We start from the raw sequence: 72,089 nt of genomic DNA on the forward strand, positions 1-72,089 counted from the left end.
GGGTGATGGGGGGTAGATGAGTGAACATGGAGGGGGGTGATTGGTGAACACAGAAGGGGGGTGAGATGAGTGAACATGGAGGGTGGGTGATGGGGGGCAAATGAGTGAATACAGGGGTGGCGATTGGGGAAGGGGGGGTGGTGAGTGAACAGGTGGGGGGTGATAGATGAATGAACATGGCTGGTAGATGAGTGAACATCACCCCCCTCTCCATTCACACATGGAGCCTTTCGGCTTCATTTCCCGGTTCCCTACTGCGCATGCGCGAGCCGCGCTGCGCAATAAGGACGGTCCCCGCTGCCTCTGGGATCTGTGTGTTTTCCCAGCAGGCAGCGGGGCACTTGCGGAAAGGGGCGGGCACTTGCGGAAAGGGGCGTAATATACGCCCCTTTCCGCAGAGAGCTATCCCAGAAGTGGGTGCAGATACCTGTACTGTACAGGTATCTGCACCCCCCTCCCCCCTGAAAGGTGCCAATTGTGGCGCCGGAGGGGGGGGAGGGTTCCGATGAGCGGAAGGTCCACTTTAGGGTGGACCTCCGCTTTAAGATGGGGATAGGAGACACCTATGGCGGGGATCGGTATTACAGAAGACAGAGATTGCCACCTTGTGGCCAAATTCAAGAATAACCATTAAAATCACCCAATACTGTTGAATTATAAGTTAAATCAATAAAATGATATAAAATTGATATGGGTTTGTGTTATATGACATAGTTGGTGTGAGGCGCATCAGATTGTTTACTCCAGTCTGAGGCAGTATCAGGTCACTTCTCCTTAGTGAGTTGACAGAGTGACATTCAGAGAGGATTGCGCCCATATTTCACTGCGATTTTCAGCGACTGATGGTAAATAACCACAATTTTTAGCATTTTTCTTTATATTTATCACTATTACTAACCCTTATTATGATAATAATATTATCAGTTTTTTGCCTTTTTGCAGGTATACAGGCTTTCAACAGAATGCCTCGGCCTTCACGTCCCAGATCCCAGCGAAGGCGCTCACGTCAGGACGGTGATGGGTCACCAATCGCCTACCAGGCGCAATCCAGAGCTCCACATCGGCGTAGACAGGAGGTGGACCCACCCAGGAACAGGAGCCGTTCGCCAAGATACTGAGACAGGGGGCGGCTGAACATCTCCCAGCACCACCACCTTCCATGGAGTTGCGTGGTGAGGAGCAGGTAAACTGTGCAATTTGTTTTGCAGGGAAGCTGGAGAAGACACGGCCATTCTGACCTGCGCTCATCAGTTTCACACGGGCTGCATCCAACATTGGATTGAGCAAAACGCAACCTGTCCACTGTGCCAGGCTCCTATTCCCATCCCCCGACAGGACCACGGAATCCACATTGACATTGACGAGTGGCTCAACGACAGGTTTAAGATTCAGGTTGATGAAAATGGTGATGTGTGGTACTTTAACATTGAAGAGATGTTGTATTTTAACCACTTGCTTACTGGGGACTTAAACCCCCCTCCTGCCCAAACCAATTTTCAGCTTTCAGCGCTGATGCACTTTGAATGACAATTGCGCGGTCATACAACACTGTACCCAAATGAAATTTTTATCATTTTTCCCCCACAAATAGAGCTTTCTTTTGGTGGTATTTAATTACAGCTGGGAGTTTTATTTTTTGCTAAACAAACAAAATGCAAAATAAAAAATCATGTTTAATAGTTTGTTATAAAATTTTGCAAACAGGTCATTTTTCTCCTTCATTGAAGTGCGCTGATGAGGCGCACTGATGGGCTGCACTGGTGGGCACTGATAGGCATAGTTAAGGCGGCACTAATAGGCACAGATAAGGTGGCACCGATAGGCACAGATAAGGCGGCACTGATGGACAAAGAAGGGCACAGATAAGATGGCACGGATGGGTGGCACTAATAGGTACCACTGATAGGTGGCACTGCTGGGCACTACTGATGGGCATTGGTGATGACACTGATGGGCACGGATATGTGGCACTGGGGTGCAGCACCGTTGTTGAGGCAGATTGTGGGTGGCACTGTGGGCACTGATGGGTGGCACTGTGGGCACTGATGTGTGGCACTGTGGGCACTGCTGGGTGGCACTTACGGGGGCACTTATTTATTCCTGAGGGTGGCAGGTGGGCACTGGTAAGCTGGCCGTGATCGGGACTAATATCCCGATCACGGCCGCCGGTGATCGGCTCTTTTTTTTCTCCTCGCGCTGACATAACAGCCGATTGCCGGCTCCGTTGTATCACATGATCAGCTGTCATTGGCTGACAGCTGATCACATGGTAAGGGGTCAGGATCGACCCCTTACTCGGATCAGTGATCAGGCAAGTCTCGTAGACTCGCCGATCACAGAGCGCGCCGCGCGCGCCCCTCAGGGGGCACACAGGCCGCTCGTGCAGGCAAAGGAGGTCCGCGCTGTAGCAGTCATTTGGCTATAGCGCGGATCTCTAGTGGTTAATTACATGGTGACATCTGCTAATTTTTGACTAAAGAACCTTTCTTTTATCCATTCCATACTTTTTGATCTTGCTACAATTCTGTCTAAAGCCCCAATGGGGAAACTGTTCCTTATTAGAAGGAGAGGCATTGGCCGGCTAAAAGGGTGGAGGCCGGATTTATTTTTGCTTCATCCTGATGTAGCTTCTATCTCTCAGGTGAAAGCTCCAGACAATTACCACCGAAAAGGAGTTGCTTCATCCTGATGCAGCTTCAAGCTCTCAGCTGAGCGCTCCAGACCAGACTACAAAATGTAGCTACAAACTCAAAATATGCCAGAGTTTACTGTCACTTCAATAACATCTTATAAAGAAGGAGAGGCGTTGGCCCGATAAAGAGGTGGAGGAGGCCAGATTTATTTTTACACTAAACAATATCCAAAAAGGAGTTGCTTCATCCTGATGTAGCTTCTAGCTCTCAGGTGAGCTCCCCAGACAATTATCACCGAAAAGCAGTCTCTTGATCCTGATTGAACCACCACCTCTCAGGTGAGCACTTCAGAGCATTAATACTGAAAAGGAGTCTTCTAGCTATCAGGTGAAGACTCTAGACAATTACCACCGAAAAGCAATTGCTTCATCCTGACGTAGTCTCTAGCTCCCAGGTGAAGACTAGACAATTACCACCGAAAAGGAGTCTCTTCATCCTGATGTAGCTTCTAGCTCTCAGGTGAGCCCCTCAGACAATTACCACAGAAAAGGGGTTGCTTCATCCTGATGCAGCTTCTAGCTATCAGGTGAAGACTCTAGAACAGGGATATGCAATTAGTGGACCTCCAGCTGTTGCAGAACTACAAGTCCCATGAGGCAGAGCAAGACTCTGACAGCCTCAAGCATGATACCCAGAGGCAGAGGCATGATGGGACTTGTAGTTTTGCAACAGCTGGAGGTCCGCTAATTGCATATCCCTGCTCTAGACAATTACCACCGAAAAGTAGTCTTTTCATCCTGACGCAGCCTCTAGCTCTCAGGTAAAGACTCTAGACAATTACTACCGAAAAGGAGTCTCTTGATCCTGATTGAACCACCACCTCTCAGGTAGGGATGAGCTCAGGCGTGTTCGCATGGAACACGTGCTGAGCCCACCAGGAAGTCGGCGCAGCGCTGCGCTAATCACAGGCAGTGATACATTGCCCCGATGTGCGGCTGTGGAGACGGGACAATGTCTCACTGCCTGTGATTAGTGCTTTGCCGACTTCCTGGCGGGCTGTGCACGTGTTCCATGCGAACATGCCTGAGCTCATCAGTACTCAGGTGAGCACTCCAGAGCATTTCCACTGAAAAGGAGTCTTGATCCTGATGCATCCTCTACCTCTCAGATGAGGACTCTAGACAATTACCACCGAAAAGGAGTCACTTCATCCTGATGCAGCTTCTAGCTATCAGGTGAAGACTCTAGACAATTACCACTGAAAAGCAATTGCTTCATCCTGACGTAGCCTCTAGCTCCCAAGTGAAGACTAGACAATTACCACCGAAAAGGAGTCTCTTGATCCTGATGAAGGTGAGGATTCCAGACACAGAGTAGCTGGCCAAAAAAAAAAAGGCATCATTCAGATATCCCCCTCAAAGTCCATGACGTCATATGATGTACCTTGGGCAGGAAGTCGTTAACTACCGGACCTCTTCCTTTCCCTTTTTTTTTAGTAAACATAGATAAGATTTTGTTCTTGCATAGATTTTTATAGATAAGATTGACTATAATATCTATGTACTTGTAAATTATTTGTCATGAAATTATTTCTTACTGTGCGTTTCTGATTCCTCGTCAAATCCTCTGTTAACTACCGACCCTCTCCCTTTCCACTCACTTCTGTTTGTTTGAAAAAAATAAAATAAAAATACAATTATATATATATATATATATATATACATAGTTTGTAAACATAGATAAGATAGTGATATGATAAAATAGGATGTATGTTTTTTGGTCTTGTTTATACAAAAAAATCAAATATAAAAGATAGACAGACATTTTAGTTAATGTTCTTGTAAATTATTTGTCATGGACTTGTCTCTGTATGTTTGTGCCTCCCTCTGTCATCCTCCATGAACTCCCAAACCTCTCCTTTAGCCCACAGCCCAAAACCCACAGCTTCCAGTCCAAAACCCGCAGCCCAAATCCCAAAACCGGTAGCCCAAAACCCATTTCAGGAAGTTAGATCAGAAAAAAAAATGAAGGTTTGGAGGAGTCTGAGATCACTAAAAAAGTACTTCTATGGCTTAAGAACACATACCTGAATTGGATAAATATTTTTTAAACCAGAGTTTAGTGTCACTTTATTAACATCTTTCAAAGAAGGAGCGTGATTGGCCGGCTATAAGGGGAGGAATAGGCCGGATTTTTTTTTCTTTACACTAAACAGTATTCTTTTTTTCAGTAGAAATTCACACATCCACTGGACTCGCACAAAAGAAGCGTGATTGAGCGGCTGTAAGGAGAGAAGGAAGCCCAAAGCTACTTTTTTGGGTTAAGAACACAAACTTAACTAGTTGCCAACCAGCTGCCGTTATCAATATGGTGACAGTTTGGCACTCCTGCGCGAATCGCTGTAGCTGTACAGTGCTCACGCCAGAGGGTAGGGGACACACGCGCACCCCCGCCGTGCTCACAGCAATCGGGTTCGCTCCAGAAACGATCAGTCTCCAGGCCCAGGCCCAGGCCAATGATTTCTGGCATGGACCCAGTGATCAGTTCTGGTGAATGAGAGACTGTCCTCTGCCTGTGTAATGTAAACACAGGCAGAGGAAGTGATGTCACCTCCCCTCGTGAAGCCCTTTTCTGTTCCAGAGCGAGAGGAGAGGACATCTTACTGTGAGTACACCAACACTACACTGACACCAGTACACGTGGGCACACTTGTCATCCCCTCATCACCCCCCCCCCCCCCAGTTAACCCGTTCACTCCCTGTCATAGTGTCACCCTAAAAAAAGATGTTGAGTCTGCAGAAAACACGGATTTAGGCGTGACACGCTCTTTTATTGTCCCTCTTGTCCTGACCAGTCCGGTCTCTGCTATCGGTGACTGTTTCCGTTGCTACTACACACTAGTGGAGTATTAGCATAGGGTTCAGCACGGCACAGTCCTAGGGCACACTTACACAGGGTCTCGAAAGATGTTAGATGGCCATGGCATTTTGAGAGGCCCTAACCTGAAACATTCAAAGTTAGAATAAAAGTGTAAAAAAAAAAAAAAAAAGCCAAAATAGTTGTTTTATTGTTCTGCTCTCTCTATTGTTTTCTCTTTATTGTTCTCCTCTGTTTTACTGTATTTTTCTGATATACTGTAATGTTTTATTGTACTGTGTTTTATTGCATTTGCTTGGGGGGGCAGGGTCAAGTCCTGCTGGCTGTGTTGATGGACGCAGCAGCAGAACTCAGGAACGAGCCCACACATGTGCCCCAAGGAAAGTGGTTTTCCGTGGAGGCATCGATGAGGAAGATGGGCCTGGAGCACTAACAGGGCACCCCAGAAACAGAGGTTTTTATAAAAACAACAATTGTTTACAACCCTTTTAACCAGTTGCCAAACGCCGCACAATGATGTACGTTGGCAGAATCGCACGGGCAGCCATATGGGCATAGCTGTACATCCCTGCCTCCCAGTGGGAGCGGGGGGTCCGATCGCCTGCCCCCCCCCGGTGCCTGCGGCGGTTGGATTAGCTTCAGGAGCAATCCGTGCTTAGGGGGAGGCCACTGATTCATGGCCACCCCCTCATGATGACAAGCTTCCTCTGCTTCTGAAATGTAAGCAGAGGAAGTGATGTCATCGCTCCTCGTGAAGCCTTTTCGTAACGGTTCTGAGGAGAGAAAACATGAAGCAAGTTTGCACCAATACTACACTAACAGTAGAACATGCAGGCACACTAATCACCCCCCTGCACCCCGTCACAGTGAGCAGTTTTTTTTTTTTTTTTACCGATTACTGCATTGGTGTCATTTGTGACTGTTATAAGTGTTAAGTCAGTTAGTGTTAGGCCCTTTTAGGTCTAGGATACCCACTAACCCCCCCTAATAAAGGTTTAACCCCTTGATCACCCCGTCACCAGTGTCACTAAGCAATCACTAAGGGCAAAGGAGAGATCTAGGGTCTAATAGACCCCAATTTGTTAAAAAAATAAAAAATAAAAAATAAAGAGTGCCTGTCACTACCTATTGCTATCATAGGGGATATTTACATTCCCTGAGATGACAATAAAAATGATAATTATATATATATATATATATATATATATATATATATATATATATATATATATATATATGAAAGGAACAGTTTAAAAATAAAATTAAAAAGCAAATTTATAATAAAAAAAAAAGCACCCCTGTCCCTCCCCTGCTCTTGCGCAAATGCAAGCGTCGGTCTGGTGTCATATGTAAACAGCAATTGCACCATGCATGTGAGATATCACCGCGAAGGTCAAATCGAGGGCAGTCATTTTAGCAGTAGACCTCCTCCATAAATCTAAAGTGGTAACCTGTAAAGGCTTTAAAGGGTTTTAAAAACGTATGTAGTTTGTCGACGCTGCATGTTTGTGTGCAATTTTAAAGCATGTCGTGTTTGTTATTCATGTATTCGGCCTAAGATCATCTTTTTTATTTCATCAAACATTTGGGCAATATAGTGCGTTTTAGTGCATTAAAATTAAAAAAGTGTGTTTTTTTCCCCCCAAAAAAAATTTGTTTGAAAATCGCCGTGCAAATACTGTGTGAAAAAAAAAATGAAACACCCACCATTTTAATCTGTAGGGCATTTTCTTTAAAAAAAAATATATATAATGTTTGGGGGTTCAAAGTAATTTTCTTCCAAAAAAAATAAAAATTTTCATGTAAACAACAAGTGTCAGAACGGACTTTGTCTTCAAGTGGTTAGAAGAGTGGGTGATGTGTGACATAAGCTTCTAAATGTTGTGCATAAAATGCCAGGACAGTTCAAACCCCCCCCCCAATTGACCCCATTTTGTAAAGTAGACACCCCAAGCTATTTGCTGAGAGGCATATCAAGTCCATGGAATATTTTATATTTTGACATAAGTTGCAGGAAAAAGACAATTTTTTTTTTTTTTAATAAAGTTGTCACTAAATGATATATTGCTCAAACATGCCATGGGCATATGTGAAATTACACCCCAAAATACATTCTGTTGCTCCATGAGTACAGGGACACCACATGTATGAGACTTTTTGGAAGCCTAGCCACGTACGGGACCCCAAAAACCAAGCACCATGTTCAGGATTTCTAAGGGTGTAAATTTTTGATTTCAATCCTCACTACCCATCACAGTTTCGGAGGCCATAGAATGCCCAGATGGCACAAAATCCCCCCAAATGACCCCATTTTGGAAATAGACATACCAAGCCATTTGCTGAAAGGTATGATGAGTATTTTGCAGATCTCGCTTTTTGTCACAGTTTTGAGAATTGAAAAAAAAAAATTTTTCTTTCTTCATTTTCAAAAACAAATGAGATATGCAAAATACTCACCATGCCTCTCAGCAAATAGCTTGGGTGTCTACTTTCCAAAATTGGGTCATTTGGGTGGGTTTTGTACCATTTTGTCATTTTATGGCCTTCAAAACTGTCATAGGTAGTGAGGAGTGAAATCAAAAATTTACGCCCTTAGAAATCCTGAAGCCGGTGATTGGTTTTCAAAGCCCCATATACGCGGCTAGGCTCCCAAAAAGTCCCACACATGTGGTATCCCCGTACTCAGGAGAAGCAGCAGAATGTATTTTGAGGTGTAATTCCACATATAACCACGGCATGTGTGAGCAATATATCATTTAGTGCCAACTTTTTGTAAACAAAAAAAAAAAAAAAAGTTATTTATTTTTAGTCATTATTCAATCACCTGGGACACAAAAAATATTCAATGGGCTCAACATGCCTCTTAGGAATTTCCTTAGGCCCCTTTCACACATGCGGACGATATGTCCGTATTTCATCCATCCGTTTGCGGATGAAATACGGGCATACATTCATCCCTATGGGGTGACACCCGATTTCGTCCGCCTCCGCTACTGTCCGATTCTGCAGACGGAGGAAAATTTTTCTATCCGTCTGCAGAGTGGATCGGATGAACACGGACAGACGGTCCGTGCGCATCCGATCCCCATAGAGGAGAGCAGAGAGCTGACAGGGTGGTCCCCGCACAGTGTGTGGAGACCGCCCTGTCCGCAGCCAGCTCAGTGGGGACAACGGAGCGATCCCCGCTGAGCGAGCGGATCATCACGGGGCTGATCATTACTGATCCGTCCCGTGTGAAAGGGGCCTTAGGGTGTCTACTTTACAAAATGGGGTCATTGGGGGGGGGGGGGGAGGGGGTGTTGTACTGCCCTGCCATTTTAGCACCTCAAGAAATGAGACAGGCAGTCAAACTAGTTTGTAGACGCTATAACATTTGCACAAACCAATAAATATACGCTTATTGACATTTTTTTTTTTTTGGCCAAAGACGTGGCTGAATACATTTTTGCCTAAATGTATGACTAAAACTGAGTTTATTGGATTTTTCTTAGAAGTAGAAAATACCATTTTTTTTTTTTTTTAATTTCGGTATTTTTCCGTTTATATCGCAAAAAAAAATAAAAAATCACAGAGGCAATCAAACACTATCAAAAGAAAGCTCGATTTGTGTGAGCAAAAGGACGCAAATTTTGTTTTGGTACAACATTGCATGACCGCGCAATTACCAGTTAAAGCAGTGCAAAATTTTAAAAAGTCCTCTGGTCTTTGGCCAGCCAAATAATCTGGGGCTTAAGTGGTTAAAGGTAGCAGCAAATAAACCCATGGTCTAGGACTTCCTGTTCTGTATTGTAATCCAAGATGGGATTTTTTTACTTAAAGAAATTGTGCTATTTTTTTTATTGCTGCAGTAGCAATTTATAAGAAAAAAAAAAAAAAAAAACGAATGGTGGAACATGATTCAGAGGGGGGAAAGGGGGAGGATTTGGGGGTCAACTTGGGTAAATCCCGGACATACACTTTAATTTATTGTAAACATTTATAAAAGGAATAGTAAATTCTAAGGGTCCTTTCACACATTCATGTCTGTTTTCATGGACTCCGCTTGCTCAGTGGTGATCAATCCATTGATCACCGCTGAGCCGTCTCTGCACGCTCACTGTGCAGAGACGGACCTATTAGAGCCCAGCTCTCCTCTATGGGGGAATCGGATGAAAACTTATCCGCCTGTCTGTTTTTATCCGATTGATGGATGGAAAATAGGGTCTGGATTTAGTGGAGCGGATCGGACGTCAGCTGACATCCGTCGCTCCATAGGAGGTACATGGAGCATCCGTTCAGGTCCGCCTTATGACATCAGCAGATATAAGCGCAGACCTCCAATAAGATCTTTGTGGTAACCTCAGCTCCAAATGGACAGCAGATTTGTGCAACATCTACCATTGACTACAATGGCCTTTCCATAGATCGGAGTTAAATAAAAAAAAAAAAAAAAATTGTAGCTAATTGTAATGAATCTTTCCTGCAGCAAAATTCCAAAAAAAAAAATTGCTAAATCTTAAAAGTTTAAACACACTAAACAATCAGTTAAAAAACAAACACATTTATTCAAGCCGATTTAACCAAGCACACATTATATACACTGCTGGGTCCACAAATTTCTAAACTTAATAGCATGAATACATATATACAAGGTGCTGCTCTCTATGGTCTTCAAGAGCCTATAGTGCCTTCCTTTAAATGTAGACTGTGAAATCCATCCACCAATGGCTCCACCCCTGTAGTTCTCAAGTGCAAAAGTACTGCAAGAAAATCTCAGCAAAGGAGGCATGGCTATTCTCTGTCCCATTTTCACATGTTGGTCCCAGGTAGAAAAGTGTAGCTTTTGCTGTTACCACCCAATCAGGTTTAGAGGATTTATTTTTAAGAAGCAAATGCTCTGATTGCTTTCCTCCTTGCAGCCGTGGCAAGTACTGTGTTATTAGGATTTTACATTTCCATTGCTCTGCTCTTGGAACCAGCTTACTGTCCCTGTCCCCTAGCAGAAGTCCGCACCAAGCTTTAAATCAAATTACACACGTGCCCCGGCAATGTCCATATATTTTTTGTTTTCTTTTTTTTTTTTTGCACTGGGAAATGCCTCTTGAAGTCTAGACGTCCAGGTTCCATGGGTTCAGCATTGAAAAATCACAACATGGGGACTTTTGGTATGATTACTGCCCATGCATGTCTGCCCTTTGCAAGGTATATTTTATGATCTAGGTGACGGAAGCAATTAATAATCCACAATAAATGTAGGCTAAATTCCTGGGTTCCCCCCGACAGCACTAACTGGTTCCTCCGGCTGACTTCCCCATGATGTTGATGTGAGCTCAGAGGCAAGAACCAGCGAGAGCTGCAAGGCACCCAGGAGCCAAGGAACTGCAAAGGTACAGTTACAACACTGGTCATCAACCCTGTCCTCAGGGCCCACTAACAGGCCAGGTTTGCAAGATAACTGAAATACATCGCAGGTGATAGCATTTGCTGCTCATTGATTATTCTAGTCTGCATCTCCCCAAGGTAATACATGAAACCTGGCCTGTCAGTGGGCCCTGAGGACAGGGTTGATAACCACTGAGTTACAGTGATTGGAGCAGATGTCAGTGGTGCGAACTTGAACAAATAATAGCGGTTATGATAGGGTCATTTTAAATGGCAGAAGGTACAGGTTAAAACACTAAAATTTAACAACCACTGGAAAGCTAGCCACACAGCTAGAAACACAATTGAGACTCCTATACGTTTACTGTTTTACTTGCCAAGGATTTGTATTCTGTACAGCCAGCCTTGTGATTTACACACTTTTAATTCATGCCAAAGCCAGGCAGATGGCAACACTTAGGTTCAAATCCAAAGCCACCGCTCAGCTTTAACTTGTTTACTGGACAGTTATCAGGGCTGGGCTCAGCCCTTCTTTCTCTGAGCTGGCCGCTCAGCTGTCAGCTAATTGCCAACTCCTATCTCTCCACAGTTACCCAGCTGTTGTCGATTCTGCTTGTCAGTCCTGCCTACTTAAAGCCATCCAGCTCACTTGATCTCTGCCTTCGCCAACATCACAGAGACTTTCTCCTGCTTCCTGTTGAAGACTTGCTCGGCTGTCATTACTTCTGGCTCCTGATCCTGCTTGCTGTACTACTACGTTTATCTCTGGCTTTCTGACATTTCCTTGGCTGACTACCCGATCCGGTTACTTAACTCTGGCTTGTTTTGACTAGGTTTACCTTATTATTATTCAACATGTGTGATTTAACTATACTTCTGTCTGATTCATGGTTCCTGACAGTAGGCGAAGGCCATGAATTCAGAAGATACAGTAAATCACACGTTTAATAATAATAATAATGTAATCAGAGTAAACGTAGTCAAAACAAGCCAGAGTTCAGTAAACAAATCAGGTAGTCAGCCAAACAAATGTCAGAGAGCCAGAGATAAACGTAGTAGTACAGCAAGCAGGATCAGGAGCCAGAAGGAACGTCAGCAGAGCAAGTCTTCTCACGCTTTTTTTTTCTCACGCTGACAGTGGAGGAGAAAAAAAAAAAAAGACGATCACCGGCTTATCTTAAAGGGACATCAGTCCCAAAAAGGAAGAGGCAATTATGCCTCGTTTATAGAGTAGCAGTGCCCACAAATGCCACCCATCGATGCCCACAAGTGCTGCCTATCAGTTTAACCGATCAGTGCCCATCACTGCCACCCATCAGTGCCGCCTCATCAGCGTACATCAATGATGGACAAAAATTACCCGTTATAAAATTTTAAGACAAAAAAAAAAAAATTGCACAGGTGATCAAATACCACCAAATGAAAGCTCTATTTGGGGAAAAAAAATGATAAAAATTTAATTTGGGTACAGTGTGGTATGACCGCGCAAAAATTGAAAATTGGTCTGGATAGGAGGGGGCTTTTAAGTGCCCAGTAAGCAAGTGGTTAAAAGTAAAAATAAAAAATTCTAAATAAATAAAAAATGTAAAGAAAACAGCTGATACTAATACACCAATTTGTGTTCACACAAATAGTAAAGTAATTAATAAGTAAAATGATATGTGGTGTAGCGCTGCCAAGATAATGGCATGAACACCTGTATAGAGTGTAAATTAGCAATGTGCAAACTAAGATAAATCTAAAAATACACAATAAATATCCATCAATATAAATTTCAGGTCTATGAAGAAATTTCTTCATAGACTGAAAAATGTATATCGATGGTCATTTATTGTTCACTCATCACAAACTGCATTGTGTATTTTTAGATTTATCTTATTTTGCACATTGTGTGTTTACACTCTATACAGGTTTTAATATCATTATCTTGGCAGCACTATACCACATATTATTTTAATTTCAATGAAAGGGGGCATCTATGCTACTGACCTCCAATGTAAAAGCAAACTTTTTATGCTTTCCTACGTTGGTATGGTATCTTTATACTGGCCATCAATGTAAGGGGCACTTTTATGTTGGCCACCAATGTAAGGGGCACTTTTATGATGGCCACCAATGTAAAGGGCACTTTTATGATGGCCACCAATGTAAAGGGCACTTTTATGATGGCCACCAATGTAAAGGGCACTTTGTTGACCACTTTTGCAAGAGGGCATTTTTTCCACTGACCCCCAATGTAAAGGGATACTGCAATTTTCCCTTTCTAAATTTATTTTTTGACCATTAAATAGTTTTCATTACTAAAAGTACAGCTATTGTGTAGTGGACGGGGAGCATGAACATATGGTAATCTCCAGGTGTCAATTCTGCTAGCTTCATATTTATTTATATATATGTTGAGAAAGCCAGCATTGGACTGTAATAGATTTAGTTAGTTCCAAAGCAAGCATAAACTGCACTTATAAAGCACACATCTATGCTTTATAAAGGCCCTAGAGCAGGGATATGCAATTAGGCTGGATTCACACTTATGCATTTTTAGTGCTTTTTGCATTTTGCAGATTTGCACTACAGTCCATATAACACGGTTTCCTATAGAGCACGTTCTGTAGTGCAAATCTGCAAAATGCAAAAAGCCTTAAAAATGCATAAGAGTGAATCCAGCCTTAGTGGACTTCTAGTTGTTGCAAAACTACAAGTCCCATCATGCCTCTGCCTCTTGCTCTGGCTGTCAGAGTCTTGCTAGGCCTCATGGGAATTGTAGTTCTGCAACAGCTGGAGGTCTGCTAATTGCATATCCCTGCTCTAGAGAGACATTTATTAGAAAGTTTGAGTGGTTTTCTTGGCTTTGCAGTGTGGCAGGCTTTGGATCACAAGGCTTGATGAACTGATTAATAAATCCTTTGGCAGACAAAATAGCAATGATATATTTAATTTACGTGTGTATTCTTTTTCTGATTTCCACTTTAAAAGCTATACTCTAGGTTTAACAAATATTGTCTAAATACAAGGGATATGTGTATTCTTACTTGAGTAAGAACCCCAAGCTCTTCACGCTCTACAATCAATTAGAAGCCCAGTAATGGTTACTACTTTACAAAAAGTTAACATCCAAATTTAAAAAAAGACATACACGTCTCTAGAATTTAGACAATTTGGGTTTATTTCCTTAAACTGGAGAGTGCAAAATCTGGTGAAACCTATCGGTTTCCAGTTTGTTTGTTTTTTTGCCAAAGCTTTATTGAACAAGCCAAGCCGACGTTAGAAGCCGATTAGCTACCATGCGCAGCTGCTCCCAATTTTGCACTCTCCAGTCTTAGTAAATCAAACCCATATGTTTAGCGCAGATTTCAGTTTTCAATAGGATTTCCCAAATGCACATATATGTCAAAGCCTTCATCCTTCTGCTCAAAGTTTCAAACTCTGTCCCAATAATCCTACAAACTAAAATAAATTGGCATTGTTAATAGAGAACCCACAAAACCAACTAATCAGCCAGTAACACATCCCATTCCTGGTGATGACCACTTAGTGGCAAGAGAAAAAGGTCACCAGATTTTCTCTTGGGGTTCAGAAGATGAGGAATCTTGATTTGACCTACAACCCCCAACGTGGAATCCATTGTAACAGCTGCCAGAGGAAGACAAAAATAATTTTTAGAACCCCTAAAAACAAAAAGCAGTCATTTACATGATGTGCTGTTCAAAGCCAACGTTGTGCCCCCAGGTTCCTTCCTATTTATCTATACATGGTAGTGCTCCCATACTGAGGGTACCATGCTGCAAGAGGTCACTGCCTGGGTTTTCTTTTTTTTGCATACATATGACAGGCAGATCAGGACAGGGCAAACGGAATTTGTAAACTTCAGAAAACACAGCCAGAACATGCCCGTCCAGATGTAACCATACACTCTGCTGGATGAGGTCAGTGCAATAAGGCACTATAGGAGTTTGGTTACTGCAGCCACAGCTAAACGTCATGCCATAGGCCAGGCCTTCCATGACCGCTCATTTGTCTTTGTTTTTCCCTCGTGTGGTCGTTGACTCTTTGACAGCAGTCCTAGTTTTTTTCTTCTCAGATTTGTCCTTTTCAGAATTTGTAGATTTACTGCTTGAATCATCTTTTCTCCCCACTTGAATCCCCTTTGCCCGTAAGGCCTTCATCATCTCCTCTTGCTTCATCATTAATAGAATCTCTCGACTCCAGATCAAGATGTTAAAACCTGAAATGAAAAAAAAGACAGTGCAGGGTCAGAGACTGGAACGTATCTCTTATGGCAATGCTATTATTACTATTCCTCCTACTGATGCCAACGATGGGACACTATTCCTCCCACTGACACCAACGATGGGGCACTATTCCTCCCACTGACGCAAACGATGGGACACTATTCCTCCCACTGATGCAAAGGATGGGACACTATTCCTCCCACTGATGCAAAGGATGGGACACTATTCCTCCCACTGACGCAAACAATGGGACACTATTCCTCCCACCGACGTCAGCGATGGGGCACCATTCCTCCCACCAACACCAGCGATGGGGCACCATTCCTCCCACCGACGCCAACGATGGGGCACCATTCCTCCCACCGACGCCAGCGATGGGGCACCATTCCTCCCACCGACGCCAGCGATGGGGCACCATTCCTCCCACCGACGCCAGCGATGGGGCACCATTCCTCCCACCGACGCCAGCGATGGGGCACCATTCCTCCCACCGACGCCAGCGATGGGGCACCATTCCTCCCACCGACGCCAGCAATGGGGCACCATTCCTCCCACCGACGCCAGCAATGGGGCACCATTCCTCCCACCGACGCCAGCAATGGGGCACCATTCCTCCCACCGACGCCAGCGATGGGGCACCATTTCTCCCACTGACGCCAGCGATGGGGCACCATTTCTCCCACTGACGCCAGCGATGGGGCACCATTTCTCCCACTGACGCCAGCGATGGGGCACCATTCCGGTCCCCTGACGCCAGCGATGGGGCACTATTCCGCTCCCTGACGCCAGCGATGGGGCACTATTCCGCTCCCTGACGCCAGCGATGGGGCACTATTCCGCTCCCTGACGCCAGCGATGGGGCACTATTCCTCCCCCTGACGCCAGCGATGGGGCACTATTCCTCCCCCTGACGCCAGCGATGGGGCACTATTCCTCCCCCTGACGCCAGCGATGGGGCACTATTCCTCCCCCTGACGCCAGCGATGGGGCACTATTCCTCCCCCTGACGCCAGCGATGGGGCACTATTCCTCCCCCTGGCGCCAGCGATGGGGCACTATTCCTCCCCCTGGCGCCAACGATGGGACACTATTCCTCCCCCTGGCGCCAACGATGGGACACTATTCCTCCCCCTGGCACCAACGATGGGACACTATTCCTCCCACTGACGCCAACGATGGGACACTATTCCTCCCAGTGAAGCCAACGATGGGACACTATTCCTCTCACTGACGCCAACGATGGGAAACTATTCCTTCCACTGACACCAGAGATGGGGCACTAAGCAACCTGGGCTTCCATGACACCTCAGCAGTGCCACAGACTGATTGCCTCCATGCCACACCACATTGATACAGTAATTCATGCAAAAGGAGACCTGACAAAGTATTGAGTTCATACTATACTGTACATGGACATACTTTTCAGTAAGTCAACATTTCTGTAATAAAATACTTTATTGGTCTTATATAATATTCACATTTTTGGAGATACTGAATTTTCGGTTTTCACTAGCTGCAAGCCATAACCATTAAAATTAAAAGAAAGAAATGCTTGAAATAAATCACTCTGTGTGTAATGAATCTATAGAAAATGTTCACTTTTTGAACTGAATTACTGAAATAAACTTTTTGATGCTATTCAAATTTTATGAGATGCACCTGTATACATAGTTCGTAGATGGTATAACTTTTGTGAAAACCATCAATATATGCTTATTGGGATTTTTTTTTTTTGCAAAATTGTAGCAGAATACATGATGGTCTAAATTTATGAAGAAATTAATTTTTTCTCTTTTTAATTGGATATGTTTTAGAGCAGAAAGTAAAGAAAAAATAACACCCCCCCCCCCCCAATTGTCGGTCTTTTTTGCTTATAGAGCAAAAAAATAAAACACAGGAGTGATAAAATACCAGCAAAAGAAAAGCTCTATTTGTGGGGGGGGGGAAAAGGACATAAATGAAATTGACGGACAGCATTGCATGACCGCACAATTGTCAGTTAATGTGGATGTAAACTCGATTCATGAAATTTGACCTAGACACATATATCTGTAGTGTCTTCTCATCTCTCTCCAAAGACTGAAGTCCCGTGTATTTATGCTGCTCTGTTCTTGTTATCAGCATGATCACTTCTAGCAAGTTATCCAACATGGGAGATAAAAGCAGCTGAAAATTTGTGTCGGGTGGGTGCTATAAATAGATTAGCAGAGAGTTGGTCTATTCACAGCACAGCTTTGCAAATATCTTTGTTCTTCTGCCTATGTGGGGGGGGGGGTGCATTTTCTCCAATCAGCTGTCACACACAGTGTATGCCAAGACCACCCTCCCCCTGCTGGAACTGGAAAAGAAAAAGTCTAACACAATGGTCACTTTCTAAACAGTATAGAAAGCTGAAGACAGCAGATATACATGCAAAACATATGTAGGGAGATTTGTTTAAATTTCTGTGTATCATCTGAGGCTGTTCACTTTATTGGGTATAGGATAGAGTTTACATCCACACTCCCAAGCTGCTGGCTCAGGACTGAACATGCACTCCTGCTCTAATTGTTTGTTATGGGAGCAGACGAGGAAGAGGAGGAGCAGAGTTTGCTGGCGAGGGAACACCAGAAAAGACGTTTCAGGGCTGCTCTGTGCAAAAAAAAAAAAGAAAGAAAAAAAAAAAAAAGAAAAACATTGCACATAGCATGCAAGTATAATATGTTTATTATTTTAATTAAAAAAATGCCTTTAAAATCACTTTAGCATGAAGAACAAAGTGCATATGTGTTTTTATCAGTGAAAACATTTTTGCTACAACAATTTGAGACAAACTAAAAACATAAGCTTACCCATTCCTGATGCCAACAGATCTCCCATTGGGTTAAATTTATTGAGCTGCAAGTAAAATAGAAAGAATGTAAAAGAGGTTAGACGTAACCTGTGTAATGGAGAACACAAAAATATATGTTATAGGAAGTAATTGTATCCAATTTGTTATATCCCAGTCATTTCTGACTCTTCAGGAAGGCCAATCACACCCCACCATGCAGAGTTAATTCTCAAAAAAAAAATTAAAAAAAATAAAATAAAAAAAAACTAAAGTGCACCTGACATGTAAAAGTAATATGGACTGTACTTCTTTCAGGAAGAATGGAGGCAAAGTAATGAAATTGAAGTTTCCACTATTGAAGGGTTTGTGCATTTTGGAAAGATCACGCTTAAACTGTATATAAAAACGAATTTTACGTAAAGTTAAAACTTGCTTTTTTGGTTTTAAATAGAAAAAGAAACAAGTTAAAACAGAGCTCTAGGCTCCTTCAAAAAAAGAAAAAATCAGCAGTATAGATGAGTTTCGGCGTGTTCGCACACCCCATGAGCAGAGCCCGCCAGGAAGTCAGCACTGCGCTGATCACAGGCAGTGAGACATTTCCCGAGCTCTCACTACCTGTGATTAGCGGAGCGCCGACTTCCTGGTGGGCTCTGCAAGCACGCTGGAGTTCATCCTTAATTACTGTATTTGTAGCTGCTGACTCTTAATATTAGGACACTTACCTGTCCATGAATCCAGTGGCGTCTTCATCTGAGCTGATTTTGCAATCGACCTTTGGGTGGTGCCGCTATCATCTTGGTTAAGGGAAACCAGTAGTGAAGACTTGTGGCTTCATAGCCGGTTCCCTACTGTGCATGAGCTTAGCGCGCTGCACTTTGTGAATGGCCCAGTGTCAGGGGAAGGAGGCGGGGGGCTGAACGTCCGGATGAATTCGCTGTGGCATAGTCATCCGGAAGTGGGAGCGAGTACCTATCAAAACCAAGTACCAGTTCCCCACCCGAAAGCAGAAGGGGGGGGGGGGGGGGAGGTGGTAGGATAAGGAAAATAAGTGGAGTTTCCCATTTTGGGTGGAGCTCTGCTTTAAGACCCCTTTCAGGGTTTTCTTTGCATCCTGTTGGGATTTCCTTTCACTTCCTGTCCCAGAGACACAATAGAAATTAGAAGGAATGTCCACCTGTTTACCAGAAAAGATGACCCCAATGGAAGATTTCCACACATCCCCTGTGCCTATGACAACTCAAAAAGGAGTTCCACGACAGGCATAGATGAAACTACATGGGAAGGTATTTTTCAATGCTTGCACCTCAAAATAAAATTGAAGTGTATGGTTTTACATACATTAAAAGTGGAACTAGAGTCGCCTCCACTCCAAAGCTTAAGTGTCCCAGAGTGGTCTCACCGGCCACCGACAACTTTGGAACGACTGTATTCTAAAACAACTATTGTGTTAAACATTGTATAATCCTGCAAAGAACTGTATATGCAATATTACTTTTTTTCCCCATTTGCTAAATTTTTCCCTCAAAAGTGGAGTTACACTTTAAATACACAAAAACACGTGTTGTGTGAATGAGCCCTAAAAGTTCACTTATCCTTCAACCCAGTCACCAACACTTAGATGTCCAGATCCAACTTAGCAGCCGACATTATTAGAAGGGCTCAGTGACATCATAGCCAATGAGCTGCATAGGTCAGCACTTGGGTAGACAACACATGTGCCCTGTTCACATAACACTGTGTTGAGGTGCTGTAGGTGCACTGCATAAACATTTTTAGTGTGATGAGATGAGCTATGGTGCATAGACCTGAATGAAGTGTCTTTTTGTGTAAAAAAAATTAAACAGTTTGATGCATTGTACCAAAGCCTCGCACTAATCCTAGAAAACACACATAAGCACACAAGTGTTTTCGCTTGCAGGATGATGTGAATGAGCCCTTCCTCCATCACTAACTTGTCAGTTTGACAGTGGGGTCTAAGAAGTAGGAACATTTTGAGTTCTCTGTTGACTTAAAGTGGAGTTCCACCCAAAAATGACACATTTGGCATGTCATTTTTTTTTGGGGGGGGGGGCAGATACCCTCTTTTTAGAGGGTTCCAGTTCCCACTTGCTCCCGGGGCACTGTGGCACCGAAAGGGAGATCACCTCTCCCTCTCAGCAATCATCTGGGACAAGTCACAGATCCCAGATGATTGGCACAGCCGGGCACCCACGGTTACAATGCCGGCGCTGCAGAGAGGAGGGAGAGACAAGCGGGGCTTCGTTCCCCCGCATTGCTGGACCCTGGGACAGGCAAGTGTCAGATTATTAAAAGTCAGCAGCTGCAGTATTTGTAGCTGCTGACTTTTAATCTTTTTTTTTTCCAGCAGAACTCCGCTTTAACGTTCTCACTGCACAAAGTACTGTGCATGATCTTTAAAAAGGGGCATTACAATCAACAAGTGGTTTAACTTCATCTTTCAAATCCTTAAAGTGGAGCTTTACCCAAAGGGAGAAGTTTTGCTTCAAGGCCCCCTCTTACACTACTTTAACATTTAGCTGTTTTTTTGGGGGGGGGGGGGGGGGGGTGTTGGGGAGGCGAAGCAAGTCCCTGGTTTTGACAGGTGCCCTTCACTTCCGCTCGGACCGGCTCCTCCCCCTCTTCCTTCCCCACAGTCTTCTGGAACTCATCACAGGTGCCAGAAGATTGCAGGACTAGTCACAATGCACACTGTGGCACATATGCAGTGGGCGGCTGGCTGTGAAGCCACAAGCTGTCACAGTCAGGTACCCACAGTTAAGATGCCGCCGCCAAGGACTGAAGACCAGTGAAAAAAAAAAGGAGCGTCTGTTTACTGAAAGTTAGCAGCTACAGTTTTTGTAGCTGCTGACTTTTAAAGAGAAGCTCCAGTCATATTTCAGAAAATTAAAAGTACTTAGTCCACTTTAAAACCGCAGGTACACTTTAAACCCCAAGACCATATGAATCAAGGATGAGGATAATGGTAAAAAGAATATATCTTACAGAGACAATCCCAGATGCGTAAGGGTCATACAGCTGACAGACTATATTGCCAGTTTGCCCATCAAACACATCCACTGTGCGCAACTCATCTGCAGTGTATCCCGGGAACTGGGGATCTGGATATCGTCCGGCTACAATCAAGTCATAACGGGGATGCCATGAAGCCTAAAATTAGAAGAAAAAAAACATATTAAACTTCAGCGAGCTTTCTAATCTATAGCAGGGGGTGTAGTGGATCTGAAAAGCCCCCCTCCCCCCCAATAGATATTCAATTATATTCAATATTCAAATAATACAAATCTGCTGAACTGCTTAACCTCTTGCTGGCCAGCGCATGCCGATGTACATCATGGCATGGACAGGCAAATGGGCGTCCCTTTAAATTTGGCGCCGTGCCATTGCGTACGCACCACCGGCGGCACCTCCATGAGTCGGGTCGCGGGTCCCGCAGACTAGATCGCCGCAGGGATATCCGCTATCGCCTCACGGGGGGCGTAATTTGTAAAAAAATTCCGATGTGTCTGCCATAATGTGGCAAAAAAAAAAAAAAAATTGCAGATTGCTGCCATTACTAGAAATTTTTTTTTTTTTTTTTTTTTTATAAAAATGCCATAAAACTATCCCCTATTTTGTAAATGCTATAACTTTTGCGCAAACCAATCAATAATGGCTTATTGCTAATTTTTTTACCAAAAATATGTAGAAGAACACATATCGGCCTAAACTGAGAAAAAAAAAATGTTTTTTTTTTTTTTTAGATATTTTTGGGGGAGATTTATCATAGCAAAATGTAAAAAATAATGTGTTTTTTCCCCAAAATTGTTGCTATTTTTTTGTTTATAGCGCAAGAAAGAAAAACCGCAGAAATTATCAAATACCACCAAAAGAAAGCTCTATTTGTGGGGAAAAAAAGGACTTCAATTTTGTTTGGGAGCCACGTCGCACGACCGCGCAATTGTCACAGTATTTATATATTTTACGCTTAAAGTATATAGTTACATAGTTAGTAAGGTTGAATAAAGACACAAGTCCATCCAGTTAAACCTGAGTGAGTGTCAACAATTGTCCCTATCCCTGTACATTGCACTACCCTCAAGGAGCCCACAATCCAAGGTCCCCATTCATATACTAGGGCCAATTTTTTTGGACAGAAGCCAATTAATCTACCTGCATGTCTTTGGAGTGTTGGAAGAAACCGGAGTACACGGAGGAAACCCACGCAGGCACAGGGAGAACATACAAACTCCAAGCAGGTAGTGTCGTGGTTGGGATTCAAACCAGCGACCCTTCTTACTGCTAGGTGAGAGTGCTAACCACTACACCACTGTGCCGCCCACAGTGTATATTTCCACTTTTGCAGACAAATTAGGATAAAATCTACTTTATATAGATTTGTTACATGTTCCCATTGGCAAAGCATAGAACGTTTAAAATGTGCTGGTTACTTTTTAAGTGCTTTTTACTTGCTTAAAGCAGAAGCATAGCTAAAAGCTCTTTTTCCCTACTTCCCCTTTGGGATCATAAAAGTCCACTTAGTTCTGTGCTCCTGTGATTCAGATTCAGCTGACAGCGGGCTAAAGTCCGCTGTCAGCTGACTTCACAGAGCTGGTCCAGGCTCTACAGGGATCCCAACAAAAAATGTCAGGATCCACCCAGATGCCTGGTCAGCAGCTAGCTCAGCCTCTCAGCATTCCACTGGGAGACTGAACCAGCTGTTCCTGCCCCCTCCACAGCTCGGTGTTCCAGTGAGCGCTGGAGGGGCAATACAGAGGGCCGGTGACTGACAGTCACTGGCTCACTGAAGACTGAGGAATGAGTGATCAGTGGTCTTTCATCAATTGGTTTATTGGATAAAGAGGCGGCAGGGGACAGACCAATGCTGCATCCACCTAGGGGATTTTTATTTATTTTTTGTTAAACTGCACTTCTTTTAAAAATCCTTACAGGTAAGTTGTGTGAATGGGAACACAAACATATAGTGTTTTTTTTTATTTGGACTGCAAAAGTGGAAAATAAACTAACTTTTTCTGAAGCTTTTAGGCCAGTCATGTGATGCACAGGGCCCTCTCGTGATTATTTCAAGCAGTTGGCAGTCATCAATAATGCAGAAACAGGTTTAATGACATCAACACCACTCTCTGCATCATTTTATATATATATATATATATATATATATATATATATATATATACATATATATATATACATATACATATACATACACACACACACACACACACACACACACACACTTGTAATAAGCGTTTCATGTCAAAAGAAAAAAGCTCACAAACCTTAATGGCAGTCAGATGCTGAAATTGGCGATGTGGATGAGGAATAATACGCTGAGGCTTTGACCAGTCACTGGCGGAGTACACACGGATTTCACTGTGTTGGTCGGTGGTGAGAAGTTTAGCTCCATCACATGGACTGAAGTAAGCTGCACAAAAGAAGTGAAAAATTATTAATTGTGAAGCTTTCCGTGTTCATACATGCACTTAAGTGGGGGTAGATGGCCCTGAGCTCTCTAATCTTTAATGGGGAAGGATTGGATGCTGTAGTCTTATTCCTTTATCATACCTCCTCTCCAAAAGGGGACAACGCTACCCTTCCATAGGGCAGCTAGTGTTGTCACCCTAGGACAGGAAATGTGTTATTGGCAGGATCGCCGCCGGGTAAAAATAAAATAGAAAAAAAAAAGTCTAAAAGAAAAAAAAAAACTAATGCAGCCACCACATCTAGGGGCCAGTCACCAGTGATATATTACATTATTGCTCTTGGAATTAGATACACTTTAATGTGATATTAAACACACACTGTTTAGTTTACAATATCCCCCCTATTTCTGTATATGGATGATGGCACTGTAAGTATTTTAATAAATAAAATAAAAAAACTAACACCCAAGTACCTTTTTCCTAATCGATATACAACTGTCACATGACCCAGCTCTTTACTAGCCTGTCTGCAGGGAAACATAGGCGGGGGGTGCTTCTAGACCTCTTTTTTTTTAAACCAACAGCCTTTTGGGATACAGCATTAAAATAAATAATATCAATAAACTGTTAATGGCCATACAAATATATATTTAAAATTAAAGATTTATATATTTTTTGGCAACAACATGGTGTAGGATTCCTGACAGTCACGCCACTCCAGCATGTGTCCTAATGTTAATGAATAAGAGGGAGATGAAGCCTCTATCAATCAAGATGTAATATCCCGCCATTGTGTTTAGCTGCTTAGTGGACACTAAGGAGGGAGGGAGTGGGCTGTCATTTACCACTGTGTATACGCCCACATGTGTGACTCTATATAGCCACATGGGCTGCTCAGATGTGATGGGGAGGAAATGCTCAGCATAGAAACTCAATAAAAACTGAGCATGTGTGCAAAAATAAAAAGCCCTTTTTTACGTTATGTTTTGTACTTAATTTTGTTTAATAAAAATCTACTGAAAAGTAGAAAACTGAACATGTGCAGACCTGCCAACACTGCTCTGCAAAATCCACCACTGCATTGGGGACATGGACAGGAGGAGGAGGTAGATAACAATAGGATCAACCAGGTTTTTTGCAGAATACATAAAACAAAAGACTCAGAGAATGACTGGGTATGAACAGCATGTAATACAGAATTTTCTCATAGTTTTTTTATGATGTGGGTTTATTGACACTTTAATTTCCTGATAAACAAACGGGCCATACCAGAGTTGACTCCACGAGTGTGAGGCAGTGTATACAAGCAGCTGGACTTGTCCTTGATGTTCCTCAAGTCCCAGAGCTTAACTGTTTGATCCACGGAGGCTGTGGCCAGAAGCCAGTCACACTGAGGATTAAATTCCACATGGGTAACTTTTTTCTTGTGTAGTCTCATCTTGAAGATCTGAAAAACAGTGAATTATTCAGATTCCACGGTCATTTTTATCATACAACCAGTCTACATCTGAACGAGTAGCAGGAACTTACACCAGACTTCCAGAAGCCTTGAGCTAGGCATATCCATTAACCATGTCCTGACGCACACACATATACATCGGAAGAATGGCAGGGACAGGTAAATGGGCGTACAGACATGTCCCTTTAAATTTGCCACTGTGCCTTCGCGTGCATGCCGGTCAGGACCTCCGTGAGTCCGATCGCGGGCCCCACGGACTCGATCGCTGCGGGGACACCCGCAATCGTCTCACGGGGAGATGCTAAAGTAAACAAGCATCTCTCCATTCTGCCTAGCGACAGTGTCACTGATCTCTGCTCCCTGTGATTGGAGCAGAGATCAGTGATGTGTACACCACAGCCACGACCCCCACAGTTAGCAACACGCCCCTAGGACACACTTAACCCCTACACTGTCACCTAGTGGTTAACCCCTTCACTGTCATTTACACAGGAATCAGTGAATTTGTATAGCGCCGATTGCTGTATAAATGACAACGGTCCCAAAAATGTCCAATGTGTCCGCCATAATGTCGCAGTCACAATAAAAATAAATAAAAATAATAATATATATATATATTATTTTAATAAAAATGCCATAAAACCATCCACTATTCTTTAAACGCTATAACTTTTGCGTAAATCAATCTCTTATTGCGATTTTTTTTTTACCAAAAACATGTAGAAGAATATGTATCGGCCTAAACTGAGGAAAAAAAATGTTTTTTTTTTATACATTTTTGGGGGATATTTATAGCAAAAAGTAAAAAATAATGCGTTTTTTCCAAAATTGTCATTTTTTTTTGTTTATAGCACAAAAAATAAAAACCGCAGGGGTGATCAAATACCACCAAAAGAAAGCTCTATTTGTGGGGAAAAAAGGATGCCATTTTGTTTGGGAGCCATGTCGCACGACCGCGCAATTGTCAGTTAAAGCGACACAGTGCCGAATAGCAAAAAGTGGTCTGGCCTTAAGCCAGCTAAATGGTCCGGTCTGAAAGTGGTTAAAGGATAAGCTTGTTTGGCTGGACTTCTCGTTTGGATCACAGGCGTGCAGATCGTTTTGCACTCCTGTGACCCGTTTTTCAGCAGTGTGGGCTGAAGTCGGCTCTCTGCTGACGTCACAGATATCGGTCCAGGCACCGCATCATTGCGATAAAGTCTGGATCCGCCAGGTGCCTGGACCGACATCCATCTCAGCCTCTCAGAGAGCTGATGAAAAACCTGAGAAGGCCATTCCTCCACAGCCCAGCGCTCAAGTGAGCGAGTGGGGAGATGAGCAGAGAACTGTGCAGGAAAGGCTGCAGCTCTCTGCTTACAAAGTTCTGAAAACCGAGCGATCGGCGATGTTTGATCGCTCGGTTTTCAGTGCAGGGGCGCCATGGGGAGAGATGCAGCATCAGATCAATGCTGCACCCATCTAGGCAAGTATAAATCTGCAAGAAAAGACAAACCCATACTTCTCTTTTAAGATGCAAGGTCCCCATTCATGCTAAACAAAATGGATGGAGGAGTCTTTCCTGTTGGATATTATATCTAGACAGTTGCTGCTGCTGTGGCAATCAGAAAGCCCAAACAGAGAATGTTCTGCCCAACTCCTTCGATTTCCAAATTAAAGTTTGAAGCCAGGTCGAATTTCAGCTGATTAAACAGAATCTATCAAAATTCCAGCTTTTTCCACATTAGTTGTAAAATTAAAAGCAAATTAGACTTAAGCCACTATTACAACTATTACACACCATTCGTTTTTTTTGGGTTGAATGAACAAAAAAAAACTGGCAGCTCAGGTAGGTGCTGCTGTCCTAACTATCTGATGCCAGTACAGCGAACTCCTCTATTGTGTTCCAACAGGGTGACAGCCCCCCGGCCAGAACACCCCGGTAAGTGCTCTAAGCGTGTGGCTGAGATCGCCAGACCTTTTTTTTCAGTTATGACCCTTTGACGGAAGTAGGCCGATGCCGCCCGACATTCGTTCCATCTGTACTAGGCTTACATACACTATGTTAATGTCCTTACACTAAAGCATTAACATATATATAGGCAGAACAGACACACACACACACACACACACACACACACACAAAGGCCTTATCTACAGTCAATATTTAAAGGGCCATTTACACAAATACGCCTCTATTTAGGGTTTAATTACATTTGAATGGGAGGAAGCGTCACCTTTTTAGAGGGGCAAATTTATTTAAATTGCCCTTTAAACTACTTGATTGTAAATAAAAGAGCCCATGGTCTCTCTGCTCTGCCCATGTATTTGTTAATCATCAAAGTTTTATGGCATTTTAACGAGAAGTACTAAAGATTAACAAATAAATGGGCAGAAAAGAGAGCTGATTCGCTCTTTATCAACTGCCTATATTTTAAAGGCTTTTTACCTAAAGGCTTTAGCTGGCCGTATACTAATTGATGAAGAAAATTCTCAGTACATTCGATGACTTGACGAATATAATTCGATTGTACTTCAAAATTTTGTTTGCGCCAACATTCGATTTTGGAATGAATATAATTTCCCGATTGAATATCACATGCACCATGCTGCACCTCCATTGATACAGTACAGTGAGTGAGCGTAGTCTCCCTAGAACAGTAACTGCATTACTGGCAGGATCACAAGGTGAAAATGATGAAAAAAGCCGGCTTACCAGTCCTTAAATGTGGTGGCTGCATTTGTTTTAATTTTTGAGGCCTTTTTTTCCCCCATTTATTTTTACCGGGTATTGCTGTGAAAAGCACATTTCAAGTCCCTGGGTGGCTACACTCACTCACACTACGTATCTATGGAGGGAGCTTTGGTTGTTACACAGACTGGACTTAAGACATGTCTGGCTTTGTTCATCTCCTATATGGTGGATGGATGGATGAATGGATGGGACTGATAGTTTATACTGCATTTCTGGCAAGATCAATGTTTTTCAGTTCTTGTTAATGTCATGCAGCCACCACAACGAAGGACTGGTAAAATTAAATCATTTACAATTTTGTTTTTTGGATTAGACACAGAAAGCCTCCATGTGAATTTACCACCGTGTTTTTATTTTTTTTGCTTTATTAACCAGAGTAGCATTGGATCTTTTTTTTTTTGTACATTCAGACAAAAATACTTGTATGTAATGTATTATTGTCTTGAATAATGTATTGTTATATGGCTGTGGACTCTTTGGATTAGGTTATTATTGTATTGCAAGCTAATAACAATAAAATGTACCCTTTAAAAATAACAAAAACATACTTAAAAAAAAAATATATATATATATTATAATATATATATATATATATATATATGCGACCCCGATCTCTGTTAAGAGCCGATGACGCGGCTCTTTAAACCATGAGATCGACTGTGTGCAATCACAGCCACTCACATGTAAATGCGGAAGTGCCGGTAATCGGCTCTCATCGCCTCACACTGACAGAGCGTATGGCAAGGAGAGACGATCAGAGGCATCGCCTCGCAGGGGAGAACCGGATAGGAAATAAGGGCACTGATTACAGTAAACCCCCCCCCAATGACACTAATCAGTGCTCATCAGTATCAATCATTGCTGCACATCAGTGCCATCTATCAGTGCCCATCAGGGCGGCATATTAGTGCCACCTCATCAGTGCCACCTCATCAGCACACATCACATTACTTATTTACAAAATTTACTGAAAGAAACTAAAAATAAGATGACAAATCTTAACAAGTATATATCTGTGTCTGTAATTTTGTAGGTTACCTTTTACGGAGTGCGTCCCTTTTCTGTTCCCCTACTCCGCTCCCGGTCCTATAATGGACTATCAGTCGGTGCGGGGGTACTTCCCTCCCCTAAACAGTGGGGGGGTTTCCAGTCTCCATTTATTAACTATCTTATAAAATTAAACCATATAACTTGTCACTACAGAGCAAGACACCCCCCCCCCCCCCCTTATACTGACCTGAGCCCTGTAATTCCTGCGACGGGAAGGAGCACACCAGCTCCAGCCTATGTCTCGTGTCCTGATTGGACAGATTGATAGCAGTGCAGCCATTGGCTCCCACTGCTGTCAATCAAATCCAATGATTTGGGAGCGGGGGGTGGAGCCGAGTTCTGCTGTGTGTCAACAGAGGCAGCAGCAGGACACGGGAGCACACACGCACGAGTGTCTCGAAGGAGTGCGCTTTACCGACAGGGCACTCGAGAAGAGAAGAAGCCAGGAGCACTGCGGAAGGACCCGAGAAGAGGAGGATCGGAGCCACACTGTGCAAAATCAACTGCACAGCAGAGGCAAGTAGGACATTTTTTTATTTATTTTTAAACAAAAAAAAGGGAACTTTTACAACCCTTTTCAGTTTGTTAGTGGTTCTAAATCTGCTAGTACCTCCAACACTACAACCTCCCCCGACTGACAATGCTGCTGTGTCTCCTGTGCATGTTCCTCCAGAGTTCTCTCACACTAATACAAGAGGTGTGTTGCTGGCCAGATCACCAGGGAAAAAGCCAAAGAAAAAACCCCCCAAAAAAAAAAAAGCAAACATGGATGCAGTCACCGCATCTAAGGTCTGGTAAGCTGCAATATAATACATTTAAGGTTTATAACCCCAGTTTAAATTGTTAAGGTTTATTGTTGGGAGTCAGTTGAAGTGTGAAGACATAGGGGAAAGGTTTGAGAGAGGTTGGGGTATATGTTAGTATGGAGGTTAGTTTGGGGGTTGTATGTACTCTCCTCTCTGGTAGACACCAGCAGTCCTGCTGATGTGATGTCCTACACCCTCCACCACTGTGTCACAGCTGCTGTATATTAAGAAGGTGATTAAAAAGGTCCTGCCTGCCCAGAGATAGGAGGTGAAGCAATTTATACTGATTGACTTCCCTTGACTTCACACCCCTCCCACACAAAATGGCCTGATATTCGGCAAACCTGCCTGTAACAGTTTATGACTAAGCGAATTTTAATTCATGAAACACGTTAAAAGAGATTTTTTTTTTTTAATTAAAGATTCATATTTACTTCTGTGGATGGAGCATCAGACCAATGCCGTCTCTGCACTTCCTCCCCAAGCGGAGAGCTGCTATTAGTCAGCGTCTCTCCTCTCTGCTTCTGCATAGAACAGAGCACACCCATCCTCACCAGCCAGAAGAATAGCCTGCGCTGGCCAGCATGAACGTCTATGGAAGGAGTTTGCCACAGACTGAGTCAAAGGGTGCACAGAAGTACTGCAGACACTGCTAGGGGCCCCTTCTCTCTCATGCCCAATCCCCCTTCTCTATCATCCTGACCGCCCCCCCCCCCCTTTCTCATCCCCAATCCCACCCTATCATCCTCCCCCATCCCCTCCCTCTTTCATTTCCCCCCCATCCCCAATCTCCCCTCCGCATCCCCTATCTCATCCCCAATCCCCCCCCTTCTCTTGTCCTCCCCATTCCCCTCTATCTCATCCTAAATCATGAGAATCATTGGAAAAACATCCACCCTCTAGCCCTCCACAATAGTCCCACTGTTAGGAGATTTTTTTTTTTTTTCAGGGGGTGTGGGAATGCAAGTAGCTGGTCTTGCCTAGGGTGCAAAATACACAAAAGAGACACGGAGACTGCCATCAGTCAAGGCAGCAGGCAGATCCAGACTTGGAAGTCGGAATGATGCGCTGCTTCGACTGATAGCAGTGACCTCAGCGTAGAGTGGACTTCAGACCGATGAAAACGGGTCACAGGAGTGCCAAACAAATTGCACTCCTGTGATCCAGAGGAGAAGCCCAGCCTAAAACTTAGGCTGGACTTCTCCTTTAAACTATGCCAGGTCTGCATTCATGTCTACAGTGTTGTCTGATGATTTTTATCTTCAATAAAGTATTCACTTTTGCTTTAAACCTGCGAGTGTGGCCAAACCTTTTCCTGTTACAATGGCTCCTATCCAGATTGCGGGCTGGACCTGCACCATCAGGTTGAAGAGTGGGGATTGCCCTCACCTGGAGCGGCTTGGCTTTGCTTTCTATCCGAATGCATGTAACTTCATTTCATGCGCATGCGATAATTAAATTACCATTTGCCACTTTTTATTCTTTTGCGTTTCTTTAACCACTTACGGACAGCCTGCCATCGTTATACATTGGCAGTTTGAAGAGGAGTATCATTGTTATGGCAGCAGCTAGCTGCCATAACCCCGGTGGTCTCAGCAAGATCACTTTTATCAGGGGAGGAAGAGGGACCCCCTCCCACCGCTTACCACAGCAGACGGTCGCGGCGGAGATGGCCGCGTTCGCTCTCCTCTGAGCCTGGGTGCCGAGTGAGGGGAAGATGGTCCCCACTCGGCTCCATAGCAGTGGAGGGCGGAAGCAATGTCAAACGTCACTTCTGCCCAATGCTCTTAAAGGGGAATAAAAAAATAAATAAAAAATTCCAAATTACTTTTTTATTTATTTTTTATTCCATTTTAGTGTAAATGAGACCTGAGGTCTTTTTGACCCCAGATCTCATATTTAAGAGGTCCTTTTATGCTTTTTTTTTTTTTTCTATTACAAGGATGTTTACATTCCTTGTAATAGGAATAAAATTGATCCTAAAAATTTTATTATTATTTTTTTTTTAAAAGGACAGTGTCAAAATAAAAATAATGTAAAAGTGCCCTGTCCCGCCAAGCTCGCGCACAGCAGCACAGTGTTCAAGCCACACATGTGAGGTATCGCCACAATCGTTAGAGTGAGAGCAATAATGGTAGCCCTAGACCTCGAACTCAAAAATCGGTAAGCTGTAGAAATTTTTCAACATCACGTATGGAGATTTTTAAGGGTAAAATTTTGTCGCCATTCCACGAGCGAGCGCAATTTTGAAGTGTGACATGTTGAGTATCAATTTACGCAGGGCAACATTATCTTTCACAATATAAAAATAAATTGGGCTAACTTCACTGTTGCCTTATTTTTTTTATTAAAAAAGAGTGTATTTTTCCCAAAAAAGTGTGCAAGACCGCTGCGCATATACAGTGTGACAAAGTATTGCAACGTCCATCATTTTATTCTCTAGGGTGTCTGAAAATGTAATATTTTTATATATTTTTGGGGGTTCTAAGTAATTTTCTAGCAAAAAAAATAAATGATTTTAACTCGTAGTAAGCACAGAGTCTGAAAAATAGGCCTTAAGTTGTTAATAAGGCCCTGGTCAGATGCACAGTTACCTGGTGCAGTTGGACTTTTTTTTGGTATATTCTTTATATAAAATACGTCAGTACCAAGTACTGTAGTACAGTACGACAATTTCTAGTAAAAGCTAGTTTCAGCTCAATAAGGAACCCCACCCAGGAGCCACGAGCTGAGGCAAAGAGGGGCACCGAACAGTGTTGCCATTCGCCCATCCTGAATGTCACACACTGCATCACAGAGAGATCCCACACTCTTCCCCGCCCTGCCTGTGCTCTCAGGGGATCAGAGCTCCCTCCTCACACTGGGGGGCATTCCGTGAATTGTGGCGACACGTCTGCGGGGGGATGTGGGCATCTCTAGTACCATGTCTGCAGTCTCTGTCCATCTCCTGTACCATGTCTGCAATTTCTGATTATCTCAGGTACCCTCTTATTAATCACTACAGCAGCCAAGCAGACCACTGAAAAAGCCTGGAAAATCCCTTTTCTATACATCTTAGCAATTAAGCACAGAATGGCTCAAGCAATGGTCCATGCCAAGATCGAGGCAGTCCTCCTAGAAGAAGAGTGATGGCGAACCTTGGCACCTCAGATGTTTTGGAACTAAATTTTCCATGATGCTCCACTACACTGCAGAGTGCATGATCATCATGGGAAATGTAGTTCCAAAACATCTGGGGTGCCAAGGCTCGCCATCACTGTCTTAGACAAAGTTTCTTCTTATGAAAAACTATGGAGACCCTGGATTACCCACTTTCTACCCCGACTTCAATAACTCACTCCTTATTGCCATGACTTGCAGGTTACACAAGACATACAGATCTTGGTCCTCTCTAGGGACCCCTATTCCTTTTGACCTCATCCCTCCTCTACTTCCCCCTTTCATATCCCACCTTACTTGGTTCCTTCTGTCCCCCCCCCCAACTCGCTTCACAACTATCTGATATCTCGGCCAAGATAATAATTAGACTTAAATTCCCTCTCAAGCTGTGATTGGACACAACTGATCATGTGGTACTGCGCCTGAGTGTTTGGATGCAGATCACTGCTGATGCACGCTGAAGGGGGCGCACAGAAAGAGCGAGCACGTGGGGATGTCACCCAATGGCCTCTAGGCAAAGGGCCGCCGCACTGTAGCCATCATTCAGGCTTTTGCATGGTCGTGAACAGGTTAATCCCGTGAAGCCATTGCGTTTTTGTAGGGGGCACGGTCTGCTTCCATATGGTCAGAATACATATTTTAGCAGCTGCACTTCTACTTTTGGTCACCAGAGAGTAGAAATCACAACAGCTGTGAGAAAACAGTATATTTGCTTTAGTTCCTGCACATCGGCTCTGCTCCTCCATGTGCCTGGCTTTGACGTTTTTAAGGCACTTTTATGGGCCAAATACAGCACTTACCTCCTTTCCACAGGTCTCCAGGAGAACCACATTGCCCACATTGTCTCCGGTTACCACGCTCTGTCGACTGGCAGACACATCCAGGCTGCAGTACCACATGCTGGTGGGACAAAAAAGCATAACCGGGTCAGATTTCAGTTTTTTTTGTTAAGACAGCAATTTTAACATTATAGAAAAACCTCCCTATGCCCAAGTGATTGGTTAGATTATGGCATCGCCATCAATAAAGTACTCTAATCCCATGTGCCTCTGTTTGTTGTTTGTGTGCCCCAAAGGCATAACTAGAAGAGTGTGGAAGAATCAGGTGTGACATAGAAAAGGACACAATATAAAAAAAAATTAAATAAAGAAACATAGAAATGGAGCCGAGTGAGATCAAAATAAAAAAGGTAAATAAATTATATAATAATATGTGTATGTGTATTGTGTGTGTGTGGTGTGTGTGTGGTGTGTGTGTGGTGTGTGTGTGGTGTGTGTGTGCTATGTGTGTGTGCTATGTGTGTGTGGTATGTGTGTGTGGTATGTGTGTGGAATTCATGTAAACCAATTGCTTTGCCCTGACTGCATTCTATGAGATATAGGTTTAACTAGATTCGACTGGTATTTTTAGTCTTTGTTTTGAGATTGGGGCTCCTGCCCTGCCTTATCTACAACCCCACTTACGCCCAGTCCTCTGTGTTTGTATACATCTGTACGGTTCGTCCACTCAAATCTTGGAGGATTGTGCTACCCGCTACAGACGACGTATAGATCTGATTAGAGTTGAATGGGTCGAATTTCATTCCTGTAATACAGCCACCAGCTCCAATCTGGAAAATAGAATGATAGTGATGAGTATGGCTCTCAAGATAAGAAAGGGAACCGTGCAATGCACCATGCAACCAAATCTGCAACCACTTTTACTCCTGTACCTGCAGGTAGTTACTAGAGAGCAGGAAGATCAATGAACTACGAGAACATTCACCAGAGCCCTCACAGTTCATTGAGGACTACAAGCTGTCTGCCGCAATGGAAGATGGTAGTTGTAGTTCATTCATTCATTCACAGAACTCTGTAAATGAATGATGCTGCCGTGTGAGTCCCACAATTAAATTGTGACAGCAGGTGTGGGGAGAAGATCCCCCGCCCACTAACACAGCAAGGGGTGCGGGATGGTGCTCCCTGGCAACATGTTACACCCTAAATACGGGTTTAACATGTTACCAAAGGTGAACAACTCCTTTAATTTAGCTTTAAATCAATAGTTTCGTCCATGCTGGCCAAAACAAGCTATTTCCAGTCTGGCTGCTGTGTGTGCCGTAATGGACTGTAGTAGCACTAGCTACATACAGTATGTAGCACCGTGTTTTTGCAGCAGTATAGGCGACTTCCTGTCTGCTGCTTGACTTAAAAAGAGAGCTGGGCCGAGTGCTTCTCCGCCATTCAGGAGAAGCCTTGTATTTTTATCAATGAACACAATTTTGCTCGAGCTGTCTTGCATACACACGGTCACACTAAATTCCGACCATCAAGAATGAGGTTATGTACAACACGTATGATGGGACTAGAAAAAGGAAGTTCAATACCCAGTAGCCAATAGCATCCATCACGTTGTTGAATCTGAGCATGCGTGAGTTTTTTGCGCATCAGAATTGCATACACACGATCGGAATTTCCGATAGAAATTTTTTCCGTCTGAAAAAATTGAGAACATGCTCTCAACGCCAGCTAAATTTCGATGGAGCATACACACGGTCGCATTTTCCCATGAAAACCTCTCATCTGTCTTTTGCTGGCCGAAATGCTGATCGTGTGTATGTGGCATTAGGGGTGTACTCACTTTTGTTGCCAGCGGTTTACACATTAATGGCTGTGTGAGTTATTTTGAGGGGACAGAAAATGTACACTGTTATACAAGCTGTACACTCACTACTTTGTAGCAAAGTGTCATTTCTTCAGTGTTGTCACATGAAAAGACAGAATAAAATATTAACAAAAATGTGAGGGGTGTACTCACTTTTGTGAGATACTGTGTGTGTGTGTATAATTTTATTAAAAAGATGATGGGGCACAGTGATCAACTATCAGTGGAGCCGCGGTTGCTAAATAGGGTGGAATTCGCATTAAAAGTTGCACCTGAATGTTTTACATGCAATAGTTGTCCATTATGACTGGTCAAAGCCAAAGTCGCATCCAAGTCTCACCCAGCAAAAGTTGTGTCAAAGTTGCACTCCAAAGTCGGAAGCCTAAGGGCCAATTCACACTTGTGCGTTGATCTGCCTTTAGCGCAGCTGTAAAACACAGATCAACGGAAGGAGATCTGAAAAACAATTTTTAATAACGCTGCGCGTGCACGTCAACGGATGTCAGTGCGCGTTAAAACACAACTAAAATGGATGGAGATGCACATACATTTTCCATACATTTTAGCGCCAGTGTGAAGTAGCCCTTATGGAAACTGCAAGCATTGCAAGTCTCATAGCTTTAAACAGTTTGAGAACTACAACCTCCTCTTATCCTCACTCATCATACTTACTCCAGGAATAAGTGTGCTGTTCAGGTCCTCATAGTCCCATAAAATGATGTCCCCTCCTTTAGACCCCACAGCCACTGTGTTTGGGTGAGCGGGGTGCCACTCAAGTGTCGTGACTCTCCTGTCAAAGGGGCTGTTGGTCCGATAGAGAATGTAGGAGGCCAAGGAGCACAGGAATGGAGTCTGGAGGCACTGTGGGGAAAAACACATGTAAGAACCAAGCCTGGCACACAAAAAAGGTAAGTCAACACCCATGGATAACTTACCTTTGCTCGAACATTTCCGCCCACCGTACTCTTGTACAGATAGTGCACAATGTTTTTACGTTTGTCTCCAAATTTCTTAAATTTAATGTCATCTTTTGAATCTGTAAGGAGGGTATTGATCACATCATTTATTCATTCTTAGAGCAAAAATACTTACAATGGTCATTGTTGATATTCGGCCTAATTACCTGTACTGCACTGTGGATCTCCCAGTTCTTCTTGAGCGGTATTTTTCTTTCGGATGGATTTCTTAGACCCCGGCTCGGAGCTCATGTCTCTGTCACTATGTTTTAAACCTATAAAGGAGAGGATTCATCACATCAAATCACATAACAAGAATGCATACAATGGTCATCTGTATAATCCTGCCTTTTTACCTGCATTGTACTCTGGAGCTTCTGGTCCTTCTTTTGCAGCATTTTTTTTCCGCCCCGCTTTTTTAGACCCCGGCTCGGCACTTGTATTTTGGCCTTCATGTTTTAGGCCTGTAAGAAGACATTTCATTGCATCATTTACTCAGAATAAAAATGCATACGATGGTCATGTGTATAATGATGTCTTAATACCTGCACTGCACCCTGGAGCTTCTGGTGCCTCTTGAGCAGCTTTTTTTTTCCGGCCGCATTTCTTAGCCCCTGGCTCGGCACTCGTATCTTGGTTTTCATGTTTTAAACCTGTAAGGAGAGGATTCATCACATAATTCACTCAAGAGATTAAAAATGTATACGATGGTCATTCTATATAATTCAGGCTCATTACCATTGCTGCACCCTGGAGCTTCTAGTCCTTCTTGAGGAGCCTTTTTTTTCCGGCAGCATTTCTTAGGCCCTGGCTCCGCATTTGTATCTTGGCTTTCATGTTTTAAATCTATAAAAGGAGAAGATTCATCACTTTGTTCACGCACAGATTTTAATTACATACAATGGCCATCCATAAAATTCTGCCCTATTACCATTGCTGCACCCTGGAGCTTCCAGTGCTTCTTGAGTGGCCTTTTTTTTCCGGCATTTCTTAGCCCCCGGCTCGGCACTTGTATCTTGGCTTTCATGTTTCAAATCTATAAAAGTAGAGGATTCATCACATCATTCACTCATATTTAAAATGCATACAATTGTCAGCCATATAATTCTGCCTTATTACCATTGCTGCACCCTGGAGCTTCAGGTCCTTCTTGAGGAGCCTTTTTTTTCCGGCAGTATTTCTTAGACCCCGGTAAGGCGCTCTTATCTTGACTTTCAGGTTTTAAACCTGTAAGGAGAGGATCATATCATTCAGTCAAGGATTAAAAATGCATGTAATGGTCATCCATTTAATTCTGCCTTATTACCATTGCTGCACCCTGGAGCTTCAGGTCCTTCTTGAGGAGCCTTTTTTTTGCGGCAGTATTTCTTAGACCCCGGCTTGGCGCTTGTATCTTGGTTTTCAACTTTCAAACCTGTAAGGAGAGGATTTATCAGATCATTTACTCACACAACAAAATACATTGGCCATCTCGCAAAGTGCTGAGCCCACTTTGAGACATTCCAGGATCTCTGGCTCTTATGAAGTGGTTGGTACTGTCCACCTTTTGGATTATGTGCAAATTTTTATTCAGAACAGGTACAACTTACACTTAAAAGGTTTGTTCTGTTGGACTAAATACTTTAGATGGATTTTATTGTAATTGATATATGGAAGAAATTACTCCCATTTATTCAATCCAGTTTAATGTATATTGAGCAAAAGAGCAGTTAGTGGGGAGGTATTTAAAAAGGAGAAGTAGGGCCAAAGGCGTTTTGGTTCTTCTTCAGTGGGTCATAGGAGTGCACTTCGTTCTGCACTCCTGTGACCCGAACTCAGCCAACAGAGGGCTAAAATTCACTGTCGACTGACTTTACTCAGCCGATCCAGATTCTGGAGGGATCCAGACTTTAAAGGGGTTGCAAGCCCTTGTGTTTTCTCGCATTAATGCATCCTATGCATTATGGTGAGCATCCCTCCCCCCCTTTTACTCACCTGAGCCCTTCGATCCCTCAGCAGAGACGCGCTGTACCTCTCTACCCAGGGTTCTCGGCTCTTGATTGGATAGATTGATAGCAGCACAGCCATTGGCTCTCACTTGCTGTCAATCAAATCCAGTGACCAGGCGCCAGGGATGAGTTCTGCATTCTGCGTCTATGGACGCAAATGCTGGACTCAGAAGCGCACCCGCAAGGTAACCCCCCAGGAGAGTGCGTCTCCTAGAGGGTTATACGATGTGGGGAGGAGCTGATAAGACTGCTGAGGGATCCCAGGATAGGATGATCGGTGCCACTCTGTGCAAAACGAACTGCACAGTGGAGGGAAGTATGACTGTTAATTATAAAAAAAAAAAATAAATAAAGGAAAAAAAAAACACAACACGAACGTTTACAATCTCTTTAAAAGGACAAATTTTTTATTTTTTTTTGTAAAAGTAAAATATATATATATAATATATATATATATATATATATATATATATATATATATATATATATATATATATATACACACACACACACACAGTGCCTTGCGAAAGTATTCGGCCCCCTTGAACTTTTCAACCTTTTGCCACATTTCAGGCTTCAAACATAAAGATATAAAATTTTTATTTTTTGTGAAGAATCACCAACAAGTGGGACACAATTGTGAAGTGAAACGAAATCTATTGGATTTTTGAAACTTTTTTAACTAATAAAAAAATGAAAAGTGGGGCATGCAAAATTATTCGGCCCCCTTGCGTTAATACTTTGTAGAGCCACCTTTTGCTGCGATTACAGCTGCAAGTCGCTTGGGGTATGTCTCTATCAGTTTTGCACATAGAGTGACTGAAATTCTTGCCCATTCTTCCTTGCAAAACAGCTCGAGCTCAGTGAGGTTGGATGGAGAGCGTTTGTGAACAGCAGTTTTCAGCTCTTTCCACAGATTCTCGATTGGATTCAGGTCTGGACTTTGACTTGGCCATTCTAACACCTGGATACGTTTATTTGTGAACCATTCCTTTGTAGATTTTGCTGTATGTTTAGGATCATTGTCTTGTTGGAAGATAAATCTCTGTCCCAGTTTCAGGTCTTTTGCAGACTCCAACAGGTTTTCATCCAGAATGGTCCTGTATTTGGCTGCATCCATCTTCCCCTCAATTTTAACCATCTTCCCTGTCCGTGCTGAAGAAAAGCAGGCCCAAACCATGATGCTGCCACCACCGTGTTTGACAGTGGGGATGGTGTGTTGAGGGTGATGAGCTGTGTTGCTTTTACGCCAAACATATCGTTTTGCATTGTGGGCAAAAAGTTGGATTTTGGTTTCATCTGACCAGAGCACCTTCTTCCACGTGTTTGGTGTGTCTCCCAGGTGGCTTGTGGCAAACTTTAGACAAGACTTTTTATGGATATTTTTGAGAAATTGCTTTTTCTTGCCACTCTTCCATAAAGGCCAGATTTGTGCAGTGTACAACTGATTGTTGTCCTATGGACAGACTCTCCCACCTCAGCTGTAGTTCTCTGCAGTTCATCCAGAGTGATCATGGGCCTCTTGGCTGGATCTCTGATCAGTCTTCTTGTCTGAGCTGAAAGTTTAGAGGGACGGCCAGGTCTTGGTAGATTTGCAGTGGTCTGATACTCCTTCCATTTCAAAATGATCGCTTGCTCAGTGCTCCTTGGGATGTTTAAAGCTTGGGAAATCTTTTTGTATCCAAATCCAGCTTTAAACTTCTCCACAACAGTATTACGGACCTGCCTGGTGTGTTCCTTGGTCTTCATGATGCTCTCTGCACTTTCAACAGAACCCTGAGACTATCGCAGAGCAGGTGCATTTATACAGAGACTTGATTACACACAGGTGGATTCTATTTATCACCATCAGTCATTTAGGACAACATTGGATCATTCAGAGATCCTCGTTGAACTTCTGGAGTGAGTTTGCTGCACTGAAAGTAAAAGGGGCCGAATAATTTTGCACGCACCACTTTTCAGTTTTTTATTTGCTAAAAAAGTTTAAAATATCCAATAGATTTCGTTCCACTTCACAATTGTGTCCCACTTGTTGGTGATTCTTCACAAAAAATAAAAATTTTATATCTTTATGTTTGAAGCCTGAAATGTGGCAAAAGGTTGAAAAGTTCAAGGGGGCCGAATACTTTCGCAAGGCACTGTGTGTGTGTGTATATTATATATATATATATATATCTCCATACTTTGCTTTTAATCACCTTAGCCAAGTTTTTGAATAGGACTGGTATGTTTAAGTAAATTAAAGTAGATGGCAATTTTTTTTGGAAATATCATGTGATAGCCGAGGGTTGTTTGAGTCTAGATCAGTTTTTATTTAGCTTTATTTCTGTTTGTAGTACTGAAGAATCCTCCACATGTTCTTGTATAGACACCATATTGTCAAAAGTATTGCGACGCCTGCCTTCACACGCACATGAACTTTAAAGGCATCTCAGTCTTAGACCCCATACACACTATACAACTTTTGTTGTCAGATTTACTTTAGAGTTACCAAAACCACACAGTGCAAGGACCTGACTGACTGCATATAAATTCAAATTCTGAAGGTTTGACCTATTATATGGTTTTGGTAAATCTGAAGAAAAAAAAAAAAAAATCTACAGAAAATTGTATGGTGCTTATGCAGTTTTAGTCCGTAGGGTTCAATATTAAGTTGGCCCACCCTTTGCAGCTATAACAGCTTCAACTCTTCTAGGAAGGTCGTCCACAAGATTTAGGAGTGTGTCTATGGCAGCCCTTCTCAACCAGGGTGCCTTGGCACAATGCCTAAAAATCTGGAAAAACATAATGTATATGGCTCAGGACCTTGAGGTTTCTTCGCAGCAGTTTTTTTTAATCATTTTATTTGTGGGACTTTAATACCCATTACATTTGACCTACCTATTAGAAGAAATTAAAATACATAAATAAAAAAGGTTTCACTGAAAAATAATATAATTGTTTTTCTAAACATTAGGAAGCCGATTCATGACATAATAAGACTCACAGATCAAAAATACATACAACAGTCATCTGTATAGCTCTGCCTTATTACCTGCACTGCACTCTGGAGCTTCCGGTGGTTCTTTTGCTGCATTTTTTTTCCGGCCACGTTTCTTAGGTGCCGGCTTGGTGCTCGAATCTTGGTCTCCTGTAAAAACAAGATTCAGCACATCATTCAGTCATAGAAGAAAAATACATAAAATGATCACTCATGTAATTCTGCCTTAAAAGGATCACTAAAGATATGTTTGTTATTTAAAAAAATAAAAATAAAATTGTTATATTTACCTCCACTGTGCAGCTCATTTTGCACAGAGTGGCCCTGAACCTGGTCTTGTGGGGTCCCTCGGCGGCTGTCTCGGCTCCCCGCTAGCAAGGACTCAACACCTTCATGCAAGCTCCCTCACATGGTGTGGAGTGCTTGCGGGAGGGCTCCCGTGATACAGCCGGCGGCCATAGCTGCTCACTTTATCACTCAGCCACGCCCCTGGTGCGCCGCGTCATTGGATGTGATTGACAGCAGGGCGAGCCAATGGCTGCGCTGCTTTCAATACATCCACTGTAACCAATAAGAGGCCAGGTTGAGCGCCAAGAGGATGTTGGGGGCGAGCGCGAGACTTTCGAGGGGTCAGGTAAGTAAAATGGGGGGGGGGGGGATTGTCAGATGTTTTCTCACCTTAAAGAGGGATTCCACCTACAAAAAAAATATTAAAATAAATACTACAGCTGCTGACTTTTAATAAATGGACACTCACCTGTCCCAGGGTCCAGCGATGTCTGCAGCCGAGACCGATTGATCGCTTGGCTCTCGGCTGCTGCCGCCATTCTCGGTGAGGGAATCAGGAAGTGAAGCGTTGCAGCTTCACTTCCCGGTTCCCTACTGCGCATGCGCGAGTCGCACAGCGCAATGGGAATGGTCCACGCTGTCTCTGAGACCCGTGTGTGTCCCAACAGACAGCGCATCGGGACAGGAAGAGGCATAGACTCCCGTGGGAGTCTATGTCCGGAAGCAGGTGCAAATACCAGTCTTAGACAGGTATCTGCACCCCCCTCCCCCCTGAAAGGTGACAGCGGAGAGTTCCGATGAGTGGAAGTTCCACTTTAGGGTGGAACCCCGCTTTAATGCATAGAATGCATTAAGGTGAAAAAACACGTAACTTTACAACCCCTTTAAAAGCGATTGTAAAGTCTTTTTATTTGTTTAAAAATAACAAACATGTTCTACTTACCCACCCTGTGCAGTAGTTTTGCACAGAGCAGCCTGGATCCTCCTCTTCTCAGGTCCCTTGCTATGGGGGCACCTGAGCCGCTGCTTTGGGTGTCCATTCAGACAAGGAGCCACGGTTTGTTCCCCCCCCCGCCCTCCTCATGGGCTCACCGACTGATTGACAGCAGCAGTGCTACCTGCTGCCATATCTCAGCCAATCAGAAGGGAGAGTGCCAGGCAGCCAAGGTTCTCATGTAACGTTACTGGGTCCAGATGGGGATCAGGCAAGTATTGGGGGGCTGCTGCACACTGATTAAACAAAATAAATAAATAAAATAAAAAACTTTAATACCTGCGCTGCATTCTGGAGCTTCTGGTGGTTCTTTTGTTACGCTTTTTTTCCGGCCACGTTTCTTAGGTCCCGGCTTAGTGCTTGAATCTTGGTCTCCTGTAAAAGAGGTTTATCACATCATTCAGTCATAGAACAAAAATACATAAAATGATCACTTCATGCATTTCTGCCTTAATACCCGTGCTGCACTCTGGAGCTTCTTTTGCAGTATTTTTTTTGCAGGAGGATTTCTTAGATCTCGGTTTAGCACTCGTATCTTGATCTCCATCTTTTAAACCTTTTAAAGGGGAAGATTCATCATATCATTAACACACACACCATACATACAAACACCATATTTGCAAAATTATCCTTTGTTACCTGTGCTGCACTCTGGAGTTTCCAGTGCTTCTGGTACAGAATTTTTTTTGCACCAAGTTTTCTTAGACCCTTTGACACTTGTATCTCGGTCTTCATGGTTTAAAACTAAGGAGAGGATTCAAAACATCATTCGCTCACAGAACAAAAAAAAGATACAATGCCTATCCATACATTCCTGACTTATTACCTTCATTGCACTCCAGAGCTTCCTTTGCAGCATTTTTTTTCCTGCCGGATTTCTTAGACCGCAGCTTGGCACTTGTATCTTGGTCTCCATTTTGTAAACCTATAAGGATAGTATCCATTACATAATTAAGAATTTAAAGAGGAAGTAAACCCTTCCAAACAACTTGGACCTACAGGTAAGCCTAGATTAAGGCTTACCTGTAGGTCCAAGCAATATCTCCTAAACCTATATGGTTTAGGAGATATTTGCCCGAAAATGGGCACCGCTGTCTACGGCGCATGCGCCGTAGACAGCGGCGCGCAGGCGCACTAAATGCGGCAAATCCATGAATGGATTTGCCTAATTTGTCGACTCCCGTGCGCATGCGCGGGAGTGACGTCATCGCGGCTTCGCCGAGTGGCAGCGGCGGAGCTGCGAGACGCGACTCCCGTGCGCATGCGCGGGAGTGATGTCATCGCGGCTTCGCCGCTGTGATTCGTCGGAGCTGCGAGACGCCACCAGCAACATGGATGCGGCAGACTACAGGGATCAGCGGCGACTTCGCTGGCTCCTGTGTCAGGTAAGTGACACATAATGAGCTACTATGCGATGCATAGTAGTCCATTATGCTTTACCTTTGCAGGGAAAAAAAGAGGAAGTAAACCCATCAGGGTTTACTTCCTCTTTAAGGACCAAGCCTCTTTTTGTGATGTGTTGTTTACAAGTTAAAAAATAAAATAAAAATACAGGCAGTCTGTCAAGTTTTTAAACAACGTGTAAATGCAGAAAGTTTAACCACTTAAAGTCTAAATCTTTTTCTGACACTTGTTTGATTAAAAAAAAAAAAAAAAAATCAATATTTTTTGCTACAAAATTAGAACCACCAAACGTTATACATTTATTTTCTAACACCCTAGAGAATAAAATGGCGGTCGTTGCAATACTTTCTGTCATACTGTATTTGCGCAGCGGTCTTACAAGCGCACTTTTGGAAAAAAATACACTTTTTTGAATTAAAAAATAAGGACAACAGTAACGTTTGTTTTTTATATTGTGAAAGATGTTACGCCGAGTAAATGGATACCCAACATGTCACGCTTTAAAACTGAGCCCGCTCGTGGAATGGCGACAAACTTTTACCCTAATGCCCCATACACACTACCAGATTTTCTGCTGATTTTTGTCTTCAGATTTATCAAAACCATGTAGTGCAAGGGCCTGCTGACTGCATAAAAATTGAAACTCCTAAGGTTTGACCTCATATGTTTTTGGTAAATCTGAAGGAAAAACTCAGCAGAAAATCTGATAGTGTGTATGGGACTTTAAAAATCTCCATAGGCGGCGTTTAAAAAAAATTCTACAGGTTGCATGTTTTAAGTTACAGAGGAGGTCTAGGGCTGGAATTAGTGCTCTCGCTCTACCGATCACGGCGATACCTCACATGTGTGGTTTGAACACAGTTTTCATATGCGGGTGCTACTCAAGTAAGCCGAGCTCGGCGGGACGGGGCGCGTTTAAAAAAATATTTTTTTTCTTATCTTACCTTGAATTACCTAAAATTGTGTCACTTTTATTCCTACTACAAGGAATGTAAACATCCTTTGTAATAGAAAAAAAAAGGATGACAGGACCTCTTAAATATGAGATCTGGGGTCAAAAAGATCTCAGATCTCATATTTTACACACACACACACAATAAAAAAAAAAAAAAATACCATTTAAAATAAATAAATAAAAATAAATGGCCCTTCATGAGCTATGGGCAGAAGTGACGTTTTGACGTCGCTTCCACCCTGCATTGTTATGGAGACAGGTGGGGGCCATCTTCCCCTCACTCATCTCCATGCCCAGCAAGGGTGAAGATCCAATCGCCTCCGCCGATGGCTGCGCTAAGCAGCAGAGAGCACCGGAGCACAGCGGGAGGGGTACCTCTCCCGCCACCAATAAAATTAATCTCGCTGCGAATCCACCACAGGGACCACTCTTATCGGTAAGCGGACCGCCGGCCGTAGAAGAGGATTATGGGGTTATGGCAGCTAGCTGCTGCCATAAATTTGATAGCCCCCTTCAAATTAAGGACGTATATTGGCGTGCGGCAGTCCAGAAGTGGTTGAAAGAAAAGTACGGTCAAAGCTTTTTTTAGTCATACTTATCTTGTGGGTCACAGGAGTACACTTACTATCATATTGTTGGGGTCCAACCAGCTGCCCGATTGACAGCCAACTCCAGAGCGTGGCTGAGAGCTGAAGCCAGCCCGCTCCTCCCCTGCCTGGCGCTCCAGGTGAGTGGTGACTGCCAATCACCGCTTTCTGCTCTGAGCAGACCGAGAGCTGAGCGGTCAGGCGATCGTTCAGTTCTCGGTCTGAGAGCAGACATGGGACGGCTGCAGTATCACCCCAATGTTGCAGCATAGGAGAGTATGAGGGGTGTTTGTTTGTTTTTTGAACCCCAAATTCTCCTCTTTAACTTGACACCGATAGCCCCATGCACATTTACTGCGGCAGGGCAGCCGCTCTGTGCAGAATCACATACTGGTACAACAATTCTGCACTCCTGAGTCTAGAGTGTGCACATGTGCCACTGGGGACCCGTTCCCACTGTGAATGGGCATTGCGTCTGCCGGGACCCGTCGATCATTTGAGGTACAGTCAGAACGGCGATCTGCCTTTGTAAACAAAACAGATCGCCGTTCTGTGACAAGGGAAGGCAGTGATCTTGCGTTTCTGCACTCTGCCTTCCCACAGTCCAATCACCCCACACAGTTAGAAAGCACTCTGTAGGAGCACATATAGCCCTTTGATGATCACCCCTGTTTAACCCCTTCCCAGCCAGTGTCATTAGTACAGTGACAGTGTATATTTTTAGAATTGATCACTGTATTAATGTCACTGGTTCCCCAAAAGTGTCAGTTAGGTGTCCGTTTTGTCCGTCGCAATTATCACAGTCTCGCTATAAACTGCCATTGCTAGTTAAAAAAATAAAAAATAAATCCAGAAATCTATCCCATAGTTTGCAGACCCTATAACTTTTTGTGATTTTTTTTTTGTTTACCAAAAATATGTAGCAGAATACATATTGAGCTAAATTGATGAAGAATTTGGATTTAAAAAAAAAAATAAAATTATTTGATATGTTTTATAGCAGAAAGTAACTGTCAATTAAAGTAATGCAGGTCATGAAGGGTGGTAAACCTTCCGGAGCTGAAGTGGTTAATTTATAGAGCAACACATAAAACGGCCATGCATGTAATCCTGCCTTATTACCTGCACTGCATTCTGGGGTTTCCGAGGCTTCTGGTGCAGACTTTTTTTTCCGGCAGGATTTCTTGGACCCCGGCTTGGCTTTCGTATCTTGACGTTCATGATTTAAGGCTATAGAGAGAATTCATCAGACCACTTGATCACAGAGCAATACATACATACATACATACGACATACATACAAACGGTCCATCCAGAGAATACTGCCTTATTACCTGTGCTGCACCCCGGCTCTTCCGCTGCTTCCTCGGTAGCATTTTTTTTCTGGCAGGGTCTCTTGGACCCCCGTTCAGCGCTCGTATCTTGCTGTCTTTTTCTCTTCCCTGGCGACACTTCCTCCTGCTCTTTATCCACCGAAGGTGGCTCCAGCGTCTTTTTTCCCTGGGCGGGCTTTTTGGGGGGCATCTAGGGATGATATTAAAGTGTAAACAATAACAATTAACTTCTCTTATTTGCTCCCTTTTGGTCAGCTAAATAGACCATTACCAATTGGTCTTGAATAAGCGCAAAAAGAAAAAGTTCTGAGACAGATTGTTACTCTAAACTAGGCATTAATAAATGCTGGACTGCAGTCAGGGCCAAGCTGCTCTCCCATCCGAGCCGCGGTGGTTGCACTATTTAGGAGACGGTTCTTTTCCCCCTGGCCTCCTCCGCTGTAATTCATGGCAGAGCGCAGAGCGGGAGGCACAGCAGCACTGAATGGAGGGTGGGAGCTGCACGAGTTAACATTCCAAATTAACCAGCAGGTGATTGGTTGCTAGGACGCAGGTTGGTCCTAGCAACCAATCACCAGCTTGGTAATATGAAACATTAACCCCCGGCAAGTCTTGTCTGCCATCCAGTGCAGTGAAAGGGGTAGAGCAATATGTGTATGATTCGAAGGTGGAGTGGGCAGGGCGGGGGTGTTTGATGTGAAGGTGCAGAACACACTATTATGGGGGATAAAGTGAATGGGAAGAAGTACTGTGGGGGCAGGGTAATGTAAAAGGGTGGGGGCAGTGATGCAAAAGAGGAGCAGTGCTGTGGGAGGAGGGTGATTTGAGAGGGAGCAGTGATGTAAAGTAGAAGCAGAGCTGTGGGGTGGGGGTGATGTTAAGTAAAACAGTGCTGCGGGGGAGGGGGGGGGCAGTGCCGGGAATGCGGAAGAGATGTGAGGGGGGGGGGTAATGCTGGGGAAGGAGGTGGGGGGATGTAAAATGGGTAGTGTGGAGGGGTTGATGTGAGGGGGCCGAGCACACTATTATGGGGGGGATGTGAATGTGATGTGAAGTGGGGGGGGGACTGTGGTGTGAAGTGGGGGGGGACTGTGGTGTGAAGTGGGGGGGGGGAACTGTGGTGTGAAGTAGGGGGGGGGAACTGTGGTGTGAAGTAGGGGGGGGAACTGTGGTGTGAAGTAGGGGGGGGGGAACTGTGGTGTGAAGTAGGGGGGGGAACTGTGGTGTGAAGTAGGGGGGGGGAACTGTGGTGTGAAGTAGGGGGGGGGGGGAACTGTGCTGTGAAGTGGGGGGGGGGGAACTGTGCTGTGAAGTGGGGGGGGGACTGTGATGTATTTGGGACTGAGACACTGCGGTAATATTGGGATTGTGATATAAATTTGGGGGGCTGTGAAGGATCGGAGTCATCGACCAAACAAGCGAGAATTCAGATCTCCGCTGGAAGAAAATTTTCCTCATCAGACCTCCGTGAATTCTAATTCCCATCACCCCGCTCCAAGCAAAAGCACACCAGAGAGCTGTCACACAGTGCTACTTTATAACCGCTCAGAGAGGAATTTGTGATTTTAGCTGTAACATTGTAACAAAACTGTCACAAACTGTTAAGCATTGCCTTCCTGTACACAAAATGATTAAAATGTTTAAAACACTGGAAATGTGTACACAATGCACAGAAGAAAAGGTCCACTTTGCTGACAGCCCCAATGCTCCAACAAATAAAAATAAATAAAAACAAACACAGAACAGAACAAAACAAAAAATATTTATTTTTTTTGTAGAAAAAAAATAAAATACCTTGTATTCTGGCTTTTGCCTGCTGCAGATATGCAAGTAAAGTCACTTTAGCTTATTGCTGGCTCTCGGAAAAGTTGGGTGATCAAATACCCGTGAGAGCGTCCTCCAACAGAGATTTCCCATCGGGGGGAGATTTACTAAAACTGGAACACAGAATCTGCTGCAGCTCTGCAATGGTAACCAATCAGCTTCTAACTTCAGCTCATTCAATAAGGCTCGGTTAACACAGGGGCGACTTGTCCAGGCGACTTCGCCGTCTGACAAGTCCCGCTCCGTTCTGTACTACGGAACCCTTCTAATAGGAGCGACTCAAGTCGCTCCGACTTAGAAAAAAGGTTCCTGTACTACTTTTGCGGCGACTTCGGGCGACTTGCATTGACTTCTATACAGAAGTCGTTTTGCAAGTCGCCGCTGATCGTGTGCAGGTCGCAGCGCTGCAAGTCGTGCCGCCCGCTGTGTGAACCGAGCCTAAAGCTTTAACAATAAAGCCTAGAAGCTGATTGGTTACTAAGTACAGCTGCACCAGAATCTGTGCGCTTCGGTTTTAGTAAATTCCCCCATCATGTCAGTCCTAATGACAAGACTATGAAAGGAAACTCTCCCCAACAGCTACACAGACAGCAATAAAAACCTGAAAGAGGTTCTAATTCTTTAGTCTTGGCTTTACACACACAATAACAAAAAATAACAAAAATTAAAACAGATTACCCATCAAGCCCCCGGATAGTTTTCCAAAAATACTGCTCCTGAATAACCGATGGTTGAGAGCAAGAAAAGTAACAGGTGGCATAAGTTATATTGAAAAAGCACAATGGAGTAATTATTCCAGTGGGGATACAGCAGATGATTTGTGACGAGGTGGGCAGACTGAACATTGATATAATGGAGGCATTATATTATATTATATTATTTCACAAACAAATGCCAAAGAAGAAAGTGCATCCTATGCCAGACTCCAAGAAATAGAGGAGCGATCACCAATCCCAGGAGCCAGGTAGCCAACGCTCCTTAAAAAATGACAGCTGGCAGAGGAACTTTTGAGGTCTTCTCTAGTACCCCTCGTCAATGGAGCTGGCTCCTAGATTGGTCAGTCCATATTCATTTGTCCACCCTGGCTGAAAAATGCTAAAACCGTCAAAAGCAGATTGTAAAGGAAGGAAAGGTGTGATTTCCTGCGAGATGTGAAACTAGAACCATAAGTGCGAAAAGCAGCAATAAAAAGTCACTCCGTACTTTGAAGGCTTAAAGGAGAAGTCCAGCCTGAGCTTGTTTGGCTGGGCTTCTCTGGGTCACAGTAGCGCAATTTGTTTTGTACTCCTGTGACCAGTACTCAGCAGAGAGCTAAGTGCGCTCTCTATTGACATCACACAGATCAGTCCAGGCACCATGTCATCCCGACAATAAAGTCTGGATCCGCCAGGTGCCTGGACTGATACCTGTCTCAGCCTCTGAGCAAGCCGCTCCTTGCCTCTCCACAGCTCAGTGCTCCAGTAAGCGTGGGGGAGCAGAGCGGAGAGATGCTGATCGACAGGCAGCAACTCTCTGCTTGAGGAGCTGTGAGAACCGAGCCATCGGCGGTGTGCGATCTCTTGGTTCTCAGTGAAGAGATGCCAGGGGACAGATGCAGCATCCACCTAGGCAAGTATGATTCTGTAAAAAACAAAAACACATACTTCTCTTTCAAACCATGTGAGAAGAACGTATGATGATGCAGGTGTATAGCAACATATGATCTTATATGAGAAACCTCAAAAGACCTTAAAGCGGAGCTCCACCCAAAAGTGGAAGCTTTGCTTGCTAACTCCCCCCCCCCGCCACATTATTTTGGGGCGGGGGACCATTCAGAAAGCCCATCGCGACTCTCACATGCATTTTTTTTTTGGAAAGAAAGAAAGAAAGAACAAGAAAGAAAGAAAGAAAGAAAGAAAGAAAGAAAGAAAGAAAGAAAGAAAGAAAGAAAGAACAAGAAAGAACAAGAAAGAACAAGAAAGAACAAGAAAGAACAAGAAAGAAAGAACAAGAAAGAAAGAAAGAAAGAAAGAAAGAACCTGAGGCTAGATAAATAACAAAATTATGAGAGAACGAAAGCAATACAAATCTTGGGTGACAAGGCCACAGGCACTGATGATATATGGCTTCAATATGTTAAAAGAGGAGGTAAGAATATTAAAACGTTTCAAACCACAAGAGGCATTTATCAAGGTAAGAAAATTCCTGAAGACTCTTATTGGACGTCAAGAAGTGGCTGGGATAATGTCATCAACATTACAGAACAAGTCCACCTGAATGAGACTAAACTACCACTAGACATTCCTGAAAAATGGCTATAGACTATTTTAGTAGCTATCCTGAAGAAAATAAATAAATAACCTAAAAATGTGAAGGAGTATCAGGCGAGAGTCTTCACACCACAAACAATGAAGGAATTATCAAAAATAATCTAACACATAATCTATAGATGGCTAAATGGGATTTTCGATGGATTCCTCCATCGTCTAAACAGTGTGGATGGAGGAATCTCCACTGCCAGCTATTGTATTCAGGACCTGTCTGAAAAATGACTGCATCAGATCGGAGGTAGTCAATGTTCAGCCAATCATTTTCCACGCGGCCCAGTCAATTTTTTTAAATCAACTTACATGGATCCAGGTGGCGGATGAAATTCGAGAGAATTCTAGCCAGATTAAATTCAAAACTACAAGACAAAAATTGCCCCATTACAATACAGATTAGGTCCAAAATAATGAGCACCATCAGGAGCGTCACAACACAGCAAAACGCAACATATCTATGCTGCATTGATTTTGCCAAGGCATTTAATCAAGTCAAGCACAACATCCTCATAAAGAAACATTGGAGGAGTATACTGGATGTGAAAAAGATGTCAGCCTCAGTCACTAACTATGACAAAGAGGGTTTATGAATTTGGATACCAAATGAAAACCTGCAATGACAGTAAATGGAGGCATGCACAAATGATAGAAGTCTGTCTCCACTGCTGCACAACACCTACACTCACATTATTGGGTACACCTTACTAGTACTGGGTTGGACCCGCTTTTGCCTTCAGAACTGCCTTCATTCTTTGTGGCAAAGATTCAACAAGGTGTTGAAAACATTCCTCACAGATTTTGGTTCATATTGACATGATGGCATCACACAGTTTTTGTTGGCTGTACATCCATGATGTGAATTTCCCGTTCCACCAAAGGTGCTCCATTGGATGAGATCTGGTGAGTGTGGAGGCCATCGGAGTACAGAGACCTCATTGTCATGTTCAAGAAACCAGTGGTGAGATGATTGGAACTTTGAGACATGGTGCATTATCCTGCTGGAAGGAGCCATCAGAAGATGGGGATACTGCAGTCATAAAGGGATGGACATGGTCAGCAACAATACTCAGGCAGGCCGTGGCATTTAAACAATGCTCAATTGGTACCAAGAGGCCCAAAGTGTGCCAAGAAAGTATCCCCCACACCATTACACCACCACCAGCAGCAGCCTGTTGATACAAGGCAGGATGGATCCATGCTTTCATGTTGCTTACGACTAATTTTGACCCCACCATCTGAATGTCACAGCTGAAATCAAGTCTCATCAGACAAGGCAACATTTTTCCAATCTTTTAGTGTCCAATATTGGTGAGCCTCCTGTGTGAACTGTAGCCTCAGTTTCCTGTTCTTAGGCGACAGGAGTGGCACCTGGTGTGATCTTCTGCTGCTGTAGCCCATGTGCTTCAAGGTTTGTTGTGTTGTGCGTTCAGAGATGGTATTCTGCATACCTTGGCTGTAACGAGTGGTTAAGAAAGAATCCGCCTCTCCAGGGGTGTACAATGACCCAATTGGAACCAAATAGGAGTGCTAGCCCTGGCCCGCCTCCGTGGAATGCTTGGAAAAAGAAGAAATGGCTGCACATCCAAAGGTTCCAAAAACATGCTTTATTGAAAATCACCAGGATACAAAAAGGACACCAGATATTTAGTCATGTAGACACGTTCACACGTCCAACCTGTGCTTAATCATTGCAAATGTGGTTGAATTAATGTTGCCTATTATCTCAAACCAGTCTTCCCAGTCTCCTAGGACATCAGCAAGGAATTGTTGTCCACACAACTGCCGCTCACTGGATATTTTCTCTTTTTCAAACCATTCTCTGTAAACCCTAGAGATGGTTGTGTGTGAAAAGCCAAGTAGTTTAGTGTTTTGTAACTGCTTGCCGTTAACTTCCGTTGCTTCGCCTTTTGGCCACTAGGGATGCGCGCCCGCAGCGTGTGCTCGGAGATGATGCAAGTATTCGACGGCACGATGATCTGCAGGCACGATGATCGACAGGCATCCGCGATCGCTCATGACAGAAAGAGATCCAGGATCTGTGTGTGTAAACACAAATCCTGGTTCTTTCAGGGGAGAGCTACTAAATATGAACACCGATCTCTCTCTGCCCCTAGTCAGTCCCATACCCCCCCATAGTTAGAACACCTCCCTAGGGAACACAGTTAACCCTTGATCGCCCCCTAATATCAACCCCTTCCCTGCCAGTGACATTTATACAGTAATCAGTGCATTTTTATAGCAGTGATCGCTGTATAGTTGTCAATGGTCTCAAAAATGTGTGAAAAGTGTTCAATTTGTCTGTCACAACATCGCAGACCGGATAAAAAAAAATGTAATCACAGATTGCCGCCATTACTAGTAAAAAGAAAAAAGAAAGAAATAAGAAAAATAAATCTATCCCCTATTTTGCAGACGCTATAACTTTTGCGCAAACCAATCAATATATGCTTATTGCAATTTTTTTTTTTTTTACCAAAAATATGTAGAAGAATACATATCGGCCTAAACTAAGGAAAAAATTTGTTTAAAAAAATAAAAATAAAAAATGTGGAATATTTTTTTTATAGTAAAAAGTAAAAGATAGTGTTTTTTTCAAAATAGGCGCTTTTCTTTTGTTTATAGCACAAAAAATAAAAACCGCAGAGGTGATCAAATACCACCAAAATAAATATCTATTTGTGGTAAAAAAGGACATCAAATTTTGTTTGGCTACAACGTCGCATGACTGCGCAATTGTCAGTTAAAGCGACGCAGTGCTGTATAGCAAAAAATGGCCTGGTCATTGAGCAGCCACTCCGGGGCTGCAGTGGTTAAAATACTCAGACCAACCTGTCTGGCACCAACAACCATGCCACGTTCAAAGTCACTTACATCCCCTTTCTTTCCCATTCTGATGCTCGGTTTGAACTTCAGCAAGTCGTCTTCATCATGTGTAGATGCCTAAATGCATTGAGTTGCTGCCATGTGATTGGCTGATTAGCAATTTATGTTATCAAGCAACTGAACCGGTGTACTTCATAAAGTGGCTGCTAAGTGTATAAAGCTGAAGCATTTCAAGGTGCTTGTGGAGGTGTTGGAATTCCAAAACAGCAACCCAAGATTATACAGAAAATAAGCTATCCAAATGATATTGCACGCAGAATCTAAGGCAGCCATTCTCAACCAGGGTTCCATGGAACCCTGGGGTTCCTGCAGAGGTTGCTAGGGGTTCCTTGAGCTGTGGCTGATGAACCACCTATTTGATGATGCCTACAGAGTTCAAGGTTCAGCACCACTTGGCAAAGCCAGCAGCATAACACCAAATATCTTTTTAGCGGTCTTTAAGGGTGGCATTCTGAAGACCACTTTAAGGGGGGGACATTCTTCCTATTGACCAACAATATCAGCAGCATTGTTCCTATTGAGCCCTGATGTTTTGGTTTTAGTAAGGGTTCCTTGATACATGAAAATTATTTTTTGGGGTCCCTCTTGCGTTAAAAGGTTGAGAAAGCCTGATCTAAAGGAATACCTCAGACACTTACTAAACCACATCCTGCCCACAATATAAGTGAATGATGGCGGCAGGGTGGCCCTATTGTTTTGGAACATATGACTCTGCCCCACTCTCTGCAGGGTGCGCAAGTGTGGCAGTCAGCGTCGTGCTGTGTCCGTGGGACATGGAGAATACCCAATTTCAGTAAAGAGAGTGATCAGCTGTGTCCACACAAGGCAATGCCAGTTATTGGCTGTCCTCTCCTCACATTGACAGAGTGTGAGGTGAGGAGAGCCGATCAGTGGCATTTCCTCACAGGGGAGACCCATACAGATAATCAGGGCACTGATCATCAGTGCAGCCCCAACAGTGTACAGTAGTGATGCCAGTCAGTGCCTGCTCATTAGTGCCGCCTATCGGCGTCCATCAGTGCAGGAGAAAAGTTACTTATGTACAAAATTTTCTAACAGAAACTAAGGAAAACTTTTTTTTTTTCCAAACCTCTTGATCTTTTTTCATTTTTTAGGAAAAAACAAACTCAGTGGTGACAAAATACTACCAAAAGAAAGCTCTGTCTAAAAAATGATAAAATTTCATATGGGTAGAGTGTTGCATCACCTCGCAACTGACATTCAAAGCATAACAGCGCTGAAAGCTGAAAATTGGCCTGGGCAGGAAAGGGGTGAAAGTGACCAGTATTGAAGTTGTTAAAGAGTAACTCCAACCCCTCTTGCTCTTTATGCTGGGTTGTGCCCAAGAAACATACTCAGCCACCCAGTAAATCCGGCGCTGTTCTGTAGGGATCCACCGATCTGCGGCTACATGCCAGGTCCCGCACCACCACCATTTACTACAGCATCGGGAGTTGGCTGTCTCTTTTGGATTCTGGCAGCCAGTCACTGATGACATGCCACCAGGTTCTCCTCCAGCCCGAGGTCTTCGCCTCTGATGACTCCTGGGATATCTGACATGAACATTCCAAGAGGCTGCAGGAGCTGGATAACATTCTCATTCAGTGAGAATAAAGGCAAGGGTCGAACCTTACTCTAGAACAAAAATAAAAAATAAAAATAATAAAACTAGGATTATTAAAAATTTAGAATAATGGAAAAGAGTATTTTTGAATGAAGCACCACTTTAATGAATTAGCAGAAAAAGGCAAGAAAGTCTCCATCCAAGTAAACACCCAAAAGACAAAAAGCATTGTTGTAAACCACACAGGACACAAAGAAGTGAAGTAAAACTAAAGAAAAAAAAAAAAACAAGTAACCAATTTCCAATACTTTGGCATATGGAGATGATCCCTCACATTTGAGCACTCCAAGACCAAACAAGTTTTTTGGAGACACCACGATCTAATGCAGAATGATCTACTGCTAAAGATTGCTATATATGCAAATCTGGGCCTTTTTCCAGGTATGGCAAAACCAACAAAGAAGTAAAACTGGCTGAAAGAATAGAGTAGTCCACTTCCAATACCTTGGCATATGAATCAACAAAAACCTGAAGAATGAGGTTGATGCCAAGCATTGGAATAGACAAGGCTAAAGTGCCAATAAGGAAAGATCGCACACTAAGCACAAAGAGAGATTGTTTAAAAACACAAGTCTGGTATATTCTCAGATATGGCACAAAAACTTTTCCATCACAATGTTGGCATCAGAATGGGAACTGCCAAAGCCAAAGCAAAGTTTCTGGAGTCACCAAGGTCTGATAAGGAACAATTTACCTCTAATGAAAAATAAAGATTACTACAAAAACACTCATCTGGTCCTTTCTCAGGTATGTTACAACCAAAAGGATACAAAGAATAAAACCAAATCTTGAAAAAGAAAGAGCAAGTAACCCACTTCCAATACCTTGGAACATGGATTAATGAAAACTTGAAGAACAAGGTTGACGTCAAGAGATGGACTCTCCAAAGCTTCTGAAGACACCAAGACCTGACAAAGAACAATCTCCTTCCAAACACAAGGAAAAGACTGCTACAGTCACAAGTCTGGTCCATTCTTATTTAAAAGGCAATCAACAAATGGATAAAAAGAAGTAAAACCAAGGCTTGAATGAAAGAATAGAGCAAGTAAATCAACTTCCAATGCCTTGGCATATGGATCAATGAAAACCTGAAGAACAAAGTTGAAATCCACAAGGCTATCGTTTCTGGAGACTCCAAGACCTCAGGAGGATTATTCTCCCTAAACACTAAGGAAGATTTCTACAAATGCAAGCCTGGATCGTTCTCGGGTATGGATCAGAAACAATTTTCTCATAGTGCCATGAAAGATGAAGTTTACAAAGATAGAGCAAATAACCCAAATTCCAATACATTGTCAAAAAGATTAAGGAATACCAGAAGAATGAGGTTGAAGTCAGAGCTAGGACCGACAAGGCCAAACAACGTTTCTGGAGACACCAAGACCTGATAAGTAACAATGTCCCTCTAACCAAAAATATAAGGATTACTACAAAACACAAGTTTGGTCCTTTCTCGGCTATGCGACAACCACCAAATGATACAAAGAAGTAAAACTAAAGCTGGATACACACTATACAATTTTTCTGTAGATTTTTTTCCTTCGGATTTACCAAAACCATATATGAGGCCAAACTTTAAAGAGGAAGTAAACCCTGATGGGTTTACTTCCTCTTTCATTCCCAGCAAAGGTAAAGCATAATGGACTACTATGCATCGCATAGTAGTCCATTATGTGTCACTTACCTGACACAGGAGCCAGCGAAGCCACCGCTGTCCCCGGTAGTCCAGTGCCTCCAATTTCTCGGTGGGTCTCGCTGCTCCGCCGCTGTCATTCGGCGAAGCCGTGATGACGTCACTCCCGCACATGCGCACGGGAGACGCCACTCGCGGCATATTGCCGTTGACCGCGCGCACTCAGGGCGCATGCGCCGTAGACAGCGGTGCCTGTTTTTCGGCAAATATCTCCTAAACCATGTAGGTTTAGGAGATATTTCTTGGATCTACAGGTAAGCCTTAATCTAGGCTTACCTGTAGGTCAAAGTTGGTTGTAAGGGTTTACAACCACTTTAAGAGTTTAAATTTGTATGCAATCAGGAAGGCCCTTGCACTACATGGTTTTGGTAAATCTAAAGGAAATATGACAAAAAAGTTGTAAGGCTTGAAAATAATAGTACAGAGTAAGTAACCTACTTCTAATACTTTGGAACATGCATCAACAAAACCTTGAAGAACGAGGTTGACATCAGAGTTGGAATCGCCAAGACAAAATTTTCTGGGGACACCAACACCTGATGGAGAAACAATCTACCTCTAAACACAATGAAAAGACTGCTACAGGTACAAGTTAAGACCATTCTTAGGTATAAGGCAATCAACAAAAGGGAGACAAAGAAGTAAAACTAAGGCTTGAAAATGAAACACTAGAGCAAGTAACCCACTTCCAACCCTTTGACATTGATCAATTAAAACCTGAAAAACAACGTTGACATCAGATTTGAAATCCCCAAGGCCAAAGTGTCTGGGGATACCAAGACCTGAGGAGGAATGATCTCCATCTAAACACAAAAGGAAGATTTCTACAAATGTAATCCTGGATCATCCTCAGGTATGGAAGAGAAACATTTTATTTAACACAATGTCATGAAAGATGAACACCAAGATACAGTAAGTAACCCAACTTCCAATACATTGTCACAAAGGTTAACGAAAACCAGAAGAACGAAGCTCAAGTCACAGCTGGGACCGCCAAGACCTGGTGAGGAACAATATCCCTCTAATCGCAAAGAAAAACGCAGCTACAATTGCAAATCGGGTTCGTTCCCTCGCGATATCTCTAAAGCCTAAGAAGATGACAAGTTTTAAACTGTGGTTCTCCGGGAGGATCTTGGGAATTCAGCTGGATGGACCTTGTCAGGAATGAAGAGGTTCTGCAAAGAGTCAATGTAGCCAAACCACATCTGATGGAAGGAATATTGAAGAGAAAAAGGTCAATGGTATGGCCATATCGCAAGAAACCTGAGTGGAGAGGCAAAACATGGGGTGGGGGGGGGACATCCAGGGAATGGCTAGCAAACGTGATGTAAAGCAGAAGAATAACCTGGTAAAAGTCAAGGCAAAAAATGGACAGTGATGGTGGAAGAAAAGTTCCAAGTTGGAATTCATCAAAAAACGCAAGAGGACACAGTAGTAGAGATGGTGATAACCGGCTACACAAATCATCCGGCAAATTTCTGTAGAACCCCTACCTTCTACTTCTATATATTATATTCAGCCAAGACTTATTATGAGTGTGTGTGGGGGATGGGTTAGAACATGGATTGGGTTATTAATGCCGCCACATTTAATAAGATTTCCTCTTACATCCTGTTACATCACCGGGTCAGGAAGTTGAGGGGGAAGCTCCTCAAGGGGGACACAATAGGGTTTTGAAGCCGACCAAACACATTGCAATGATTTGTACAATTTCCTTTACATCTTCCAAGAACTATGTAATACAAGAGCCTGCCAGATCAGATACACATCGAATGGACTGGCCATCACAGTTTGGTCAATCTAAAGCTAGCCGTACACTATACAATCTGATTATACAATTGCCTATTTACCAAAACAATGCAATATGCAGGCAGACCGTTGTGCTACATAGCTGATGGAAGATCTGAAGGAGATTGTATAGTGTGGGCATCTTAAGGGTCACCATACACGCTACGATCTGACCAAACCATCAGCTTTGGATTTACCAAGACTATGCAATGCAAGAACTTACCTATTCTGTCCAATCAATCGTATTGTATCCAAGCAGGCAGATCATAGACGTTAGATCAGATTGTACAGTCTATGGCCAGCTTCACGGGAGATTGTACAACCAGACTGAGCATGCATGGCCAGCACCGCTCAATGCCCGATCAGAAGATCACACCACACATACAGCGACCGGCACCGATCAGATCTCCTCCACACAACTTCCCAGCACTCCCCCTCCATACACTGTGTGCACAAACACAGGGGGGGGGGGGCAGCATAACAAAGGAAACACGTGACCCTCCAGCCGGAGAGGGACTACAACCCCCAGCAGAGGCTGCAAGAGCTGCCTGAGACTTCTGCTCCCCCTGCAGCTGCACACACACACAAGGTGAACTATCGCTCCCAGCGATCCCAGCACGGCCCGGCGCCCCCTCCATACACCCCCCGGGTACCTGTCACTCTCCCGGTCTCCAATATACAATCCTCGGGGTATTTCAGCAACCTATGGGCAAGATGTCGCTGCGGGCAGTCCACGCATGCGCAGGAGACGGGCCTGACCTCTGATCGCCCCTCCTATCACAAGTCTACTGCTACTTTGATTGGCTGGGCGGGGATTTAGAGCGCATGCGCCAGAGCAAGGATCACCTTAGAGTAGAAGGTGGGGCGCGGAGAGCAGAGAGGGTAGAGGGGCCTGCAGGGGAAATGAACCGGGGATTCTACTCTGTGGGCAGGCAATGGAGGATATGCACTGCGGGCATGCTATAGAGCACAGGCAATGGAGGATATGCACTGTGGGCATGCTACAGTGGGCAACCAATGGTGGATATGCACTCTGGGCATGCTATAGAGCACAGGCAATGAAGGTTATGCACAGCGGGCATGCTATAGAGGACATGCAATGGGGGATATGCACTGTGGGCATGCTATAGAGGACAGGCAATGGAGGATATGCACTGTGGGCATGCTATAGAGGACAGGCAATGGAGGATATGCACTGTGGGCATGCTATAGAGGACAGGCAATGGAGGATATGCACTGTGGGCATGCTATAGAGGACAGGCAATGGGGGATATGCACTGTGGGCATGCTATAGAGGACAGGCAATGGAGGATATGCACTGTGGGCATGCTATAGAGGACAGGCAATGGAGGATATGCACTGTGGGCATGCTATAGAGGACAGGCAATGGAGGATATGCACTGTGGGCATGCTATAGAGGACAGGCAATGGAGGATATGCACTGTGGGCATGCTATAGAGGACAGGCAATGGAGGATATGCACTGTGGGCATGCTATAGAGGACAGGCAATGGAGGATATGCACTGTGGGCATGCTAAAGAGGGCAGACAATGGAGGATATGCACTTTGGGCATGCTACAGTGGACAGGCAATGGAGGATATGCAGTGTGGGCATGCTACAGAGGACAGGCAATGGGGGGATATGCAGTGTGGGCATGCTACAGAGGACAGGCAATGGGGGGTATATGCACAGTATGTGCACTGTGGGCATGCTATAGAGGACAGACAATGGAGGCAGTACACTGTGAGCATGCTATAGAGGACAGACAATGGAGGCTGTACACTGTGAGCATGCTATAGAGGACAGACAATGGAGGCTGTACACTGTGAGCATGCTATAGAGGACAGACAATGGAGGAGATGCACTGTGAGCATGCTATAGTGGACAGGCAATGGAGGATATGCACTGTGGGCATGCTAAAGAGGGCAGGCAATGAGGGGTATATGCACAGTATGTGCACTGTGGGCATGCTATAGAGGACAGATAATGGAGGATATGCACCGTGGGCATGCTATAGAGGACAAGCAATGGAGGATATGCACTGTGGGCATGCTATAGAGGACAGGCAATGGGGGATATGCACTGTGGGCATGCTATAGAGGACAGGCAATGGGGGATATGCACTGTGGGCATGCTATAGAGGACAGGCAATGGAGGATATGCACTGTGGGCATGCTACAGAGGACAGGCAATGAGGGGTATATGAACAGTATGTGCACTGTGGGCATGCTATAGAGGACAGACAATGGAGGCTGTACACTGTGAGCATGCTATAGAGGACAGATAATGGAGGATATGCACTGTGAGCATGCTATAGTGGACAGGCAATGGAGGATATGCACTGTGAGCATGCTATAGAGCAGTGTTTCTCAACTCCTGTGCTCAAGGCGCCCCAATAGGTCATGTTTTCAGGCTGTCCATTGTTTTGCACAGGCGATTTGATCAGTTTCACTGCCTTAGTATTTACCACAGCTGTTTCATCTGAGGGAAATCCTGACCTGTTGGGGCGCCTTGAGGACTGTGGAGGATATAAGCTATAGAAGACAGGTATGTGAGGCTATGCATTGTGGGCATGCTATAGAGAACTGGCACTGTGGGCATGCTATGGAGGACAGGTACTGGGGCAGATGCACTGTGGGCATGATATAGAGCAGACTTTTTCAACCCTGGTGCCTTGGGAAAATGCCTTAACATTTATCCAAATCAGCAGGTGGATGAAGCCTTCCTTTTAGTTCCACAGAGGTTTTCTTTGTGCACCTTTATAACCTGTGCGGGAAAAGTGGAACATTGGAATACTAGTCAGTACTATGTGCTAATGTGGATTTGTTTTAAAAGAATAAATCGTTCTAACATTGGGTGTTCTACATGTGTGACCGTTTCTGTGTTATGTAAAACTATTTGTGTGTTTGTTTTTTTTTTGTTTGTTTTTTTACGTTTTAGAATGGGGTGCCTTGAGATTCTGCAGAATTTTAACCACCTCAATACCGAGCACTTAAACACCTTCCTGCCCAGACCAATTTTGAGCTTTCAGCAATGTCGCACTTTGAATGACAATTGCGCGGTCATGCTACACTGTACCCAAATTTATTTTTATCATTTTTTTCCCCACAAATAGAGCTTTCTTTTGGTGATATTTGATCACCTCCTACAGTTTTTTTTATTTTTTGCTAAACAAATAAAAAAAGACCGAAAATTTTGGAAAAATTTTTTTTTTTGTTTGTTTCAAAACTTGGTAAATAAGTACGTTTTTTTCCTTCACTGATGGGGCTGCACTGATGAGCTGGCACCAATGAAGTGGCATTGATGGGCACTGATAGGTGGCACGGATGGACACTTGATAGGTGGCACAAATTGGCACTGACACGGATTGGCATGGATATGTGGCATGAATGGGCATGGATAGGCAGCACAGATGGGCATGGATGGGCACTGATAGTTGGCATGGATGGGCCCTGATAAGTGACATTGTATTGCATTGTTTTGTACTGATGGATGCCAATCAGTGCCAAACAATAATGCATGCCAGTCAGTGATGCCCATTGTGGGCACTGGCATCCATTGTGGGCACTGACTGCCATTTCTGGTGGTCTAGGGTGGCATAGCTGGTGCTGCGCATCCCTGGTGGTCTGGTGGCGTCCCTGGTGGTCCAGTGTGGGCATCCTCGGGGGGGCTGTGCTGATAATCGATCAGCACAGATCCCCCCTGTCAGAGGAGCAGCCGATCGGCTCTCCTCTACTCGCATCTGACAGATGCGAGTGAGGAAAAGCCGATCACCAGCTCTTCCTATTTACACTGTGATCAGCCGTGATTGGACATGGCTGATCACGTGGTAAAGAGTCTCCGTCGGAGACTCTTTACCGAAATCGTAGTTGCGGGGTGTCAGACTGACACCCCGCAACAACGATCACCCCAAAATCCTGAGGACGTCCTATGATGTCCGGTCAGGATTTTGAAATCACTTTGTAGCAGTCATTTGCCTATAGGGCGGGCAGCAAATGGTTAAAGTGTGCCACTGATTTAGAGGACAGGCACTGGAAGATGTGCACTGTGGTAGTCTTGAAAAGCTCCTATTCTCATATTGATCAGGGGTTCCAAATTAAAGCGGCTCTAAAGGATAGACATTTTTTACCTTCATGAATCCCCTGCGTTAAAGTGATTGTAAAGTCTCATTAAAAAAACAAACTTGTTATGTTTACTTGTTCCGCTGTGGTGGATTTGCACAGAGCAGCCCAGATCCTCCTCTTCTCTGGTCCCTCTTCAGCTCTCCTGGCCCCTCCCGCCTCTCGAGTGCCCCCACACCAAGCAGCTGTCACCAGCTGGGGTCACCAATACGGTATTTGTAAATTGAAATCATATCCCCTCTCAAGCGTCTCTTCTCCAGAGAGAATAAGTTCAGAGCTCGCAACCTTTCCTCATAACTAATATCCTCCATTTCCTTTATTAGATTTGTTGCTCTTCTTTGTACTCGCTCCATCTCCAGTACATCCTTCCTGAGAACTGGTGCCCAGAACTGGACAGCATATTCCAGGTGCGGCCAGACCAGAGTCTTATAGAGCGGGAGAATTATCGTTTTATCTCTGGAGTTGATCCCCTTTTTAATGCATGCCAATATTCTGCTTGCTTTGTTAGCAGCAGCCTGGCATTGCTGAGCCTATCATCTACTAGGACCCCCAGGTCCTTTTCCATCCTAGATTCCCCCAGAGGGTCACCCCCCTAGTTAGTAGATTGCCTTCATGTTTTTGCCACACAAATGCATTATTTTACATTTTTCTACATTGGACCTCATTTGCCATGTAGTTGCCCACCCCGCTAATTTATTCAGATCTTCTTACAAGGTTTCCACATCCTGCAGAGAAGTTATTTCCCTGCTTAGCTTAGTGCCGTCCGCAAATACAGAGATTGAGCTGTTTACCCCATCCTCCAGGTCTTCTATGAACAAATTTAACAGGATTGGTCCCAGCACAGAACCCTAGGGGACCCCACTACCCACCCCTGACCATTCCGAGTACTCCCCATTTATCACCAACCTTTGCACTTACCCTTAGGCTGGCCATACATTATACAATTTTCTTCTATAGATTTTCTTTAGATTTACCAAAACCATATAATATGAGGTCAAATCTAAACGCTTTCAGTTTGTGTGCAATCAGGCAGTCCCTTCTACTACACAGTTGAAGGTAAATTTAAAGGAAATTTAATAAGAAAATTGTATGGTGTGTGGCCAGCTTAAGTATGCTTGATTGATTTACCTGCAGAAGCTGGAAAACTTCTAGGCCTCTAAATGGAACCAAAATGACGCACCACCCATAAAGTACACCCATAGCTCCCAACTGTCCCTGATTTCGAGGGACTGTCCCTGATTTGGAACAAAGTCTCTCTGTCCCTCTTTCCTTATTTTGATCAGATCTATACAGTTGTATATAAAATGCACTTTTTATCTTTCTAAAAGTGTTTTCCAGTGCTAAATCTTTCATCAGAATTCTAAATTGCTGCATTTGTAAATTCTAAAAGCCAATATAAAGGAATAGTAGTGGTAAAAAAAGCACTTGTGCGTTTAACTAATCATTTTTTTTTTGTATAACGCTCCTCAAAGGCAGCGTGGCAGGGGGTGTGTCCTATGCCTACATACTTTTGCTAACAAGTGTCCCATTCCAAAAGGGGGGGTATGCATATCTACTATTGATATAAATGTATACTCTTGATAGCGCACAGGCTTTTCCTGAGGACGGGTTCTCACTGATGTGGCCGCGGGTCACAGCAGGGGTCCGGTGCGTCCCTGTTCACCAATTCAGGTGCAAATCAGGTCAGAATGTTTGCCTAAATTTGCACCTGAAAAGGAGCCAAAAACGCAAAGGACCCTTTTCCAATGCTGACTGCAGCCGCCCGGAGCTGTGTGAACTGGTTCCATTGAGAGACAATCAAAGTCTCCTGTCATGCGGATTGGATGCATCTAATTTGCATCAGTGTCAACCCAGCCTAATGGCCCGTACACACGATCCAAAAATCGAACAAAAAATACCGCATTTGACACGATCGTACAATCATTGGATCATTAGTACAGAGCTTTCAAGAGCCAATCATGACAGTTCACCCGATATTTTTAGATTGGACAAGTACAAAAATTTTCCTCATACGATACCAGATCGTACGATTTCTGCTTAGTCAGTACAGTTGTCGCCCAAAAATACAATACAAATTCACTACAACACGTGATATCACTTACCTTTTTTTTTTTCCTGTCGTACAAGAATTTTTGTGACTTTATTAACCTATTCAATTTCTACTTGTGACTAGTAAGCGAAAAAAGTTGGACGATCTGTTGTCAGATTTTCAGATCGCGTGTACGAGGCATAAGGAATGGAGCTTTGCTACTTGAGGCAGAACGATCCAGTGACTTTGAATACAGATGCAGTATGGGTCTCAACAGGGGTGTTGCTAGGTCTGTAAAAGATCTGGGTCTAGAGCCCATAGCAGTGTAGTAAAGAAAGTCATATGCTTGGGCAGCCGTACACATGTATATACAGTAATATACGTGTGTGTATATCCCCAGAGAGCCCCCCTTACATCAGGGTGCCCAGAGAGCTTCATACATACACAAGAGAGCCCCCCTTGCATCGGAGTCCCTAGAGAGCCCCCCAGTTACATCAGGGTTCCCAGAGAGCAACCTCCTTACATCAAGGTCCCCAGAGAGCCCCCCTTACATCAGGGTCCCCAGAGAGCACCCCCTCCTTACATCAGGGTCCCCAGAGAGCCCCCCTTACATCATGGTCCCCAGAGAGACCCCCACTTACTTCAGTGTCCCCAGAGACCCCCACTTACATCAGTGTCCCCAGAGAGCCCCACTTACATCAGGGTCCCCAGAGAGCCCCCCACTTATATCAGGGTCCCCAGAGAATCCCCCACTTACATCAGGGTCCCCAGAGAGCCCCCCACTTACATCAGGGTCCCCAGAGAGCCCTCCTTACATTAGGGTCCCCAGAGAGCCCCCCTTACATTAGGGTCCCTAGAGAGCCCCCCCCCTTACATCAAGGTCCCCAGAGAGCCCCCCCTTACATCATGGTCCCCAGAGAGCCCCCCACTTACATCAGTGTCCCCAGAGAGCCCCCCACTTATATCAGGGTCCCCAGAGAATCCCCCACTTACATTAGGGTCCCCAGAGAGCCCCCCACTTACATCAGGGTCCCCAGAAAGCCTCCCCCTTGAAATCAGGGTTCCCAGAGAGCTCCCCACTAACATCAGGGTCCCCAGAGAGCCCCCTTACATCATGGTCCCCAGAGAGACCCCCACTTACTTCAGTGTCCCCAGAGAGCCCCCCCCCTTAAAATCAGGGTCCCCAGAGAGCCCCCCTTACATCAGGGTCCCCAGAGAGGCTCCCCTCCCCTTGGGGACCCCTGCAGAGACTCGGGCTATGGGCCCCAGATTCTGGGCTATAGCCCCAAAAGCCACCCCCTAGCGACACCACTGGGTCTCACCATCCTCAGTAAAAAATAAAAAAAAACTGGGATCCATCTACAAAAAAACTCCCAAAATGTAGTTCAAGGAGTGTGTCACAGCAGCTGATCCCTACATCATCAATTTAACACGTGGCTTTTCTTTGTTTCCAGACTCCTCCAATACAGACAATAGGGTGCATGGATTTATTTGTACACCTTTTCATTGGTAGATATGTATATAATAAAGATGTAAATCCATATTTTGTGAACCTTGCGTTAGAGAAATGTTTTGTTTGAACTGTTTGCAATAATTCCTGCACAGAATGTGGGACCATTACATTGAAATCATCGTCCAAAATAATGCCTGTCACTTTGTCTAGTAGCACTTTGCCTGCAGCTACTGCTCTTGTTCAGCTGGGTGAACCTTTGATTACTGGCTCCAGTGTGCATGAAATACATTTACCGGCCACTTTATTAGGTCCACTTGTTTCACTTGCTTGGTAACACAAATTGCTAATCACATAGCCCCAACTCAATGCATTTAGGCATCTAGACTTGATGAAGACGACTTGCAAACCAAGTGCCAGAAATGGGGTGTAAGTGACTTTTAAAAACTGCTAATCTAATGGGATTTTCACGCACACTCATATCTAGGTTTTACAGAGAATGGTCCAAAAAAGAGAAAATATCCAGTGAGTGGCAGTTATGTGGATGAAAACGCCTTGTTGAGGTCAGAGGAGACTAGGCCAACTGGTTTCAGATGATAGAAATGCCAAGGTATGCAGAATACCATCTCTCAATGCACAACACATGGAACCTTGAAGCAGATGGTCTACAGCAGCAGAAGACCATACTAGATGCCACCCCTGTTGGCAAAGAACAGGAAGCTGAGGCTAAAATTTGCACAGGCTCACCAAAATTGGACAATAGAAGATTGGAAAAATGTTGGCTGGACTGATGAGTCAAAATTTTGTCTGCAACATTCAGATGGTGGGGTCAGAATTTGGCATAAACAACATGAAAGCATGGATCCATCCTGCCTTGTATCAACGGTTCAGGCTGGTGGTGGTGTAATGGTGTGGGGGATCATTTCTTGGCAAACATTGGGCCCCTTAGTACCAATTGAGCATCATTTAGACACCACGGCCTACCTGAACGTGTTGCTGACCATGTCCATCCCTTTATGACTACAGTGTACCCATCTTCTGATGGCTCCTTCCGGCAGGATAATTCTCCATATCACAAAGCTCCAATCATCTCACCACTGGACAATGAGGTCACTGTACTCCAATGGGGGGGGGGGGGGGATTGATCATTGGAGGAGAATACACAAGCAAAGCTACAGAACTGACCACAGTGGGAGTGCATTGTAACCAATCGGCTTCCAGGTTTTTATTGTCAAAGCTTAATTGAACAAGCTGAAGTTAGAAGTTGATTTGTTACCATGCACAGCTGCACCAGATTCTGAGTGCTGTAGTTTTCTCCTGCCTAGTGTGGTCAGTTTTTAATAGGAAAGCAGAGGGACTAGCAGGAACACCTGAGATTTCACACAAAGGAAGAAATACAAAGAGAACAAGATACTTTTTCATACAAGTACATGGTACAGCAGAAACATACCAGGATTATGAAATTTTGTGTTGACACCTTCTTTAAACGCTTGTCAACCGTATACTGTATATATATATATACGGTGGTTCTCCTGCGCAGGATCATGTACCTAGTATGTGATCCTGCACTTCCAGGTCTGGGGTGTGCATACTTCCCGCTGACACAGCGGGAGCTAATAAGCAAGTACCGTGGACTCAATGTCCGTCGACACCCGTCGATCGTTAGGCAGAGAGCCAGAGTGGCAAACAAGGCAGATTATCATTCTGTCAATAGGTAAGGCATTGATTCTGTGTTCGTGTAAAGCAGGAACATAGATCATGCTTATCTATACCAAAAGCACCTCCCCCACAGTGAGAAAAAACATTGTTAGGCACACAGTTAACCCTTTGATCACCCCTGATGTTTAACCAATTCCCAGCCAGTGTAATTAGTACAGTGACAGTGTATATTTTTAGCACCGATCACTGTATTAGTGTCATTGATCTCCAAAAAGTGTCAGTGTCCGATTTGTCCACCACAATATGGCAGTCCCACTATAAAGCCTCATACACAAGACCGGATTATCCAACGGGAATTGTGTGATGACAGGCTGTTGTCGGAAATTCCGACCGTTTGTATTTTCCACGGACAAACGTTGGATGGCAGGCTTTAAAAATTTCCGCGGACAAATGACAGTTATCGGATTTTCCAAGCGTGTGTACACAAGTCCATTGGACAAAAGTCCAAACACGCATGCTTGGAAGCAAGGACGAGCCGGAAGCGGTCGGTCTTGTAAACTAGCGTTTGTAATGTAGAATAAACATTTGTGACGCGGCAAATTATGAAATCTCGAAATGCAGCGCACAATTCTATTCTTCTTTAATGGGATAATAATGAAGCTGCTTTGCTGGTGATACTGATGGAGTTATTGCAAACAAATTTTCAAAGGCTTTTTTTTTCTAGTGATATCAAGAATAATATTATTATGCTTGTTTTTTAAATTTTTTTGGTCAAGTTACCACAACACTATTATCCCGTAGTTTTTTTATATCAAAAATACAACTATGTTGGTGTCCCTTGTTAATTTTACATTGTATTTTTTAAAATGTAACTGCCTACTCCCAAACTGTCATTTGAAGTAAAACACATAGCCAAGTATTCTTCTCGCCAATTTTTTTATTGTGCATTAAAAAAAAGAAAACAAATAAAATTAGACATGCTATCTGCCAATAAAACTTAACCAAAAAAGTGCATTCTATGCATCCAAAAATATAGAAAATAGAACAAATCAAATCATTATTTAACCAAGAAATTAAATAAAAGCCTCATGTATGTGTTCTGCTTCTTAATATAGGGGGTCAACAATGCAGTTGGTGAAAGCAGGAGTCAGTTATCCAGAGATAAATACAAAAATTATCCGGATTATTCTCCTGGAGCTCCCGGTGCAAAGGCATATGACATAATTGGTCACGATTAATAAAGCAACCAATTTTTGGTCCAAGAACTCCTCCTCCTCCTGGTCCTGGACTGGACTTGGGTCAAAGCAATAACTCCAAGGCCAATAATATCTAACACATTTTCCCCTCTGATTACGCAACATGGCTGGTTGACGAACGGCCATTCAGAAACTAACTGGAAAGTGCAAAATTAAAAGCACGAATCAACACTCACCAAACTTCTACTAACACGGAATTAGCAGAAGGAGCCCAAAGGGTGGCGCTAAAGAGCTGAAAAACCACGTAGTATGTCACTACATTTGTGTTTGTTGGCCGACAATTCTTTGTTGTTTGTATGCAAGACAAGTTTTGGGCCAAAACCCTTTGGACAAAAGTTCGGTGCTTTGTCTGCGGAAAATCTGATCGTGTGTACGAGACTTTAGTTGCTGATTGCCATCATTACTAGTAAAAAATAAAACATTTAAATTCCCCAAATATATCCCATAGTTTGTAGATGCTATCATTTTTGCGCAGACCAATCAATATACACTTACTGGAGTTTTTTGTACCAAAAATATGTGTCCGAATACATATTGGCCCAAATTGATGAAGAAATGTAATTTTTTTTTTTTTTAAATGTATTATCAGTCTTTTTTTGTTTATAGCGCAAAAAATAAAAACTGCAGAGGTGATCAAATACCACTAAAAAGAAAGCTCTATTTGTGGGAAAAAAAGGACGTCAATTTTATTTGGGTACAGGGTCGCACGCCCGTGCCATTGTCAGTTAAAGTAACACAATGCCATATAGCAAAAAATTACCTGTTCATGAAGGGTGGGGGGTAAATCTTCCGGAGGTCAAGTGGTTAAGTATTGTTGCAGCTGCAGTATAGTGTATATATAATAGTTCAATTCTAGTGGGGAAACTCCTACCCTCATATTAATCAGTGATTCAAAGTAATAATAGCTACCAAAGTAGGGAACAGACACAAAAAGTTACACTCAGCATCTTTTCAAATCACTGTTGTGTTCATTCAGTGCATCTGAAGTTATTTTATACACATGCTTACATAGGTATCGCATTAGTATTACAATTGTACTTTTAATGTAACAAGGGGCATTGCATAGATGAAGGTAATATGTGCAAAACATAATTAGTGTTGAAAATATTTTATTGGTGCTTTTCAAGAATAACAGTAAAACAGTAGACATCATGAGATAAATGTATGCAAAGAACAGTAACAGAAATACATTTACGGGAGGCCAGCCAACGACTATCGTCCACAGCTAGTCCCCGTCAGTAAGCTTGGAGAATTGGGAAGAGAACCTGTTCTCTGGTCCACGAGTTCATGCCAATGGGAGATGCTCATGGGTTACTACATGAGGTCATTTGTAATAAATAACATAAAGGAGACAGAAAAAGAGAGAAGAGAGGAAAGAGAAGAAAAAAAAACAAAGAAGGAATAAGGTGGTAGGGGGGGTGAACAGAACAGTAGGAAGGAAGGAGAGTAGAGGGAGGGGGAGAGGGGGTGAGGGTTATGCACAGGGGGGTAGGGTAAAAGGGAGCCCAGAGTGTCCCTATGTGTCTGAGATTTTGTTCAACAAAGTATCAGAGGAGGAGAAGCAGAGCCAGATCGACCATTGGGTTATAAATTTGGTGTATGTGTCATTGTCCAATGCCAGCATCTCCTCCATTCTCATGGTGTCATTCATAATTGATACCCACCGTGACAATGGGGGAGTATTCTTTGTCTTCCAATAAGCGGGTATCAGTTGCCTAGCAGAAGACATGAAGAAACGAAGCAATCTTTGCCTCTGCGACTTTATAGACCCGGGCAGTATGGAGAGTAATGCAATTTTCGGAGAAATAGGAACTGGTCTATCAGCTATAAGATTATAACATTCGAAAACCTGCGTCCAGAAGGGGGGGATCCTCTCACAGTCCCACCAGACATGCATATATGTTCCGACTGAGGTTTCACAATGCCAGCAAGTGACTGGTGCAGACGGGAAGATTTTTTGCAAAGTTGCAGGGTCCCTGTACCATCTAGACAGGAGCTTGTAGTTCTTTTCTTGAGAGTAGCAGGAGATGGTTGACTTATGCGTGAAATAAAAATAGGTTTGCCATTCCGGCACAGAGATGTCTTCACCCAGGTCCGCAGTCCACATCCTAGTGTAGTGCGGGAGTTGAACTTGTGCTAAAGTCTGTAGTAGGTTATATAAGGAGAAAAGGAGGTGTTTGGGAGTTTCTTGAAGCGAACATAGTTCCTCAAAGCTGGTATGCTTGCGATGTATTTGAGAGGAGGAGTGTAGGTGTTGACATATGTAAGGCTGTGAGCCAGTCTCCAGGGCCTGCCGGAGGGACCAGAGTCCCCTGCGATGAGTGTACAAATGTGTGAGCTTGTGGCCACTCCGTGCGTTTAAAGGACCCTAGGGAGGCTGCCCCTGTACCTTGTGGTAGAGCAGGATGGTCAAAAAGGGACGTCAGGGGGCCTGGGTCCGAGGAGAGGGTGTGTTAAGTCCTTTCCTATACCATAGCTTCAAGGAGGCCAAAGTCAGTGGGGATAAGGATGTCAAGTGAGTGTAGTCGTGTTTGTAACCCCATAAAAGAGACCGGATGTCTACAGGAGAGAGGTCTTGTTCAACTGTCACCGAAGCCTTGCAGAAAGGGCGGGGGAACCATTCTAGGATGCAATCCATATGAGCAGCTGTATGGTAGGTCTCAAAATCAGGGAGACCTGTTCCTCCCATTGTCTTCGGAAGCGTAAGCAATTTAAATTTAACTCTGGGAAGTCCCCCGTTCCACATGAATCTGATGGCTAGTGAGCGCAGGG

General features: G+C 43.7%; 1 protein-coding gene across 2 annotated transcripts; it reads right to left on the reverse strand.

Moving 5' to 3' along the window:
- Nucleotides 1-10,034: 10,034 nt before the first annotated feature.
- Nucleotides 10,035-59,558, reverse strand: DDB2 (damage specific DNA binding protein 2). 2 transcript variants are annotated; one of them, XM_077461112.1, is made up of 24 exons: nt 59,455-59,558; nt 46,687-46,876; nt 46,476-46,583; nt 43,234-43,332; nt 43,047-43,151; nt 42,865-42,954; nt 42,687-42,782; nt 41,180-41,275; nt 37,464-37,571; nt 37,277-37,384; nt 37,089-37,193; nt 36,896-37,003; nt 36,703-36,810; nt 36,514-36,621; nt 36,325-36,432; nt 36,137-36,237; nt 35,874-36,062; nt 34,022-34,167; nt 33,359-33,458; nt 24,623-24,800; nt 23,210-23,355; nt 20,916-21,080; nt 17,932-17,977; nt 10,035-15,093 (listed from the first exon to the last, which is right to left on the reverse strand). In XM_077461112.1, exons 2-24 carry the CDS (start codon nt 46,874-46,876, stop codon nt 14,879-14,881), a joined length of 2,823 nt encoding a protein of 940 aa, XP_077317238.1. In that variant the 5' UTR covers nt 59,455-59,558; the 3' UTR covers nt 10,035-14,878. The 2 variants fall into 2 exon arrangements, with proteins under 2 accessions (XP_077317238.1, XP_077317234.1); XM_077461108.1 differs by having other exon boundaries at nt 42,865-42,963.
- Between the last annotated feature and the right edge of the window lie 12,531 nt (nt 59,559-72,089).

This window comes from Lithobates pipiens, unplaced genomic scaffold (assembly GCF_037356315.1).
Source record: "Lithobates pipiens isolate NorthernLeopardFrog02 unplaced genomic scaffold, aLitPip1_a1.2 Scaffold_10, whole genome shotgun sequence".
In the NCBI taxonomy this organism is placed as follows: Eukaryota; Metazoa; Chordata; class Amphibia; order Anura; family Ranidae; genus Lithobates; species Lithobates pipiens.

Bases quoted from the DNA above. Each gene is read 5' to 3' on its own strand.
- DDB2 (XM_077461108.1), bottom strand. From the start codon at position 46,876: ATGCCCCCCAAAAAGCCCGCCCAGGGAAAAAAGACGCTGGAGCCACCT. The intron at 23,356-24,622 runs GTATGGCCCGTT...TCTTTTGTGCAG, and splicing joins CACTCGTGGAGTCAACTCTG to CTTACTTCAGTCCATGTGAT. The intron at 15,094-17,931 runs GTAAGCTTATGT...TTTTCATTTCAG, and splicing joins TCTGTTGGCATCAGGAATGG to GTTTTAACATCTTGATCTGG.